The 69812-nt window shown below is 40.7% G+C and overlaps 1 protein-coding gene across 1 annotated transcript; it reads left to right on the top strand.

The window, feature by feature from the left end:
* Positions 1–22616: 22616 nt before the first annotated feature.
* Positions 22617–68095, top strand: ranbp9 (RAN binding protein 9). Its single transcript, NM_001044512.1, is given in 14 exon segments — positions 22617–22756; positions 41841–41952; positions 49509–49561; positions 53006–53173; positions 55312–55334; positions 56699–56874; positions 58949–59061; positions 61416–61524; positions 62877–62968; positions 64280–64427; positions 65416–65537; positions 66100–66251; positions 66883–66994; positions 67769–68095. Coding segments are annotated over 14 exon segments (1647 nt in total). The 5' UTR covers positions 22617–22620; the 3' UTR covers positions 67900–68095.
* The last annotated feature ends 1717 nt before the right edge of the window (positions 68096–69812 follow it).

The following is a 69812-nucleotide window of genomic DNA, read 5'->3' as shown; positions in this document are numbered from 1 at the left end:
CCCAGTAGATGTCTGAATAGCACTCAATAGTAAGAAATCCAAGTCTGGCTTAGGACTCCTCCACTTACATGAGAGTAGGAGAAACAATAGGTTACCTGAAAGCAGTTCTAATGTGTATCGCTGGCTCCTTCTGAAAGCTCAGATTCAGGCACAATGCACAATGGCTGCCTACACATCAATATTGCAACTAAAAAACATACATTTATGGATCAAGAATAAAATTTTCAATGGTAGAGTGAATTATTTGCTATGTAAATAGTGTAAAATCATGACAGAATCCCTTTTAGCAAAAAATTGTGGCACTGTGTCCTCTTCCCGCTTACCAACAAAGCCTACTATGAAATTGGTGGGGTAGCAGTGTAACCGTTATAATCTTTCTCTATGTATATATAAAGTATTTAGTTCTAACTAACTTGAGATATGAAGGTCTTACACAATACATGCTGATGCACACACTGCTCTATCAGGTCACTGTATGCCTGCCTGAAAGGGATTAAAGGGAGTGTTATACCATCGCACCACCCATGTTGCATGTAACATTAATTATTAAAATTTTTAATGACCTGGAGGTGGGCATAGACAGTACTGTTTCTATTTTTGCTGACGACACTAAATTGTGCAGATCTATAAGTTCCATACAGGATGCTGCCGCTTTGCAGAGCGATTTGACAAAATTGGAAAATTGGCAGCAAACTGGAAAATGAGATTCAATGTGGACAAGTGCAAACTTATGCATTTTGGTAGAAATAATATAAACGTGAGCTATCTACTAAATGGTAGTTTGTTGGGAATATCCTTAATGGAGAAGGATCTGGGGGTTTTTGTAGATAACAAGTTGTCTAATTCCAGGCAGTGTCATTCTGTGGCTACTAAAGCAAATAAAGTGCTGTCTTGTATAAAAAAGGGCATTGATTTAAGGGATGAAAACATAATTTTGCCTCTTTATAGGTCACTGGTAAGGCCTCACCTTGAGTATGCAGTGCAGTTTTGGGCTCCAGTCCTTAAGAAGGATATTAATGAGCTGAAGAGAGTGCAGAGATGTGCAACTAAACTGGTTAAGGGGATGGAAGATTTAAGCTATGAGGTTAGACTGTCGAGGATGGGGTTGTTTTCTCTGGAAAAGAGGCGCTTGCGAGGGGACATGATTACTCTGTACAAGTACATTAGAGGAGATTATAGGCAGATAGGGGGTGTTCTTTTTTCCCATAGATGGTCAACGCACCAGAGGCCACCCCTTTAGATTAGAGGAACGGAGCTTCCATTTGAAGCAGCGTAGGTGGTTTTTCACTGTGAGGGCAGTGAGGTTGGGGAATGCCCTTCCTAGTGATGTGGTAATGGCAGATTCTATTAATGCCTTTAAGAGGGGCCTGGATGAGTAATTGAACAAGCATAATATCCAAGGCTATTGTGATACTAATATCACTAGTGGTTGTATATATAGTTTATGTATGTGAGTTTATAGATTGGTAAGTATAGGTTGTGTGTGCTGGGTTTACTTGGATGGGTTGAACTTGATGGACTCTGGACTTTTTTCAACCCTATGTAACTATGTAACAGGGCATTTAATACTCCCACTTTAAAAAAAATATTATTCTAGGCCAGGCCCAAAAGAAAATCTATTTTGCAGGGAGACTGTCTATCTGGTAATGTCACTGTCAGGTGACTATCTGGGTAAATAAAAGGCAAGCAATGGTAAATAACATTCTCTTGTAATCATTATAATGTAGACAAAGAACACTGAGCCAATGGCCAAAGCAAGTGAAAGGCTTGAAATGGCCTAGTGAAAGTGGACGATTTAATAATACCAGTGTCAGTAATTCTAAACTGATGTGCTAAATAAGCAAAATAGGTGGGATAAAGCTGGGGGTAGTGGGGTTAGTGGACTCAGTATCTCTCTGATTTTCATCAACCTAGCATGCAAAGTGAGAATCCTGTTATTGTAGCAATGTATTGCTAATTTCTGCAAATAAATGTTACTGCCCGTTGATTTCATTCCATTCAAATGCATTGAAGATGGCAGCAAATCCCAACTTTCTGCCTCAGCACTGTCTTTACCAAACTTAAGCCCAAGTCACAAAACAAGTAAACTAGCACAAGATCATATGCAGAACATTTATTGCAAAATATAATAAACATGTTTGCCAACTTAAGAGCGTTTATACAGGCAGATGTGCCCAGTGCATTAGTGGGTGTATTGAATGAGACCTTGGACACAGGCAACAGATATTCCCACATTAAACAAACAATGGCAGAATGAGCTAGAGCCTTCAAATGTTGGGCAATACACCCCAGCTGGAATTAATAATAAACAGAGCTCCCAGAATACCAAAACCCAGAACCCTTCCTCCATCTGCCCAAGACATGTGATCACTTGCCCACACTTATCACATCAAAGAAACATTTATGGCAGCCTGCAGGAAAGCAGAATGCAAACCAGACACCTACAAAGATATCTCAATAAATATATATATATATATATATATATATATATATATATATAGATCTTTTAATTTTCAAAATGTTTCTGATTATTTCCAAAAAGGGGTTTTCTTTTATAGAAAATCTGGAGTACATGCTGTTTATAGAGCTCTTTAGGGCACATATGTGAGTCCAGATGTTTAATTATAATGGGATTTTTTTTTTTTGCCTTATCCAGGGTGTTTTCTAAATGAACATTTTGGGTACAGGTTTTAGTATGCATTTTTATTTGAGTTTATACGTTATCTAAGATATTCTGGATTTTTTTTCATTATTTAACAAAACACAGTCACAGACTTAAGTGTATTTGTATTATTTTTGTTTTGCTCAGATTTCTTTTTCTAACCTAGCATTAATACATCTTTCACGCTTTCAAAGTGTTTATTTTCTCTTTACATAGAATGTAGTTCATTTGTGTGGGTTGATATACTCTTTCCTGCAGCAGATTTAAACTTATTATAGAGGGTTGATTAGATTCTATTATGTACCAAAAGTGGTTATTTTTTTCTGCTTGTAGACCTTTGCACAACAATACACAACACAACAAAGGTTTTGGAGGAGCCTTTGGTAGCTTAGCTGTATTCACTACACAGACCAGAAAAGACAGTTCTTAGAGATGCTACAGATGTTTCTAAGAACAATAAGAAACTGACAGCAATTACATCACAGGTGATTATAATGACTACCTTACAATGTTACATTTTAGAAAAATGCAACTGTAATTTAAAAGATCCTTCCAGAGTCAGCAATTCCTGGTATAAAATCATCTCATTGGACGAGGAATTCATCAGCACATTGATGCTTGCACATTTGCGACCCCCATTCCCCCCGTGCTCCAATTTAAATTTGCATACGGAGCACTCAAATCGCCATAAATCCGGGCCTGGGGGCACTATTATTTTGATATCTAAAGTCTTTTTGTGAGCCAGCACTCTGTCTAACCCACGCTGTAGCTGATATAACTCATAACCCCTGAGAATGAAAGATGAAAATCCTAAACAAACCATAAGAACAACAATGCCCCAGGGCATGATAAGTGACTGACAACAAAAGCTCCAACTTCCAAAAAACTGAATATGGCATAATATAAAACAAGCATCAAAGAGCAAAAAAAATCCATTCCCCGAGGGCCTTTCACAAGACACAGACTCTCACTAGCACCCACAACCATAAACCTGGCATAAGCCAGCTCACTAGTATAACCTCTCTAGCAACAGCCAGCAGGTTAGATTATCCACACCAGAATCTGGCAACAACTTGGATACATAAACCCACTATTGCTGGAGCTATGTACATAACCCTATGCACCAGCCTGTGGCACTAGAAAATAAAGCTTGGCACCTGCAAACATCTACCACACAGCTCAGTGGTAGCATCTCACAGCAGTGTAGACAACCGTCAACCCTTAACACCCACCAGAAGATCATACAAACACAGAGCTGATGGAACATGAAAGTGAAGATATCCTACACTGCAAGAACACCACAGCATTCAAAGCCCACTAAACACAAACAAATTGGGGACAATAAGTCTGCTACAGCGCATGGCAAGCTGACACCCCACCTGCTACTACCCACTAAAACTACTGACTTTAGGAAGCTATGAACCAGCAATCTCTGGCACCAAGTTAAAGTACTGTGCAAGCAACTGCTGATGCTAAATCAGATAGCCATGTATGAAAACCATTGGAATCAGCCAAAAAGCATGTAGCTACTGGCACACAAGCCAGACTACGCATAAGACACACATGTTGTACAAGGTAATCACCCTGAATGCAACCCAACAACCATGCAAGGAAACCCCCTGATGGGCAAGCCAGCAGCAGAGCATACAAAAACACTACAGATAAAGATATCTAGCACACAAGCCATAGCACCAAATCAATCAACAGTTCCCGAATGCCAATCCGCATAGAGACTAGATACTATCTACACAACTCAAGGCTAACTACCCACTGCAAAGCATGACAACTTTTGGTGCAAGACAGCAACCCTGCAAACAAGCACTGAAGCCAAAGCCAGAAGCCCCCTTAGGCAATGACCTTAGCCTTTCCAAGAACTGCCCCAAAGCAGACCACCATGCTTGCCAAAGGCTGTAGCAATGAACCACAGCCTCACCTTCCAAAAGACAACACAAGGCCATTACCAAGGCAAAGGTCAGAATCCGCATACATCAAGGGCCAAAGCAAAAGACAGCAGCCACATGTTCCAAGGGCTATACCAAGACCAGCAAACACACAAGCCAATATCCTTGGAAAAGGCCAGCAGTTATGCAAGCAAGGGCCAAACCAAAGCCTGCACCCACACAAGCCCATGGTACAACACAAAAGGAAGTAACAAGAGAAAAGACCACATGAGCCAAATGATCATAACAAAGACCATGAAAGCCAAAAGGCTATACCAAGGACCAGAGGCCATCAAGCCAAAAGGCTATACCAAGGAGCAGTGGCCATGCAAGCCAAAAGGCTGTACCAGGGACCAGTGGCCACTAAAACAAAAGGTCATTACAAGGGCCAATGGCCACACAATCCAAAAAAACTATAACAAGGACAGCGGACAAGCAAGCCAAGGGCCATAACAGTGACCAGTGACCAAGTGAGCCAAGGGCCATAACAGCTGCCAGTGGCCACATGAACCAAGGGCCATAACAGGGGCCAATGGACAAGTGAGCCAAAGGCCATAACAAAAAGGCAGCAATATAGCAAGCCATTTGCCAAATGCTGTTGTCTCCTAACATACTAGCAGTAACAATGTAATGCCTGCCCATCCACCCATAAGGAGGATGGTAGGATCTACAATTAGGCTCACACCTAAGCCACCAGATGGAAATGAAACCTCTAGAGAAAACCTATATCCAATGAAAATGTACAACAGAAAAAAACTTGCCAGTGCTCAGTTTGCCTTAAAAAATAATTTTTCCAACAAATGAGGTGTTAGTACCACACTTTGGCCAAAATATGTAAGCTCATGTGCCATGTCAAGGCCCCTCATTGTACGTGTGTCCTACACTGCTTATTAACATTATACGTCTGTGAAGCAATTAAAATCAAGTCCCCCAGAAAACAATGTGACTGAGCAGTAAGACCATGTTGCACCTACCCTTAGCTCAGAGGCTCTAGTGAGAAAGCAGGGAGCTTACATATTTTGGCCAAAGAGTGGTACTCTCACTCCTCATTTTTTGTAAAAAATTATTTTTAAAGGCAAACTGAGCGCTGGCAATTTTTCTCTTTCTTTTTGTGTAGAAATAGAGGCTTTTTATCGTTTGTAGCAGCTGGTCAACTCCAGAATGTGGGTTAGACCAAACGCTTACACAAGGGTGTTTCTAGCAGCTGGTCAATGCTACTTAGGGGCTATTTAGCACAAGGCTAGGACCATGGGTATGCCCACACCTGCAGCTCTTCTTAGTCAATTTTAACATTGTGTGTTTTGGGGAATAAGGTAAATTCTTCTCCTTTACCTGGGAATTGTCCCTCTGGGTCTACACAGAAGTAAATAAAAGAAAAATACAAAAGAAAAACCAAGAGTGGAGAGGGAGATCCTACCTACTGTGGTGAGGAGGAAGTCAGGTGGTCTTATTGGATTAATTTTAATTGGCTATGGTATTGGTCCTACCTCCTGTCTAGGAGGGGCAATGCTGCCCAAGTGTACTGACATGGAGGGATGCAGAAGTTTTTCACAACTCCTCCTAATGAATGTCAAATTGGGCATCAGTTCACAATAACTACCTCCTGTGAGACTTTCAAACATCACATGCCCATGTTGAAACTGGCAGACTGCATCTCCTCCTTGAACGCAAATTGTTTTGTCACCAACATGACTTTGTCTTTGCCTGTATTTATGATTTTTGATTGGTGTCATTTTGTTTTTTTTATTCCCAGTAAAGTCTCCTGAAGGTGTAAATGTATTTAAATGCCTGGGTGCCAGTAAACACAAAAAAATGGTTTATTTACTAATGCAAATGTGCCCAGGGTCAGACTGAGGGGTGCAGGGGCCACCAGGGCTATGGCCAGTGGCGTAGCGAGGGGGGTGCCGAGGGGGCCATGGCCCCGGGCGGCGTATCAGAAGGGGCGGCGGCGGCTCCTTCTCTCTTACAGGCAACAGGCGCTTTTATAAGGTTGCGCCCGTGCGTATGACGTCACACGTCAGCGACGAGGCGCAACCTTATAGAGGCGCCTGTTGCCTGTAAGAGAGAAGGAGCCGCCGCCGATGGTCTGTTGGGGGTATGTACTATGGGGGAAATTGGGGGCACTGTGTGGGGGCTACTGTCTATGGGGAAATTGGGGCACTTTCCATGGGGGGGGCAGGTCTTTGTGGGGTATTGTGTATGGGGGCACTTCCTATTGGGGGCACTGTGTATGGGGCAATTGGGGCTCTGTGTATGAGGGCACTTTCTATTGGGGGGCAAGGTCTTTGGGGGATATTGTCTATGGGGACACTGTGTATGGGGCAATTGGGGCACTGTGTACGGGGGCACTTCCTATTGGGGGCACTTTGTATGGGGCAATTGGGGGCACTGTGTATGGGGGCACTTTCTATTGGGGGAACTGTGTATGGGGCAATTGGGGCACTGTGTATGGGGGCACTTTCTGTGGGGGGGGGCAAGGTCTTTGGGGGATACTGTCTATGGGGGAACTGTGTATGGGGAAATTGGGGCACTGTGTATGGGGGCACTTCCTATTGGGGGCACTGTCTAAGGGCAATTGGGGGCACTGTGTGGAGGGGGCTGTCTATGGGGACACTGTGTATGGGGCAATTGGAGGCACTGTCTATGGGGAAATTGGGGCACTTTCTATGGGCAATTGGAGGCAATGTGTGTGGGGGGCACTGTGTATGGGGCAATTGGGGGCACTGTGTATGGGGGTACTGTCTATGGGGCAGTTGTATGGGGGGACCGTGGCCAGAATAGCGTTAGGGGGGCCTGGCCAGCATAGTGTTAGGGGGCACTGTGGTAGGGTGACCCTAATACTTTTTATGTCTGTGTGTCCTGTACTGATGGGAGGGGCCCCGTGATTTCTGATGGCGGCCCTGCCACCATGGGCAGCCACGGACGCACAGCTGAATCCACTTTTGACAATTATGACATGCGCACCGCATTTCAAATTCAATCAAAAAAAAATAAAAATTTAATGCTGCTTTTTTTATTTTGTCTATTTTTTTTAAGAATAACTAAATAGAGGGGCGGCAAATTTCCGGTCGGCCCCAGGCGACGAAAGCCCACGCTACGCCACTGGCTATGGCCCAAGGTGACCCCGCTGCGTCCCCCCCCCGCAGGGGCCCCACCTGAAGTCCTCCCTTGAGCATGAAACTCTGGCCCACCAGGGCCCAACAGGGCAACCCAGTCCGACCCTGAGTGTGCCTATCATTACCCACCAACCGTGCAACAAATAAACAAAACTATACAGTCAATTATAAGGGATAGGACATCCACAAGTGGGGTCTAAGGGCTCTGGCACACGGGGAGATTAGTCGGCCGCGACAAATCTCCCTTGTCACGGGCAACTAATCTCCCCGTGCACCAGAGCCCTAAATTACATGATCTTACCACCTTGTAACCGGTGGACATGCTTTGCAGATCTGATCGTGATCCCGTGCAGGGAATCAGTCATAGCGCTTAGGGAGCAGTGGTGGCATAAGGTTCAATGTGCTGTCACTGTTAATCACAGTGGCTTACATGGATTCCCTGAGCCTCCTCAGCGGCTCCACATACTTCACAGACCCACTAATTGTAGGGTGTCCCATTTAAAGTATTAGGGGGGCGGATTAATAAAGAATTATTTTTAAATTTCTATTGCTTGTTAAGGTGGTACTCATTTGCATGTTTATTGCAATGTATGGGAGAGGTGAAAAAAGAGGAGTGAAGGCACACAACAAAACACTAGTAAAGAGGAGAAAGAAACAGCAAGATCGTTTCATATATTGTAATAGAGCATATATGTCAAACACAAGGCCCGGGGGCCAAATCTGGCCCACCTGGCTGTTTTATGTGGCCCTTGGTGAGTGTGTCTGACCATCCAGCCTGATCAATTTCCATTTTCCTCACATAGTAACTAAGACTAAGGGGTATATTTATCATGCTGTGTAAAAAGTGGAGTGAAGCATTACCAGTAATGTTGCCCAAGGCATCCAATCAGTAATCAGATTTCAACAGTAGCAAAGCTACGAGCTGCTATGAGCAACATCACCGGTAATGTCTTACTCCACTTTTTATACATTGTGATAAATATACCCCTTAATATCTTACTAAGTATATTAATAAAAAATTTGGCCCGCGACTTAGCCTGTGTTTTAGATTTCGGCCCCCTTATGTGATTGAGTTTGACACCCCTGTATAGAGAAAGGTAGCAAAGCCACATAAATACAAAGTATCTCACAAGTGTCAATCGTAGCGCAACAAGATAGCAACAAGGTATAATGTATGTAGCAAATGTCTAGCTAGTGTCAATCCCAACGCAACAATATAGCAACAAGTTATAATAGGATAAAGGCAGTTCTAGGTCACAAGTATGTTTATGACAAGTCTGTAAGAACTGGAGAGGAGGGAGCAAAGTGGATTATTATCATTCACCTAAATATATTTAGACTGGCCAATAGACATAAGTCAAGAATAATTCTGAATAGAATATTGAAGGACACCAGTTCAAACAGTCTGCTATAAGTAAAATGCTGAATAGGACACTAGTTCATTCAATCCACTGAGGCTAATGGTATTGAGGCGGTGCATCCATTTTAATTATTATTATTATATTAACATTTATTTATAAAGCGCCAACATATTCCGCAGCGCTGTACAATAAGTGGGTTTCATACATTGGACATACAGAGTAACATATAAAGCAATCAATAACCGATACAAGAGGTGAAGAGGGCCCTGCCCAAAAGAGCTTACAATCTACAATTCCCTCTGTAGGAGAAGTTTTTCACGATTGCCACCATGAACCAAGGGGGGTATGTGATCGATAATCATGCATCTCAGGCTGGCCAATGTGTGTTTATGGGTCAAGAAATGTGCTGCCACTGGAGTGTTAGCTTCGCTCGATGTTAGTGCTGTCCGGATTGCAGACCTGTGATTGGCCATCCGGTCCCTGAATGTTGTAACAGTCTTCCCGATGTACATTAAACCACACAGGCACTTGATAAAGTAAATAATGTATTTGGATATGCAAGTCAGTCTATGTTGGATCTGGATCAACCGTCCCGTATGTGGGTGATTGAACGCAGGTCCCAAGATAAGGGCATTGCAGGTTGTACAGTTGGGGCATTTATAGCAACCCAATCTTGTAGAAGGAAGCCAGGTGTTTGGGGTGGCGGACTGGTAGCAGTGGTTAGGGTCAGTCTTTACCAAAACGTCTCTCAAGCTATGTCCCCTTTTATAAGGAATACGTTGGGGGTGTCTAAAGATAGGTGGTAGAGTGTGGTCTTTTTCCAGGACTGACCAATGATAGAAGATTGTGGTAAAGGTAAGTCTCACATAAGTCGTTCTCTGCGGTGATTTGTCTCCTGCTTATAGGGCAAGGGCGTGTGTAAGAGTTATGGCCTTTAGTCTTGAGGATTCCAGTAGATGTGGTCTGTATCCTCTCTGTATGAAGCGTGTCTCCAATTTGTCAAGCTGATGTTGTAACTTTATTGGGTTGGAATTATTTCTTACCATCCGTACCATTTGTGAATAAGGGATGCTCTGCAGGGTTTGTGGGTGGATGGCAAGAAGAGAAGTGCAGCAACGTATTGCGATCTGTGTCCTTCCTGTAGGTTGTGGTGGTAAGGGAACCCATTGCATATAATGCCAAGTCCAAAAAGGAAACAGAAGTCGTCCCAAAATGTGCTGTAAAGCATATTGTAGTAGGGAGTCGATTCAGGTCATCAACCATAGACCAAAACTGGTCAGCCGTGCCAGTCCATAGCAGAAACAGGTCATCGATAAAGAGGAACATCCAATAGATAAACTTGCCATACTTGCGAAAAATGTATGTATGTTCCTAATTAGCCATGAAGAGGTTAACGAAAGATGGAGCTACATTTGACCCCATACTTGTGCCACTGGTCTGTAGGTAATATGAATGTTCGAACTTCAAATAGTTCAGAGTTAGACAATGAGTAAGTAATTTAATGAAAAATTCAGAAGGGGGTCTGTTGTTGTCTGGATGGGTCACCAGATGTTCTTTTATATTTACTATGCCCTCATTCGTCGGGATCACTGTGTATAGTGATGCAACGTCCATTGTAGCAAGTTTAATTTCTGATGGTAGAGGGTACAGTTCATGTAGTTTAAGTAAAAGGTCACCCGTATCCCTGATGTAGGTATCCCCTTGACTATGGGCTGAAGGGAATGGTCAATGTAGATGGAGAGAGGTTGCAGTAAAGAATTCCTAGCACTGACAATAGGTCGCCCTACTGACAGGTTAGGCTTTTACGAATTTTTGGTAAGGTATATAGTGTAGGACAGATCGGGTGCTCCTTGGTGAGAAAGTTAAAAACATCCGTATCAATAAACCCATTGGACAGGCCCAGATGTAACGAAGAGTCAGTCTGTTTCTTAAAGAACCATGTGGGGTCTCTATCAAGTTTTCTGTATGTGGCAGTATCAGACAATTGATTAATGATTTTCTGTCTGTAGTCCGAATAGTCAAGAACAACCACCCCACCACCCTTATCTGCCGGTCTAATAATGATGTTGGGGTTTTGTGACAAGCTCCTCATGGCCTCCCTCTCAGCTCTAGTAAGGTTTGAGTGGCCATGTGGTTGTGTGTGTTTGCGAGTTTCATCTATAAGGAGTCTCATATATGCTTCAATAGATTTAGGTATATTAGGTGGTTCATACTGGCTCGGGGGTTTAAATGTACGTAACGGTGTGTGTGGAGACCGAAAATGTTCCTTAAGCTTCATGGTGCATTGGAACCTGTGCAAATCAATCATAGTATATAGGGTGCATGTCCTGTGTGTAGGGACAAAAGAAAGGCCCTTTGATAATAGATTCATTTCAGGATCAGTGAGTGTATGGGAACTCAAATTAAATACTACCTGTTCCAAAGTTTTTTGCCTATTGTGGAACAGGTTCTTACTCCCCCCCTTCTCTTACTGGGGCGCCCCTGTGCGGGTTCCTACAAAAAGGGGAGGGGATGGACCTGAAGTTTGTGTAGCGGGGGTAATGTCAGTGGTGTTGGTATATCTCCCCCTTCTAAAACCATGGCCACGTACTGGAGTATCAGTGTAAGTGGAAGAAGTATAAGGTGAGGATTCAATGCGGTCAGTGCGGACGTTGGAAGAGAAGCATGACGTCTTAACCCCGGTGTGTGTCTCCCCTCCAGTCAACCACCTATAGACCCTCCTGTTCTGGTAGTCACCTGTAACCGTGTTGACTTTCCGTTTTTTAAATTTGTGTAAGTCAGTGGTGTACTGTGAAAGTTGGTTCTGTAGTTTTTCCACCCACTTATGTTCCTTGTCACGTGAAAGTGTCTGTAGATGTGCAGAATCAAAGGCAGAGATATCTGTTTGTACAACCTTAAAATTCTTGCTCACCTCCTCAATAACCAATAGCATCAAGTCCGTCGAGCATTTATTCAGGATTTGGCACCACTTCTTACAGAAATCAATGTTGTTACGGCCAATCGTGGGTATGTTGCGGATCCTGAATCCCCTGGGGATATGTTGTCTTTTATAAAAATCGGAGAGATAAATACCATGTAGCTTCAGGTCTATTTCACGCTCCTTCAGTCTCAAAAGTTGGTGATATAAGTCTGTGTTGGAAGAATGTGGAGTGATGTCCTCAGCTGTCTCCTTAAAAGAATGTCAGCTGCTTCTGCATCAGAGAACTGAAGGCCGGTTAGTGGAACTTCCATCACATTGTGAACATTAGCAGACGCCATATTCCGGTTCAATTTGTAGGTGATGACGTAGGGAAAACATAGAGGGCAATAAAAACTCGGGTGCACTGCTACCAGAAAATATTGCAGAAAACAATGAAAAGCAGGCACTCACGTAATGTAGTGACGAAGAATGCCTGGGTGCAGTATACAAATCAATATGATACAAAATAAAAAAAAACAGATGCCGCACTCACAGGTCTTAGTGAGAAAAATAAAGAAACATTTATTGTGTCAGACTAACGTTTTTGCTGTCCCTGCAGCCTTTTTCAAAGTGAACAAACATAGCAAAAAACCTACACTTAAACCCAAATTGGTGCCAAAGTACAGCTGATGACGTCACACAATATAATTACCAATCATTACCCACCAACCGTGCAACAAATAAACAAAACTATTGATAAAATACAGTCAAAAAATATATACAAACAAGTCGTATGCATAATCTAGGAAAAATAAAGTGAATATAAACAGGGAAGAAATATACACAAAGAAAAGAAGAGAACAACCTGTATGGCTGAACTGCAACCCTCACACTCGAGTGTACCACTAGTAGAAATAGGGAATCCCATACTGGAAAGAAGGGGAGTATAATCAGAGCATATTAATTTCAGAGATGAGGCTAATTGAGGCAGTTTCTGTAACAGCGTGACCCTCAGCTTTAAACTCCAGCCGCCGTATACACGGGTTGCCATGGTAACTGGGACCCCCAAGCGCAGGTTTCGGACCTCTGCATCAGGAGGATACCTCTGCAGAATAACGGTTGAATTATAAGGGATAGGACATCCACAAGTGGGGTCTAAATTACACAATCTTACCACCTTGTAACCGGTGGACATGCGTTGCAGATCCCTACAATTAGTGGGTCTGTGAAGTATGTGGAGCCGCTGGGGAGGCTCAGGGAATCCATGTAAGCCACTGTGATTAACAGTGACAGCACATTGAACCTTATGCCACCACTGCTCCCTAAGCGCTATGACTGATTCCCTGCATGGGATCACGATCAGATCTGCAAAGCATGTCCACTGGTTACAAGGTGGTAAGATCGTGTTTAGAATTTAGACCCCACTTGTGAATGTTGCTCGGTTGGTGGGTAATGATAGGTAATTATATTATGTGACATCATCAGCAGTATTTTGGCACCAATTTGGGTTTAAGTGCGGGTTTTTTGCTATGTTTGTTCACTTTGAGAAAGGCTGCAGGGATAGCCGAAACATTAGACTGACACAATAAATGTTTCTTTATTTTTCCCTCCCTAATAACCAATTTCAGTGCAATCCGACTAATCAGAAAATCTGTCGGGCAGGTATGAAAATTTCAGTTGTTAGCAATAAAAATTGCCCATTGTCCAATTGTTTGCAGGACCAAACAGGTAGTTTTCCTAGCTTCAACTAGAGTAGACAATATCACTTGAATGGTCGTTTTAGTTGATGGGCAAATCATACTTTTAAACAATCATTTCAAGAAAAGCCTGGTGTTAGGATAACCAAAAGATCTTGTAAAAATCTTAACATGTATGGCCAGCTATAGTCAGTATTTCTAACTCAGTAATTGGTGAATTGAAATGGTTAATTTTCCAGTAAGAACACTGTTTTCTTTCAGGCTTCCTCTTCTGGCACAGCCTCTGTTTCTCGGAACAATCCAAGCACAGAACAACCATCCCGCTGAGCCCTGCAGCTATTGCTTTGTGTGCTTCTCTGGCAGGCCTCTTTCCACAACCAGAGCATAGGATGCCTGTAATGGCCTGTTTTTTACACTAACCATTGGTTGTTAATTTTATGGGAAGTGTTAGTTATAAAAGCTCACACCCATATGAGAGGCTAATCATTGAACTGTTCTTGGGACAGTCAGGGCACAGCTGGCCACTTCATTATTTTTATGCAACAGTGACTTCATTAAAATAGCAGCTTGATAAATGTATCAAAGTTTGCTGGGCTGAGGGACCAGGGGCAGATGTTCTCTCTGACCTACTCTCACACTAGCTCTTATCATTTGATAATGCTAATTGCCATTTAAAGGGAGGTTGCTATAGCTATTCATTTGTGTAGTTCTATGTTAACACTATCACATGGTGTATTTTTCTACAGTGTTCTTGGACTTTCTGTCCTTTTGTTCAGTGTTTTTTTTATAGTGTGTATAGTGTTTTATAGTGTGTACTTTCTCACATGTATTAAGGTCTGCCTAGAGCTGCTTAGCACAATTGTATATGAATATTGTTGTAATACCTTACTTATAGTATGCACTACAGAAAGCAGAGTACATTATATGAATAAGCTCAGTACTGTTCAGAATTCTTAAGCAAAAAATGTCAGCCTACATTTATGTTGATATATATAGATGGATATATAGATATATATTGTGAATTTATATAAGACACTATGACAACGGGAAGAGAAAAAAACAGCTGAGAGCAGTGACACAGAAAGGGGTTTGCAATTTCTGCCCAGAATGCCCTCAGCTTATTTCAGAAGATGTGAGTGTGTAACTGTGTCTGTCATGACATCTAGTTGATATTATTGTCAAAAGAAGCTAGGGCTAAATTGGTTATAGAATGGGGTTTCAGGCAGCTCTACAATGGAAATTTTAATTGGTGATAACAGTGTCTGTCATAATCTTCAGTCTTATTGGTTTGAGCATAAATATCTATTACAGTCAGATAACAGAAATAAGCATGCAGCTTACCAGTTCAATGAACTGCATATGTAGATAGTATACATAATGACCCCCCTCCCCTTGCAGTTAGCTGGGTAGATTAAGGTCAGTAACTATGAATCTGATGATGCAAGAGGAGAATAGGTAGATTTCAGTGTTTGTGCTCTCAACTCTTTGTTATTTAGATGAGATACTTTAATAAACTGAATGCTAAAGTAGTAACAATCTGACATGTGTTATAACATAAAATGTTATGTAAACATTTGTATGTAATGTAAAACATATTAATGTTTAACTTCCCCATCTCTAGCTTAAGAGGGTCTCTTTATAGATGCTACACTATGTGACACAGCTCCATCTGTTTAAACCAACTGGCAAAAATAACAAAATCCTATTTTAAACACTGGTGCTCTTGTGACATTCCAGAATTATCATCACATTTTTCATACCATTAGCAACTGTAAAACTTCGGGAATGTGAGCCTGGACTGTGTTACCTTGTTATTTGTATCAAATCTAAACACTTCACAGGTATGCTACTCAGCAACCGTGGTGATGATAAATGGTCTCCCTGCCACTCTTGTAGCAGGGCCCTCAGTCATTTCATAGTTATTCAATTAACTGTGCTGGTAACAAGCAACAAAATTTCACATATGTTCCTTTTGCTGAAAGAAATTCTTTTTTTTCATTAATGGCCTTGTGTCCAGATTTATAATATTGTTAGTTGTATGATAATTCCCTAGAATCAGTTTGTTGGAATGACACAGCTGTTCAAGCAGCCTACTTACCAACTATTATAAACATAAAAATGATGTTGGATCACAGAATAAAGACACGTTTAATATGAGATGTATACTACATGGAAAAAAGTTTGACAGCTCTGTCTTAGTGCCTCTACATAAAAAAGCACAGATTCCTTCATTTTCCAACCAATAGATAAACAATACCTGCCTTATGCTTACAACAACCATGAAGCAAATCTACTATGTGGCTATGGGAATAAATAAACACTAAGGGGTAGATTTACTAAGACGTTACGCCGTATTATCGCCGGAAAGCTTTTCCCACTGTTTACAATTGTTCGGTACAAAATTTTGTGAATTTCGCATCGCCAATACGATATTATCGTGACTAATACGATTTTTTGTAAGCATTTTCGTGATATTTGCGATCTTCAGAAATTTTCGTATACAATCTAAATTTATCCCATTCAGGATTTAAACTCATGATTTCATGAATCTGCCCCATAGAAATAAAGATACATATGGCTGAGAGTTCAGGGATTCATCCATATATCAAACTGAATATGGCTGGGAAGATTTTTAAGAACAATTTGTGCCAAGCGTGTAGAGTGCTCTGTTTCTTACCCTGTATAAAAATGCATTGCACTGTATTCATTGATAGGCACAGCATCCACCTGTCAGGGCACACACTCAGCTGTAGGTGCAAAAATGCTAGTATAGAAAAGTATAGTTTTTTTTTACTTTTTCTGCTTTTTTAGTGCATAGGTGGATGCATTGTCTTCAGTGCATACATCAGTGCATACAGAACACAAATCAGCTGTTTTTAGCAAGCAGAGAAAAAGCTGAGTATGCCACTAGCCTAAGGGTAGCTGTACATGGGCCAATCAGGCAGAGCCCATAGGCAGGGTCGGACTGGGGGGTGTAGGGCCCACCGAGGCTACCGCCCCAGGCGCCCTGCATCCTCCTAGGTGCCCCCACCACATCCACTGCACACCCTAACCCACAGGGGGCCCCATAACCAGCCCAACGTTTTCCCCTGAGCGCATTCTAGTACAACGCGTCAGGTGGGGGAACGCCGGAGAGATCGGCGTCAGGGATCGGGTCTGGCCCGTTAGTCATGTGACAGAAATTACATCACTAAGCACCAATTATGACAATGACATCAGTACACACTAGGGATACACTGAATCCAGGATTCAATTTGGTATTTGGCCAGGATCCACGGTCCTGGCCAAGCCGAATTCAAATCCTAATTAGCATAAATTTGCTAATTAGGTTCGGTACATCCCTAGTACACACTGTTTATAAGGATATAATTTACAGGATATTCATGGCTATTGTGTATTATAAATGTATTAATTATAATATTACACAGCCTTTTTCTTTATGTAAATGGACCAAGTCATAAATGTTATAACTAGAAAGGATGTGTTCTAAGGGTTGCCAGTGGAAAGCAGAAGTCTATCGTGGGTGACTGAACCGCTCCATGGGTTCTTACTCTAAGCACGTAGTGATTTTATTAATTTATTAGTTTTTTAATTGAAGATAAAGATAAAAAACATAATGAAAAGACAAGAAAGATAAAAATGTCCAGGGGCAGATAAAAAACAGCCAAAACCAGGGACTACCCTTGGAAATTTAGGACAGTTAGCAAATATATGACCCATGTCCTTGGTTCCAGCTGAAGAACTGTGGCCTAAAATGGTCGCCTGTTCTATTTGCAGATGCTAATGTCAATAGCCCATAGGAAACAACTGGTTCAACTGCAGCTGTGCAAATATCAGCAGGTGAACAAGTTTTAAAGGTTAATAAAAATACTAAAAGTATGAAGAACAAATATTAAAGTGTGTTTGTTTGCACTTACTAAGAGTGTAAGTCACTGCAGAAAGCCCTATGCATGCATAGTTTCACATGATTGTGACTTGATACAAGTAGACCTATTTTTTTGTGTCTTAACTCTAAGCATGCATTTTGAGGTCAAAAAAATTAATTTGTGCACACACCAGGCCTGTTCACCAGTGCTTAAAGGAACTGTTGCATCACTATTAGGTAACCAGTTGGCTTTCTGTTCAATTTATGGAGTAAAGTACATATTGCATGACAATCAACTTTGGCTTTCTGTTCAATTTATGGAGTAAAGTACGTATTGCATGACAATCAACTTTTTTTTTTTTTTAAAACAAACCAAGTTTGCTCGGTTAGATTACTCAACCTTTATGCTGCCCAGACTATCACTAATGTTTCATACAGAAATATTGATTTTAACTGACCTCAGTTGGGAAAAAGTAATACCACTTTTAAACTTTGGATGTTTGCCTACAAACAGCTGACTAGCAAATGGCTGACTAGTAAATGGGTCGCTATGGATTACTAGATTTGATACAATCTTGCTGACATATTAAATTACCCCCCCCCCAGTAATGCATTATGCTAAGGACCTGCCATTGGTTTAATCAAATTCTCTTGATCTTGCAAAACAATCCATTGTTCAAAAGTGAAACCTGAGCGATACTCTGGCTCATTTCTCAACCCTAGGGGGCAAACCTCATTTCACACAAAAGTTCGTTGCACAGGACCACAGGTTAATAAAGGGCCAATCAGAAAATTACATACAGGATATGACATCATCATAATTTTAAACCCCATATACACATAGAACATAATTTCACATATTCAAAATATACCAATATCCCCCAACATGCATAGATATTTGCTGGTTTGTCAGTTGGGGAGGTTTGAAAATCTGCTTATGTAACCCTAAGCCAGCCAGTAAATAGTGAACCTCCTCCTCCCTTTCTGTTCTTCCAGTCATTTGGGCTGCAGCGTGAAGAAGCAGAATAATAGATAGGTGGTTATACTGTGTATCAACCTCTGTAGGGCATCTGCCTGCAAGCTGATACTGCTACAGTATATTATCAGCCCATGTAGGCACATTTACTGTATATCCATTAAAGTAAAAAATAAAAGTGCACCAATGAATAAAGTGCGTCTGCATCACATGCTTCTGCTATAACTTGAGGCAGTCTATACACACTGAAACAGTGGGCCCTGGAGGCTTAGCAATGGCAGGTGGGCATTGATGCACAAGACTTGGAGCAGTGTGCATGGCCCTCATTCTTGGTCAGGAGGTGCGAGAAAAGGGGGGGAAGAGAGCTGAAAACTGAGCAGGGTCGGACTGGGGTGCCAAGGGCCCACCAGAAAACCTTAGACCTTAGGCCCACTCTCCCCTTCTCTGTTCACTTACTTTTTTAGTCTCTTAATTACTTCTTTTTACATATTATTATCTATCCTTTTCTCTTCTGTTTCTTCTCATATAGAATTGAGTAATGGCCATGGTATAGGCGCATAAGGCAAATGGTTGGGTGAGCAGGAGGACCCACTGGCACCTGGGCCCACCGGGAGTTTTGCTGGTATCCTGGTGGGCCAGTCCGACACTGAAACTGAGTGCACATTGGGAAAGTGGCGAAACCTGACTGTCTTGAACTGGCACCCAAAGTAGAAGGAAAACTCCTGGTGGGCCAGTTGGTCTTTTTCATGGCTCTTCCCTATTTGTATACTTGTGTGCTTTTATGAAATTTTAATGTAGGCTAGCCAGCCACAGAGTTATATTACCACATTTAATAAATATTAATAAATCAACACTTATATAAAACACCATATATTTTTATGTGCCATTCCCTATTTCTGAATGGAAACAGAGGATTAAGAGATGGAAGCATAGAATATAGTGTATAAAGAAAAGAGACTAGGAGAACAAGTGTTGATGGAAAAGGAAAGGTAAAAACTAAGTAAGCTTTATCAGAAAGGTCTATGTAAATACAGCCATAAGCACTCACAGAAACGCTGCACTGAGCCCTCTATAAAAAAAACCACACAATTTCTTGTCTCCTTTTTTCCTGTGCCAGGGTCTGCTATATCCCCTCTCCTGCTCCCCTCTCCCATAAGAATGCTAAGAACTCTACCCCCCTCCTTAGGTGTGAGCCATACAGCAGAAAGTTTCCTCACAGGGGGCTTGGTCTTAGCCAGGAGCGTGACATTATGGGAATTTTGTTTACAGAGCTCAGCTTTTTTTTCCTATGAGGCTTCTGATCATCTGAACAGGCGAAATATGGGGAGACTTAGGAGCACTATTGAGAGAACTGAAGGTATGCTGGTACTTTATTAGCCTTTCCTTCTCCTTTAAGGAAAGGTGTAAAATTTGTTTGACAGGCTCCTGGTACCCATGTTCATCACTGCTTAACAAGCAAGACAAAACAGAGCAGCATAAAATGTCCCTGATAGACATTACGGAACCCTTTTAGGTACAAAGTACCTTTCTTTATCCTTTAGGGTAATGGCCCATGGGGAGATCAGTCCCCCGCAGTTAATCTTGGCTACCGCGGGAAATCAATCTCCCCAAAATGCCTTTCCACTGGCGATTAACTTAATTGCATACAAGTTGCTTTGTTTTCCAAACTCAAGCAAAGTTTCCTGCAGGAGGAAACTTTGTATGACTTTGGGAAACAAAGAGATGCGTATGCCTTCCCACCGGCAATTCACTTTATTGCCAGTGGGAAGGCATTTTGGGGACATTAGTCATATGCGCTAGCCGAGATTTAACCATAGGCAACTAATCTCCCTGCGGGCCTTCAACTTAAGGTTGCCAAATTCTATGAAAGTAGGATTGACAACTTTCCTATAAAAAATATTAATCATGCTGTATTGGGGACATGACCTGAAAGATCAAGGGCAGCTGGCTGTGAAGAGGATGTAAGTATGAAAGCAAGTAGGGTGGCCACCTGCCTAGTATAATACTGGACTGACAGGAAAAAATGATGCTTGATGCCAATGTTACTAATAGGGAACTAATGTAAAAATATACGAAGGCTAGTATTTTTTCCAGAAAAGTTGACAACCCTAAAGGCCAGTGGCGTAACTATATAGCAAGCAGACCCAGTGGTTGCAGGAGGGCCCAGGGGGACCCACGGGGTCTGCTTCCTCTAAAGCAGTGATCCCCAACCAATGGCTAAGGAGCAACAAGTTGGTCCTAAAAATAATACTAAGTGGCTCAGTTTTACGGTAACAGGAGGGGGAATGTGTGTATACAAGCCTCAGTACAATCCCCAGGCTATCTTTCAAAGCTAAATGCAAATGAAGTGGTAATAAGCTCACCCCATAAATTATGTGGTCCGGGTGTATAAACCCCGGACCCTCCACCTCCAACACACGTCTTTAAAACAGTCCTGGCAAAGTTATTGGGAAATGCACTCACCAAAGACAAGTGGTGGTCCAGGTGCAGCGCCCTGAAGCCGTAGCTTGAGGTATTAAGCGAACATCAGTTTGAAGAGAAATGGCACGCACTCCTTGGTCCACTAAAACTTGTCTTTATTGTAGAGATCTTAAAACAAATAGGTCCAGGACCTTTTTGTTTTAAGATCTCTACAACAAAGACAAGTTTTAGTGGACCAAGGAGTGCGTGCCATTTCTCTTCAAACTGATGTTTGCAACAAGTTGGTCACCAACCCCTTGGATATTGGTGCCAGTGGCCTCAAATTAAGTACCCATTTTTCAATTGGGAGGCAAGTTTTGGAGGCATAAAGACCATGTGTACTGCCAAACAAAGCCTTCTGTAGGCTGCCAGTTCACATTGGGATACCAGATAAGCAATCACAGCCCTTATTGGTCACCCCTTAGGAACTTCTTTCATTCTTTCGTTGCTCCACATTTTTTTTATATTTAAAAGGTCTCACAGGTAAGAAAAGGTTGGGGACCCCTGCTCTAAAGAAAAAAAAAACCCCTCCCCGGCCTGCTCTCCTACCTGGATGCAAGCTGCAGGGAGTAGGGACTTAAGTGGGCAGTGGCGAGACCATACAGGGAGGGTTTGCAGGCACGCAGGGGCCTCCTTGCAAAAAAAAGGGCCTGGCACCTTATTGTTACGCCACTGTATGGAACTTAAATGTAAGGGCCTAAATGTATGTTTAATATTGTCACGGTCTTAGCCAAAGTATTTCTGTATATGCTGTTGAAATACCACCTGCGTGATGAAATAATTGTAGATCTTGTAGAAAATCCAGCTAGAAGAGCATTACTGATCAACTTTAATTTAAAGGACAAGGAAAGGCATAGTCACTGACCCAAACTCTTTGGCAAAGTTCTTCTCTGCGCATGCACCAACTCTGACCCAGTACAGAGAATTCTAGGAATGATAGTGACCCCCTGCCCTACCACGGCCAGTGTGATTTTTTAAAAAGTGGTGCTTTAGCCCAGGATATAAGGCAAGCAATTAAAGTTATTCAGCTGGCAAACAAGATATTCAAGAAATACGGATTTAATGGAATTTGTTGAATCATCTGGTAACCTTACTAGGTAATAATTACCTGAAACAAATATTTCTATTGATCTGATTTTCAAGCTGATGGAACGCACAAGTGTGTGGAATTCAAGGCTGTAACACAAGAACCTATATACAAAATAGAGCATCAATGAGTATATGGCATAGTGTGCCTGTTTGTTTCATTGTGTATTTGCGTGCCTCGGGTATAAAATGAAATAAGCAGCTGTGGCTGTGGTTTTATTACATAACATCATATTAAAAGTATAGCAAGCGAAAGAAAATATATTTATAGCATGTTATAGCGCCCACATATGCTGCAGCGTTGTACAAAAAGCTATAACCCGTTAAAACATAGACGCACACAAAAACAAAGCAAACCAAAACAAATGGGCTGGCTTTCGTGCTGACAGCAGCCACACATGATGTATACGTGAGCCTAGGGGCTGCGCACAAGCCCGTGTATGTCCCTGCATAATGAGTGTGCATATGTGTGACATAGTGTCCTGTGGGCGGCTCCTTCTGCTTCCTGTGCTCCGCTCGGCCCCCGTGTGGTAGTGTCTTGTTGTGTTGTTGTGTCTCATGTCGTCTCCTCCTCTACACGGGCTCTCTTCGGGTGGTCACCTCTCCCGGGACCCACCGCCTCGGTCATGGAGCCCCCGGGACAAGTGCAGCTATTTGGGCCTGTCTCACGGCAACCTGCGAGTCCACTATAAAGGTCAGCAGCCTCCGCGGCGGGTAGCGAGGGGGGGCAGCCGGGGTAGATTGTGTGGGGTGGGAGGGCTCACATAGAGATCGTCGTCGGCGGAAGGGGGTATTAAACGGCAGAAGAGGGTAACATACCTTAGTGTGGTTTTAGGGGTGAGGGCAACCGATACAAAAAAGGGGTGATTCTAAGGTGACGATGGGCCCAGGAAGGGCCCATGGCGGCAGAAGGAGGGGGAGGGCAGGCTCGGTGAGCTGGCTAAGATGGCTCCCCCCGTCAGTAAGTAGCCCCCTGTTTAGTGTATAGCTGGGGAGCCGTTTCCATGTGAATAATGCCTTTCCTGTGTTTACATCTCAATCCCTTTGTGCTTAGATGAGAAGGAAAATCTGAGAAGAGCTGTCAGTAGTGTCATTAATGTCCAACCTGCGCCCCAGCTTTGCTACAGCTCCCACCATTCCCCCCACATTAGCCTGCCGGTGGGTGCTGGAACCTGTAGTTTAACACAGCTGCAGGGCCCTAGCTTGGATATCTCTGGCTTTAACTTATTCACTGGCTGACTAGGCCATCCTTTGTACTAGTGCACATTAATCACTGCTGAAATGACCATATCCTCACATACACTTGCCCAGAGAAATGTTTGATTTCCTTGATAGATAACTGATATTTCTCTGGGGAACCCCCCCCCCCCAGGCTGCAGTGGGTTCATACTAACTAAACTGAATAACATGATTAATTGTGCTAATGATTGCTTGTTGGGTGACCAATGCCCCAGGTTGGCACAGCAAAGTCAGTTAAAAGTAAACCATTCTTAAATTTGCTGTTTAATGGACCAGTTGTCTAATTAAAGGCTCATTTATCCTCACATTAATTATATATATGTACAAGTTAGTAAGTGCATGTTTGCGGACATACATGTGTATGCCTATGTAACTGCACTCAACCCCAACCCGCTCCTTCTCAAGCTACTTGATGGGCCTGCCATTATCTGCCATTTTTATAGCAATAATGTCAGTGAAGGGGTGGGACAGCAAAATGGCGCGATAAAGGGGAGGGGTCCAGCTTGAGTTCTGTCTCACAAACCACCTAAACCCACACCTGTAGTTCAGTTTTTCCATCTGACTGTGCCCTTTGCTTACATTTGCGTGTATATATATTTTTTTATATTGACCACCTGTTTTTATAAATTTTGCCAACCAAAAGGCACCATGCGATTAGAATCTATGAATACGATTTGCTCTAACAAGGCGATGTATTAAGACCTGTGGACTAATCAAAACATTGCTTGGCCCAACAGATCTCTTCTGATTCAGATAAATAGTTGCCCAGCACCTGCTGCTAATGCTTGAATGAACCAATTGGGCATGGAGGTCTGTCTTTTGCCTATTTTGGGAATGTAAAATAAAATAACACCTTCTGCCATCTTGACTATTTCTGCTTTATATTCAGCTATATCTTGCAGATCCATAAACATTGTTTAAGTTATTCTTAAACAATGCCAGTGCCTTGTAGACAGTTTCAAGCATCCACCACCTATTTTGCTTTGAAGTCTTTCATGATGTTGCATTTCTTCCACAATTCCTTCCTTCTTAGGGCAGTGGGACAAATGGTAGTCTGAGACATTTTGCCCATGGTGATTTTTTTCTCTTTGAAAAACTCATTTTCAAAATGTTCTTCTAAAAATGAAAACTCCAGCATGTGTGCTTTTCTGGTGATTCTAACCTGAAAATACTGGATTGACCTTAGCCAGCAGAACGTTTTACACAGCCTGTTCAACATATTGGCAACCCCCTGATCTAATATTGATCAGGGAGGGCACTGTTTTGTGCCAAGACAAGGTACCTCTGTAGCCAAAGAAATCATACTTAAGCTTGGCACTGAACTTATCTCATGCCACAATAGAAGCTTCCCAGAAAATTCCACTTTTTATGAAATTTTATCGCGGACATCAAGTACTACTCATTTAATCAGTTTGCAAAGGTTGGCCAGAGGTGTGCAAAGCAGTTAGCCATGTAACGCATCTACGCTTCAGTAGGGTCCCGATTTTACTCTTAGCCCAGATAGTATAACAAAGAACCATGCAGATACTGTGATTTCCAATCCAGTCAAGAGAGGCTAAATCGCTAGATTTTTGAGTGTTAAGGAAGCAAATCGTTATAGCCATAACATGAGGTAGTTTGCCATTTTGAATTAGTTGTATATAGGTCTTGATGTATAGGTGCTCGGCTACACATGAATATTATCTTACAACTGCCTTTGTCACACTTGTGTTGCCATTGAATTCTGGGGGGTTGATTTCTTTGTGAATGGTAGCTTTGTGTGTCTTTACACTAGACGGCAATACTTGGTCCCTTCTGGGATACTCTGCATTCAGCCTTAGCCTTTTTAGCCAACGTTCATGATAAAATGGACACCACATGTTTACAGATCCCTTAGGGCTGCAATTGTAAGTAATTGTTACTTTAACTTCCTAAACCTGACTGTTTTGCTAACATGACTGTCCCTGCTCAACCTGTCAGTTATAGCTTCTAATGCTAACCGACTCCTTCTGCACAAATATGGCAGCCCCCTCATAGAGATATCAGAGAATTTTAAGGCTTAAAAAATACTTTTAAGGCCAAATTATAAAGAGCAAAGACTGGGTCATGATGATATTAAAAAAAGATTTAATTTCTGGTGTTGGTGTCTCTTTAATGTCAGGCCCAGGCTGGCAGGGTATGGATTCTGGCAAATGCCAAAGGGGCTTTAAAGGAACAGTAACACCAAAAAATGAAAGTGTTTTAAAGTAATTAAAATATAATGTACAGTTGCCCTGCGCTGGTAAAACTGGTAAGTTTGCAACAGAAACGCTACTATAGTTTATATAAATGAGCTGCTATGTCAACACGGGGGCAGCCATTGAAGCTGGGAAAAAGGAGAAAAGGCACAGGCACATAGCAGATAACAAATAAGCTTTGCAGAATATAATGGGGTTTTATCTGTTATCTGCTAAGTAACCTGTGCCTTTTCTCCTGTAAATGGCTGCCCCCGTGGCTACACAGAAGCTTTATTATATAAACTATAGTAGTCTTTCTAAGGAAAACACACCAGTTGTACCAGTACAGGGCAGAATTACATTATATAGTAATTACTTTTATACACTTTCATTTTTTGGTGTTACTGTCCCTTTAAGATGCCATAGTCACTATTTATTGGGCTGGTGGGGGGCTAGATGGGCCTTTCTGTACCTTATATGTCAGGGCCTAATTTGAATTCCAGTCCAGACCTGGTCAGGCCTCATCTCTTTGTATATAAACAAGTATATAAACAAATAAAATTTAGTCCCACTTGGCATGTAGGACCATAAGCTTTTTTATTTAGCCATACCACAAGTCAATATTTATGGGGGATATGATTCCCATCACATTAAGCACTGTGCAGAGCTGTGTACATAAGTAGCACTATATAAACAAAAATATACATACATGCATAAGGAAGACACTATTTTTGCTTGTTTATACCCCTTTCTTCACTTCAGCTGAACCCCCCCCCAAAAAAAATGCCACTCAATGCAATTTGTGCTTAGCACATAGTAAACTGCCCATGAATCCTTCCTGTAGTGTACGCTATTGCTTTTAGAATTTTTTTTTAATCCTACAAAATTCTGTGCATTGTTTTAGTCAACTAAACACAGTGGCAGTGCAGGAAAAACTGGATCTTTCTTCAGTTTAGTTCTCGCACAGAAGACGGTGATAATTTCTTGCGGCATCCCTAATGATCAGCATTCACTATTTCTCTGCACTGACATGCTTTGGAGGACAAAGGAGGCATACCACAGCTTTAATGAAATAGAATGACCTATGAGTTTGAAGCTTAGATCTTTCTTACTTTGCATTCATTTAACTTCCATCATTTTAATCATTCAGCTAAAATTTTTAAACAGAATAATCAGTTTGATCTGTAGCTAGTATATGTTCGTTTATAAACATATCTGGGATGGTATCCCATGACCATGACCAGACAGCAATTTTGTCAAGAAGGAAATACAAACAACAGCTCCTAAGGAATTCACTTTTAAGTTAAAATCTGGCTTGCATCAATGATTGTACCACATTTATCAGTATAAAAAGGTCCAGATACAGTTTCATAATGGTAAGGTGAAATTGGGTACCCCCTATTTGCCTTTTTGAAATGAACTCATTCAGTTCGACATACAGAAAGGGGTCATATTATATTACACAGGCATTGATTCATCAGATTAAAGGAAATTGTGTCTGCTTGTATGAACCGTCTCTCCACCCCCTTTAGGCTCACATTGTAATCTAACCTCTCCCACTTCTTGTTCCATTGTGAAGCAATGGATTCTGGGATATGAAGTACCTTGGTTTTCCATAGTGGGTTGGCCATGTGTTCTCTGGAAGCACCTGTATAAACATTGTACTTTTCTTTTAGTTACATGGAAAACAGTTGCAAGTACAGGTATGGGATCCCTTATCCTGAAATCCACTATCCAGAAAGTTGCGAATTACGGAAAGGCCATCTGCCATAGACTCCATCATAAGCAAATAATTCTAATTTTTAAAAATGATTTCCTTTTTCTCTGGAATTACTTGTACTTGATCCCAACTAAGATATAATTAATCCTTATTGCAGGCAAAACCATCCTATTGGGTTTATTTTGTATTTAAATAATTTTAAGCAGACTTAAGTTACGGAGATCCAAATTGCAAAAAGATCCCTTATCTGGAAAACCCCAGGTCCCGAGCATTCTGGATAAGAGGTCCAATACCTGTATATTATGTATGGAGAGAAATTGTGAAAAATCTTTGGTTTTGACATTTGGTTTTTAGATTGTTGCAGATTTGAACAAAATGTAAACTTTCTTTTTCCAGAATGCTCGAGACCTTGGGTTTTCTGGATAAGGGTCTTTCTGTAATTTGGACCTCCATACCTTAAATCTGCTAAAATTAATGAAACCCAAATTTATATGAGATGACCTTCCCATAATTTGGAGCTTTATGGATTACTGCTTTCTGGATATCAAATTCCATACCTGTATTACATGTGATATAATTTTCAAGTATTTGATTAGTTTTCCTGATAAGCTTTTCTAGTCCCTTCTACTGTTAAAGGGGTGTTCACCTTTAAGTTAACTTTTAGTATGTTGTAGAAAACCCTATTCCTAGCAAATTTGCAGTTGGTTTTCATTGTTTTTTATAGTTTTTGAATTATTTGCCCTCCTCTTCTGCCTCTTTCCAGCTTTCAGATGGGGGTCACTGGCCCCAGTAGCCAAAAAACTAATGTTCTGTGAGGCTACAATTTTATTGTTATTGTTACTTTTTATTATCTTTCTATGAAGTTTCTCTTCCTCTTAAATTCCATCTCTTGTTCAAACCACTGCCTAGTTACTAGGGTAAATAAGACCCTAGGAACCAGATGGCCACTAAAATCAAATTGAGAAGACCAACTGCAAATTGGCTCAGAATAGCAAAAGTTAATTCAAAGGTGCATTTTTGAAGAAGAGGAGCACCAGCCTGGGGTAACAGGTAAGCGGCTAGGATCACTGGGGGTGTCTAACAACTTGGCACCCTCCAGGGACATTATCTTTTCTTGTTATTTAAGACAAAACTCCAGTCTACCTGTCACTGCTCCTTATATTATTGAATGTAAGCTTGATTAACTTGGTGTCATGGTTTGTTGTCACCATTCCATGTTCATCCATTAGGGTGGTGTTAATTCAGTAGTAGTAGTAGTAGTAGCAGCAGCAGTTAGAGGTAGACAGGGGTATTTTGAATTCTACTGTTCTCTGCTAGAAGGCCAAAACAGCATTAACTTTTAAATCTCTGCCTAACAGTAGTTAACAGTTGGCTAATGTTGCTCACTGACATAATTCAGCCAGCTCAAACAGGAGGTGTAAATTATACTAGGCTGAAAATGCCCCATGTGGTCTCAGCCCTTAGGAACACCGAGTGTTCCAAAATTGCTGACTTGGCTAGAAGCTCTAGGCCTGTTTTATTTAGACTGACAACAGCTGAATGCATGGGCTCGGAGTAGGCTGTTTAACATACTTGCTGACACCACAGGACGGTGTATAGCATCACTCAGCACCTGGCGCACTGAAGCAAGTTGTCCCAAGTGGTGCCCACCTGCCACCACCTGGATGTTCAGCTGTATTCAGTGGGCAGTTGTAACAGGTGATCAATGGCATTTTTTACTGCTGCGATTTTCCCTGAAAGCACTGCAGTGTTCAAAGTGCCATTATTCTATAGGTCTCTATAGGTGAGCAGAGCCAAAGTGTTATTTGCACTTTATCTAAATGACTTTCATTGTGTACAGACACTTCTTTGTTGTTATCACTAACTTGTTGCAGATTTGTTTCTCTGAAAGTGATAAAGCAGGGCAGTATTTGCCTATAAGGGTGAAGACACATGCATTGATTAGTAGCTGCGACTTTTTAAAAAATCACAGCAACTTATCCGCGCAACGCAAAACCACCCATGTCATTAGTCGCAGCAACTTCTGCCCTATGGTGGGACCGTCGCTGTAAATAGTCGCAGCAACCTCCTCCTTTAAACATTGTGCTGAAGCTGAAATCAGCTTGAAAAAGGAACTAAAATGTTCTGAAAACTTGCTATGGTTATCTTAGGCAATAAAGGTATCACTTTTATACCACTTTTGTTATTCTTCATTTCCGAAGGGTTGCCCTGTAACATTTTGACTGGCTAGCACTGCACATCAACTTTCCTTGCACTCACATAAATCTACCACTTAGGGTGATGGCACATTGGTCTTTTTCTCTGCTGGTGCAGATCTGTTGCCTTCTGTCCCCCTTATCTGTGTACACGGATAAGGCCCCCATACATGGGCCGATAGAAGCTGCCGATATTGGCGACATCGCCAAGCGAGCGGATCTGCCCGTGTATGGCCAGCTATAGGCTCGGGATCTCCCTGTTAGTGCAGAGTGACTTTTGCTGTGAAACTATGAAATTATGCATTTGTTTTGCTGAAATATGTGCGCTAATGAGCCACATTCTATGTCTGTCATTGTCATTGTACACAGATAGAGGCGGCAGGCAGCGGATTAGAGAAAGTGACCCTGACACCACCGCCTTAAAAAAGTGTAGTACCAACCACTTTGTTTCAGTAAATGTTTTATATTTTTCCTTAAATATGTAGATCCAGCGCTCCCAATCCAAGGAGAACTGGAAGCCAGGTTGTTTCTACAGAGAATAATGGATCCAGTGGTGACTCTGTACTTTAGAGCTGCTGCATCTCCAAGAATACAGCTTTTTAACCAAAACAAAATGGATGTCCCATGGTGTCAGAGTTTCATGACTTTAAAAAAAAGGTTTTAATAATAATAATAATAATAATGTTTCATTGTGTTATCGATCTTTCTTGTCTTGTAACATTGTCCATGATCCTGTGTGTATACAGTGGCTTGCAAAAGTATTCGGCCCCCTTGAACTTTTCCACATTTTGTCACATTACAGCCACAAAAATGAATCAATTTTTTTGGAATTCCACGTGAAAGACCAAAACAAAGTGGTGTACACGTGAGAAGTGGAACAAAAATCATACATGATTCCAAACATTTTTTACAAATAAATAACTGCAAAGTGGGGTGTGCGTAATTATTCAGCCCCCTGAGTCAATACTTTGTAGAACCACCTTTTGCTGCAATTACAGCTGCCAGTCTTTTAGGGTATGTCTCTACCAGCTTTGCACATCTAGAGACTGAAATCCTTGCCCATTCTTCTTTGCAAAACAGCTCCAGCTCAGTCAGATTAGATGGACAGCGTTTGTGAACAGCAGTTTTCAGATCTTGCCACAGATTCTCGATTGGATTTAGATCTGGACTTTGACTGGGCCATTCTAACACATAGATATGTTTTGTTTCAAACCATTCCATTGTTGCCCTGGCTTTATGTTTAGGGTCGTTGTCCTGCTGGAAGGTGAACCTCCGCCCCAGTCTCAAGTCTTTTGCAGTCTCCAAGAGGTTTCCTTCCAAGATTGCCCTGTATTTGGCTCCATCCATCTTCCCATCAACTCTGACCAGCTTCCCTGTCCCTGCTGAAGAGAAGCACCCCCAGAGCATGATGCTGCCACCACCATATTTGACCGTGGGGATGGTGTGTTCAGAGTGATGTGCAGTGTTAGTTTTCCGCCACACATAGCGTTTAGCATTTTGGCCAAAAAGTTCCATTTTGGTCTCATCTGACCAGAGAACCTTCTTCCACATGTTTGCTGTGTCCCCCACATGGCTTGTGGCAAACTGCAAACGGGACTTCTTATGGTTTTCTGTTAATGGCTTTCTTCTTGCTACTCTTCCATAGAGGCCAACTTTGTGCAGTGCACGACTAATAGTTGCCTATGGACAGATTTCCCCACCTGAGCTGTAGATCTCTGCAGCTCGTCCAGAGTCACCATGGGCCTCTTGGCTGCATTTCTGATCAGCGCTCTCCTTGTTCGGCCTGTGAGTTTAGGTGGACGGCCTTGTCTTGGTAGGTTTACAGTTGTGCCATACTCCTTCCATTTCTGAATGATCGCTTGAACAGTGCTCCGTGGGATGTTCAAGGCTTTGGAAATCTTTTTGTAGCCTAAGCCTGCTTTATTTCTCAATAACTTTATCCCTGACCTGTCTGGTGTGTTCTTTGGACTTCATGGTGTTGTTGCTCCCAATATTCTCTTAGACAACCTCTGAGGCCGTCACAGAGCAGCTGTATTTGTACTGAGATTAGATTACACACAGGTGCACTCTATTTAGTCAATAGCACTCATCAGGCAATGTCTATGGGCAACTGACTGCACTCAGACCAAAGGGGGCTGAATAATTACGCACACCCCACTTTGCAGTTATTTATTTGTAAAAAATGTTTGGAATCATGTATGATTTTCATTCCACTTCTCACATGTACACCACTTTGTATTGGTCTTTCATGTGGAATTCCAATAAAATTGATTCATGTTTGTGGCTGTAATGTGACAAAATGTGGAAAAGTTCAAGGGGGCCGAATACTTTTACAAGCCACTGTATCTAAAATTCATACAATGCAATTGATCAATGCATATTCTTTGGCCCTGTGTTTTTTATAAGTAGTTTATTCTGCTCAAGTTCATACATTTTCAAGGTTTTTAGTTATAGGTTTATCACTGGGCACATCCAATGATTCTAGTTGCTTACCTGTTACCCTGGGTTGGCACCCCTCTTGTTCAATAAATGAAACTGCATGGGGTACTAATTCTCTCAAGGCCATTTTTGCTGTGTCCCTGGCATATGCTGCTCATGGGCAGTACAGACCTTGTACTGCACAGGGGCAATGTAGAGGATGCTGGGGAACTGAAACAATATTGTTGTGTTCCGGTACCTTGGTCTGGTTGGAAGAGGAGACCTGGTACCCCCAGTAATTCTACATTTCCTTGTCCTCTAAGCAAATTTATATGGCTAAAAACTGATGACAATAGCTTGGCTTGTGTTTATTTTCATTCTTCCTTTTATGCTGACAGCCATGCATTTACTTCTCTTCCTCCATTCTGTCTTCATTTCCCATATATCAGGTTACTAATCATGTTGCTGCTATGACAGCGTTAATCTGTACTCTGCATATTCACATGCTTTGCTCAGTGCTGTGTACGGATTCTTGAAACAATACATCTTTTTGCTTTTCGTGCTTTGTATGAAAGAGGTACTCCCATGTCTGTGAGATGCTTAGTCCAAGTGTAGTTATTCCTAGGGTAAACGAAACAGTCTATGTTTATTGTAATAATTTGCCTACTTAGGGCAATATTTCTTTGTGGTCTGTGTATAATCTTTCATTTTACCTTAGGACAGGAATGATTGTCGTAGCTTCCATTAATATAAATAAGTACATATATGTAGACAAATATGGCTCTCTTTGTAACTTACACCCATGTATTTTAATGAGCATTTACAGGAAAGTAGTGAAATGAATCCTAGTTATAAATAGACTCTGTTTTTCTTAGAAAACAGCATCATATGTTATCTATAAGTTATTAATGACTTGCTCATGTTCTTTTCTTTTTCCCTCAAATTAAATCTCCTACCACTTTGGCGGTTTTTGTACAAGAATAACCAGAATGGACCCACTTAAGGCGGCCATACGTAGCAATTCCGAACTTTTGTGCGACCACTGGTGACACGATAGGTCGTTCCCACCCTTCACTGACGTTCAGGGCTAAATCGTCAGATATGGAGGTAGAAACAATAGAAATTCTACCTCCACCTGCTGATTCAGCCCTGAACGTAGATTTTACTCAGGCGCCATCAAAATCTTTTAACCTGGCCGCTAGACAGATATCCACAGCCTTTTGCGATATCGGTCGCCTCTTAAGGTAACTATACATGCACTGGATATTGTACGAAATGAGGTTTCGTATGATATTATCGGTGCATTGTTGGCCAGCTTTAGAACTGAACTATACCATTATATTTACCTTTTTTCACAGTGGCCAAACATTGGCACATTCCAGTATGAGTCTATTATTTGGTATACAGACCAATTGATGATTACACATGTAGATGTCCAAATTGTGCTAGATGAATCAATAGCTCTGGTGTTGAATAACTGTCAGGTAACTTTGAGAGTTTGTGGTATGAGGCTGCACTATGCAGCAGATATGCTGACTGATGGCACAGGCACTGCAGGTTAGGCATCTCGAAAACTGAAATCTAGAAGCATAAACAGGCATAGGTTAGGGTCAGGAAACAGTAGCCAAAGTCAAACCAGAAATCACAGTAACAAGGTCTCTTACGGGGTTGTTTATTAATGTATTTTTTTTTCTGTTTCTCTGATTCAAACCTTTTAGGCCTAAAAATGATAAAAAACTGGGATAACAAATTTTTGCCATGTGTATGCTGGCGAGGACATGCAGAAGTCAATGGGCGATGTCCCTATCAAATTGTAAAATCTTTATTTTATTCATGGTTTTAGAGGTTTAAGGGTTTTTTTGTGTACTGTATATACTCGAGTATAAGCCGACCCGAATATAAGCCGAGGTACCTAATTTTACCTAAGAAAACTGGAAAAACGTATTGATTTGAGTATAAGCCTAGGATGGGAAATGCAGCCGCTACTGCTAAGTTTCAATAATAAGTTTTTTCTACACATCGTAAAGCAAAACTGATACCATAAGAAATTCCAATTATCAAAACTTCTGCTTACATGCAGGCACACGCGCCGCCAGCACCACCCCCCCCCCCCCCCGTGTGTCACCCGAGCACTGTCTCTTGTGGACTGCATGCAGGCAGGTCGCGCCGCCGGCATCAACCTCCCTCCCCAGTGTCTCTCCTACCAATGTGCACGTCGCCTGCATGTCACTCTCTGTCCTATGTCGCGCCTCCGGACACTGTCCCGAGCTCTCACAATCCTACCGAACTTACTAGTACCGGCGCATCAGTTGCAGGCACGTCACGCCCGAGTACCCTCCTCCCTCTGCGTGAGTGGGACGTGCCTGCAACTGATGCGCCGGTACTAGTAAGTTCGGTAGGATTGTGAGAGCTCGGGACAGCGTCCGGAGGCGCGACATAGGACAGAGAGTGACATGCAGGCGACGTGCACATTGGTAGGAGAGTGGTATGCAGTTGTTTGATTTCGAGTGCTTGGGCAACGCAGGGGGGGCTCTGGGGGGTTGCCGGTGGCTCAACGTGTCTGCATCCTGCCTGTAACTGATGCGCTGGTACTAGTTGACTCGAGTATAAGCCGAGGTGGGGTATGTTTCTGCACAGGTGCAGGGAACGGGGGGGGTGGGCTGTTAGTTTGTGAGCTGGACAAAGACGCAGGATGTTGGGGACGCATGCGCAGTAGAGATGGTGAGGGAAAGCGTATGGGCATCCCTTTTTAAAGATGGTGGCACCGTTCACTAAAACAAGTATGTAGTTTGTAGTAAGTGTATCTCTGTAAATCTTTCATTGGGCAAGCCAGAAATAGAGCATTTTTACACAGCAATAGTAGTACTATTTAATAATGCGCTTAATAGATTTTGACTTTCCTTGTCCTTTAAGCATTGAATAAACCTAGTAGGATTGTTTTGACTCCAATAAGGACTACTTATATCTTAATTGGGATCAAGTACAAGGTCCTGTTTTTATTATTAATTATTATTATTATTACTACAGAAAGAGGGAAACATTTTATAATTTGGTTAAAATGGAGTCACCTTCCTGTAATTCAGAACTTTCTGGATAAACAGTTTTTGGATAACTGATCTGATACCTGTACTGTATTTATAAAAATCTAATTTTCATACATCCACTTTCCTGAGCCCGAACAGAAAACATGTTGTGTATCATGTGCAGTCAGTCACTGTTTTTACTTTTTGCAACACATTTTGTTAAAAGCTTGGTAACTTGGTTGTATATTTCCAGCCGTTCCTTTAGGTTTGTAATAAATGGTGACCAGCTTTTAGGCTAAAGGCATATAGGGTCAGATTCAAATTCAATCATTTAATGAGAAAACTTTTATGGTTTCACTGAAAACAATTATAGTTAAAATTCGATTTTAAGAGGGAATATGTATTTTCCACAAATGCAGTTCAGTTTTTCCCATAGACTTGAATAGAGTTTTCGTGTGATAAACAGTGAGAAGTTTTTCTCACTGAATTGCATCTGGCTCCTTGGGAAAATTTTTAATTGAATCAGGACATAAGTTTTCTTTTTCACAGTGCCTCACAGATCGTGTGTGCTGTTGGATAGAACTATTTTATAAATGAAATTGTAAGCAAACAAGAATAAGTGCAGAGAGCAAGGAAACTGCTTATTGCCATTCAGTGCGTCATTTGTACAAGGGGCTTGCTGCCAGCCTCGGGTATTTCAGCTGAACTGTAAATTGACACTTGTTAATTCTGTTTAAACTTGGAATCACAAGGCAGAGTTCTAGTAGGAACGATTGAGAAACAGGGAACATTGGGTGTGACTGAATCATCATAAACTCTTATTGGCTTTCCTCTGCCATCTCAAAATTCTGACTCAGAAAGTCCATGACTGGTTTACTGTTCTTTGTAATGTGCTATTAATAACATGAGAACAGTCAGAGGTATGTGCTTTGTGTATTTTATACATTCATTGGCTATCGCTGATCTACTTGCGTTGAATAGATGAGTGTAGTGCCTAAATATGAAGTGTAATCTGTAAATGCTGACTAGAATTCAGTCTGCTCTTATTTTCCTTGGGAAACATGCTGCCCTACTATATAGTGGGTTGCTCTGATACCAACAGGGTAATTATAAACAAAAAAACTTACGTCCTTATCTGCAACTGAATGAATTCTATATTTCGAAATGCCTTTTCAGATAATACTTAAAGGAATAATATCATGGGAAAACATGTTTTTTTTTTCTCAAAACACATCAGTTAATAGAGCTTCTCCAACAGAATGCTGCATTGAAATCCGTTTTACACAAACAGATTTTTTTATATTTTATTTTGAAATTTTCACATGGGGCTAGCCATATTCTTCATTTCCCAAGATGCCGCAACCATGTGACCTGTGCTCTGATAAACTTCAGTCACACTTTACTTCTGAGCTCCAAGTTGAAGTGATATCACCCCCCTGCCAGCAGAACAATGGGAAGGTAGCAAGATAGCAGCTCCCAGTAGATATCAGAATAGCGCTCAATAGTAAGAAATCCATGGGACTCCTCCAGTTACATGGGAGTAGGAGAAACAAAAGGTTACCTGAAAGCAGTTCTAATGTGTAGCACTGGCTCCTTCTGAAAGCTCAGACTCAGGCACAATGCAGATGAGATGACACCAATAAAAAAAACCTAAAAAACTAAAAAAACATAAATGTGTTGGTTCAAGAATAAAATTTTAAATGGTAGAGTGAAATATTTGCCATGTTAACAGTGTAGTTTGGAAATAAAAAGTACATCATAAAAATCATGACAGTATCCCTTTAATTGAAAATACTGGTGCTTTTGCCTGATTTCCACTGCAAGTACACCCCTAATTTCTGTTCAGATGAATGGGGAACGATATAAAGTTTTTTTTTGTTTTTTTTTGGATTATTCCACAGCCATTGAGATATAAATCACCTTTAAACATCCAAGATCGCCCTGCATGCAGGTGCTTTTTATTGCAATGGTAGACTGTTTTTTTTTTTTTTTCACTTGTGTGGCCAACTTGTGCAACAAAGGTTTATTGGCCCATGCAGGAGGTTCTGCCAGATATTTATCGGACAGTTTTGTAAATCCTGTTGGTTTGGATCACTTATCTGGAAACCCGCTATCCAGAAAGCTCAGAATAACGGAAAGGCCATCTCTCATAGACTCCATTTTAAAGAGATACTGACACTAGAAATTAAACCTTTTTTTTTTTTTTTACATCTATCATAACATTGTCTTTGCATGACCTTCATTTTTGCCATAAAAGTATTTGCCCAATGCTTTTATATTACCTGTCTGATCCCCCATGTTCCCCTATAAGGGGGCTGCCATATTTGTCCAGCATTAGCTGCCATATTTGTCCAGGCCATTAGCATTAGAAGCTGTAACTGACAGGCTGAGAAGGGACAGTCAGGTTGGCAAAACAGTCTGGTTTAGGAACTTCAAGTAACAATTATTTACAAAAGCAAATCTCTCAGCAAAAATCAATCAATATGACCTATAGGCAACGTTTTATGTACATTCATATTTTAAGGAGTCATTTTTTAGTGTCCGTATCACTTTAATCAAACAATTCAAAATAATTAACCATATTTCCTTCTTCTTTGTAATGCTAAAACAATTGCTTGTACTTGATCCCAACTAAAGTTTAATTAATCCTAATGGTTTTCCTCTTATCTAGAAAACCGCAGGTCCAGAGCATAGGGCAGACAGAGTATGGTACACACAGGCGAAATAGGGCAGGCACAGAGGAAGCATAGTCCTGTGTGTGCCATACTCTGCCTGCCATATGCTGCCTGTGTGTGCTATACTCTGCCTGCCCTGTGCTGCCTGTGTGTGCCACACTCTGCCTGCCCAACCCTGCCTGTGTGCCATACTTTGCCTACCCTATCTTGCCTGTGTGTGCCATACACACAGGCAGCATAGGACAGGCTGTACATACAGTAACACAATGCTGGCACTGCTCCTACAGTCTGTCTGTGGTGTGAACAATGTGGGTACTTACAGTCTGAACCTGAGGTGTGAACACTGGAGGGACTAAAATGTGTCAACAGTACGGGGGATTACATATTTAAACAATACAGGGGTTTATAGCCTGAATCAATGCAGGAGATTACAGGTGTAGACAGCACAGTGGATTAAAGCCTGAATCTGAGGTGTGAGGCCAGTTAATCTGAGTCAGTCACAACAGACAGACAGGTGGGGGGCCGCGGCCCGCCAGTTGGACAGCACTGCTCTTGACCAATGCAATGCTTTACCCTGCACCCACACAAAGCACCTTCCATATATGTTGTTCTTACCATCCATTGGGCATCATATATCCTGTATACATGTGTATGTTACGTTTTGTATAAAAGAAATTTGCTGACGTGACCATTACATGACCTCTTGGTTCTTACTGTCTTACTTCTACTGGTACAGTGTTCACCGACAAAAGCATAAATAAAAACTATTTTAAAGATATAAAGATGGTTCTGCTCATTAGAGCTTATAGTCTAAAAGATCATTTATTCTCTAACTCCCAGTGTAGATACAGAGTTCTACATAATGAGCTTTTTGCCCTCTGAGCTGTCTGTCCCTCAGGTATTTAAAATAAGGGGTAAGTTTTTTTTATTTTGATAAAATCAGTCCCTCACTTCCCGCTTCAGGGTCCTAAAAGATAGAATTAAACAGTTTCTTACAGACAGTGTTAATTGCAAAACATAACAAAAATGATGTATTTTTCAAAATCAGAAAAAGACCTTTCCACATAAACATATAAATGTATCCAGTTTAACAGTACGGAAGTCCCATTGTGCCAAAGTCATACAGTTATTAGAGCTCTCTTGTCTTATTGCTGACGGGGAAAGAAACCAGATCCTTGTTTCTGCTACTTTGTGTCTTGTACCTTTTGTAATGGAATCCTGGCTTCTACAGAGTGGAATAACCTTCACATGTTTGACTAACAAGATTATATATAGGAGGGTGTTTATTAACAAACTGATATTCAAAGAGGCCTTGGTTATGTTAACTATAAATGTTTTTGGGCACATCCCTTTGGGGGTATCTTTGTTTATTTTTTTCAGTGCAGCAGCAAGTCATGGATTTGGTGCACCGGGAACATGGGGTGTTACATACATTAGCAAAGTGCTGGCGGAGCTTTAAAAATGTATTGGCTGCATCAAGCACAGAGCTATAATGCATGCTGCATTCTTATGCATCTGATGCAGGCACTGCTTTTGTCAGCGTGCCAGCAGTGAGTCTCTCATATATTTAATACTCCCTGCTTTAATGCAGACCAAATTATTACTAATAATCCCTGCTACTAAAGTGTGATATTCCTCTTTTTAACTCAGTTATTTTTTCTGTGACCATAGAGTCTCTAATGCCAATGAGAGTAATTTAGTGTGGCTGGGCACCTAGGCAGTTACAGCTCTGGGGGATATCCATATGTGACTATGTGCAGCAGCAGGGAGTAGAATTCTAGCTGGGAGCAGTATCTGTTTGTTTTCATCAAACACACAAGCGTATGTTTAAAAGGAATAAAATAATCTTGAGTTTATGGTATTTTCATAGTAATGTATCAATTGCTTAGTTGCTTTGATGGCTCACAAGTTTATTTTTGTTTGTAAGGGAATACATAAATCATAATAAATGTGACTTCACATGATACTACTAATCTGTACATAGTAACATAGTAAGTTGGGTTGAAAAAAGACATAGGTCCATCAAGTTCAACCATAATGCCTATATATAACCTGCCTAACTACTAGTTGATCCAGAGGAAGGCAAAAACCCCATCTGAAGCCTCTCTAATTTGCCGCAGAGGGGAAAAAATTCCTTCCTGACTCCAAGATGGCAATCGGACCAGTCCCTGGATCAACTAGTACTAAGAGCTATCTCCCATAACCCTGTATTCCCTCACTTGCTAAGAATCCATCCAGCCCCTTCTTAAAGTTATATAATGTATCAGCCAGCACGACTGATTTGGGGAGGGAATTCCAGAACTTCACAGCTCTCACTGTAAAAAATCCTTTCCGAATGTTTAAATGGAACCTCCCTTCTTCTAAACGAAGTGGGTGCCCTCGTGTCCGTTGGAAGGACCTACTGGTACATAAAACATTAGAAAGGTTATTATATGATCCCTTTATATATTTATACATAGTTATCATGTCACCTCTTAAGCGCCTCTTATCCAGTTTCTTCATAACTGAGACTTTCCATACCCTTTACCAGCTTAGTTGCCCTTCTCTGGACCCTCTCTAACTCAATAATGTCCCGTTTGAGCACTGGAGACCAAAACTGAACAGCATATTCTAGATGGGGCCTTACCAGCGCTCTGTAAAGGGGAAGAATAACCCCCTCCTCCCGGGAATCTATACCCCTTTTAATACAGCTCAAAACCTTGTTTGCCCTTGCAGCTGCTGCCTGGCATTGCTTGCTACAGCCAAGTTTATTATCTACAAGGACTCCCTTCTCCATTATGGATTTGCCTAGTGCAGTCCCATTAAGGGTATACGGGGCTTGCATATTTTTACATCCCAGGTGCATGACCTTACATTTATCCACATTAAATCTCATCTGCCACTTAGCTGCCCAGATTGCCAGTTGGTCAAGATCCTGCTGCAGGGATGTCACATCCTGGATAGAATTGACTGGTCTGCAGAGTTTTGTGTCATCTGCAAACACTGATACATTACTCATAATACCCTCCCCTAAGTCATTTATGAACAAATTAAACAAAAGTGGACCCAGTACAGAACCCTGAGGGACCCCACTGAGGACCTTATTCTAAGTAGAGAATGTACCATTAACAACCACCCTCTGTACCCGATCCTGTAGCCAGTTTTCTATCCATGTGCAAACAACTTCACTAAGACCAATAGACCTTAGCTTAGAAAGCAGTCGTTTGTGGGGAACGGTATCAAATGCTTTGGCAAAATCCAAATAGATTATATCTACTGCATCCCCACTGTCCAGCTTCTTACTTACCACATCATAAAAAGCAATTAAATTGGTTTGACATGACCTGTCCTTCATAAAGCCATGCTGATTACTGCTCATAATGGCATTCTCCACTACATAATTTTGAATGTGATCCCTTAACAAGCCTTCAAATAACTTGCCCACCACGGATGTCAAACTTACAGGCCTATAATTACCAGGCTGAGATCTTACTCCCTTTTTAAATATGGGAATGACATTCGCCTTCTTCCAATCCCTAGGTACCATACCTGATGAAAGAGAGTCTGAGAATATCAGAAACAAGGGCCACTGCAATTCTGCCCCTAGCTCTCTCAGTGCCCGAGGGTGTATTCCATCTGGCCAAGGTGCCTTGTTTACATTTATCGTGTGTAACCCTTTAAGCACCATATCCTGTGCCAACCACTGTGTAGTTGGAGCTGAGGCAACAGTGAAGCTATTGGGTGGGACTTGGCCCACTGGCTCCTCTACTGTATACACAGAAGAAAAGAACTGGTTAAGCACATCTGCCTTTTCTGTATCCGCTGTAACCATATTGTTATTATAACTCAATGGGGCCACACCCTCAACCTGCATCTTTTTACTATTAATATACTTAAAAAACTTTTTGGGGTTAGTCTTGGCCTCGGCCGCGATGCGCTCCTCATTTTCTATCTTTGCGTTCCGGATTGCTGTTTTACAACACTTGTTATAGTGTTTATATTCATTAAACGCATCTACTGTCCCCTCTGACTTATATTTCTTAAAAGCTTTCCTTTTTTTCCCTATTAACTTCTTTACCTCAGAGTTAAGCCACATAGGGTGATTCTTAACACTTCTACTTTTTCTTATTAATGGAATGAATTGAGAACAGTAATGATTTAATATCATTTTAAATGACAACCATTTCTGCTCTGTGTTTTTATCAGAAAACATGTAAAGAGACCAGAAAAACCTGCACTCTAAATGGGGATATTATCTCAGGTTTCACAGTTGCTTTTTGTAAAGTGATATGCCAGTGCCTTAATCAGGATTTTTATTTTATTCTCCTTCGCAGGTCATGGGAAAACGTCAAAAGATGCTGCTTCGGTGCGCTCAACACACCCAATCCCAGCAGCTTGTGGGATCTTTTACTTTGAAGTAAAAATTATAAGTAAAGGTAGAGATGGGTAAGTAGGTGATACTTTGACTTTATTTATTAGTCTAATTATGCACTGGCCATTTTGATTGCCATGGTTCTCTTAGAAACAAGAATGGCAACCAACGCATCCTTTTCCTTTAGCAGCCACTTCCTATTCTTAAAGATAATGTTCACCCAACAACTGTTTTTGCATAAATGTAATTTTCAGCAAATTACTATTATCCATTTTTTAAAGATTTTCAGTTAGTTGTAAATGTAATTGCAGTTGAAAACCGTTTCTGCCTGCCCTTTACAAAATCCTACTTTCCTTTCCCTGTGCACTTATACCATTGGAACATTGTTTGGTAGTCAGGACTCCAGTTCCCTACAGTGCCTTGATTAACAGAAATGTGAACGAGAAAAGGCTTCATGGCAATCGGCTGGAGGACAGTTGAATTTATATATATAATATATTCATCAACAAATAAGCGCACTCCAGGGTCTTAGCTTAAAAACTTGATTTTTATTCCAAAATTGCCATCTGATCAACGTTTCGGCTCCGGCCTAGAGCCTTTCTCAAGATCCAAACGGCCATGATAAAACATCCTTATAAATACATCATAACTAAAAGGTGTATCCCAACCACTCCCACACTCGCCTCCCCCATTTCAAGGGGAAGTACATAAATCACCCAAAAGTAACAAACACAAAGTAATAATATCCCAATTGATAGCTCTATCTGGTATTAAGAAAACAACTGAATTGGCATTGCTCATTCAATCCCCTCGGGGCCAGAGTACCTAACTTCTTAATCCAATATGTTTCCCGTTGCAACAATATACGGGCTCTATCCCCCCCACGTCTTGGGGCTGGGACATGATCAATCCCAATATATTTAAAAGTTGGCAATCTGTGCCCCATCTCCAAAAAATGTTTTGCTACGGGTTTGATTGTCTTCTGATCGCGAAAGGCCGTGCTAATAGCCGACCTATGTCCATCCATACGAACACGGAGTGTAAGGTCCGTTTTTCCCACATATGATAACCCACAAGGGCAGGTTACCATATAGACTACATAGGTCATAGTACATGTAATATGTTGCCTAATTTTAATTTTTTGTCCTGTGTGCGGATGGTGAAAGTACTCACCGGGAGTCATGTACCTACATGACATACAGCTTGGACACCTAAAACACCCCGATTTATTCGGTTTAAGCCACAAAGGCCCCTGAGTCACATAGCTCTTAACTGGATCCGTCATGACCAATAGATCCCGTAAATTTTGTCCCCGTGTGTATGCCATAATAGGGGGTTTAGGACAAAGTTTTGCCAAATCCCGGTCAGCCCTCACTATAGGCCAGTTCTCTTTGACTAACCGGTTTATCTGAGTTGACGCAACATTAAATCTTGTTGTAAAAATTAGTTGGGACCTGCTATCAGTATTCTTAATAACCGGGGATCTCACCCTCTCTACAGCCGTATTGAGGGCCTTTTGTAGCACAGTGTCCTCATATCCCCTCTGTTTAAATCTCTCCCATATTTGATTAATTTGTTCCTCACACTTATCACTCCTGGAGTTGTTACGTAATACCCTACGTAATATGCCGGTAGAAGTGCCTTTCGAAACGAAAATAGTTTAAATTCAAACACAACTATTTAAACTATTTTCTACTGATAGCAGGTCCCAACTAATTTTTACAACAAGATTTAATGTTGCGTCAACTCAGATAAACCGGTTAGTCAAAGAGAACTGGCCTATAGTGAGGACTGACCGGGATTTGGCAAAACTTTGTCCTAAACCCCCTATTATGGCGTACACACGGGGACAAAATTTACGGGATCTATTGGTCATGACGGATCCAGTTAAGAGCTATGTGACTCAGGGGCCTATGTGGCTTAAACCGAATAAATCGGGGTGTTTTAGGTGTCCAAGCTGTATGTCATGTAGGTACATGACTCCCGGTGAGTACTTTCTCCATCCGCACACAGGACAAAAAATTAAAATTAGGCAACATATTACATGTACTACGACCTATGTAGTCTATATGGTAACCTGCCCTTGTGGGTTATCATATGTGGGAAAAACGGACCTTACACTCCGTATTCGTATGGATGGACATAGGTCGGCTATTAGCACGGCCTTTCGCGATCAGAAGACAATCAAACCCGTAGCAAAACATTTTTTGGAGATGGGGCACAGATTGCCAACTTTTAAATATATTGGGATTGATCATGTCCCAGCCCCAAGACGTGGGGGGGATAGAGCCCGTATATTGTTGCAACGGGAAACATATTGGATTAAGAAGTTAGGTACTCTGGCCCCGAGGGGATTGAATGAGCAATGCCAATTCAGTTGTTTTCTTAATACCAGATAGAGCTATCAATTGGGATATTATTACTTTGTGTTTGTTACTTTTGGGTGATTTATGTACTTTCCCTTGAAATGGGGGAGGCGAGTGTGGGAGTGGTTGGGATACACCTTTTAGTTATGATGTATTTATAACCCTACGTAATACCCTACCCTATTTAATTTCCAAATACCATTTTAATTATTTATTGGATAATATAATAATATAATATATATTGGAAAGTTGCTTAGAATTCAAGTTTCTTTTGTCATGCAAAAAATGTTTATTTTTGGGTGGACATCCCCTTTAAATGAGAAAAGGGCTGTCAATTGCAGAATCTTGTGCTAATAGATGGTAATTGCTCAGACACTGGCTGGCAGATTCCTCATGCAAATCCACTTAAAGGAAAAGTAACGCTAAAAATTTTTAACTAAAAAAAATCTATTCTACCCTCCCCCAATAATTGCCCTATCTTTAAAACTATTTGTTATTTGGAATGCTTTAGAAGAAAATACCTGTTAAACTTGTCTTCCGGTCATTTGAACAAAGCAGATATGGCCATGCAGGAGAAAGTATGGGGTGAAGCATCAACTATGCGGTGATCGATTGATCGAGCCTAGCCTGACTCCTTCCTATACAGGCATAGTGAACGCTTACCCTGAAACTTTCCCGGCATCGCCATATTGCCTTTGTTCAAATGACAGGAAGCCAAGTTTTTTTTACAGGTATTTTCTTCTAAAGCATTCAAAATAACAAATAGTTTTCAGGATAGGGCAATTATTGGGGGAGGGTATAATAGATTTTTTAGTTAAAATTTTTTAGCGTTACTTTTCCTTTAAAGACACAGGCATTAGCTTGGTTCTCACTCAACTGAATTGAAAAGCAGTGAAGATGGGAGCTTTGATTACACTTGTGATTACTCAATGTGATATTGATGTGTTCCAGATTTTTTACAAGAACCTGCTTCTATCACCCAGTAATTTTAATCACTTACCTGATACCCCAGGCAGGTGCTCATGTTAGCAGAAAACTGCACCGCCCTGGGGTACTTGCGAGGGAGCAGTACTGACTAGTAGGCAAAAGCTTGAAGTAACAAAGATAAACAATCTATATTTGCAGGCACTTCTATGAAAGTTCTTCTCGATCAACTGTAGTCACTGCTGCTGCTAAAGTGCAGCAAAACTCTGCGCAGCCCACTAGGGAAATGAGCAGAAGGGGTTCTGTGATCTCTGTTGGGACCTGATAATCATATATCTGATATTTGGTCCTTTCACTGCAGCTGTGCCACCCCCCACACTTCTTACTTATCCCAGTTATCCAGGTAGCACTACACATCACACATTTTGGATCTTTTTCTTTGTGTGCGCACACACACACACTTTTTGTATTTATTTTGTTGTTTTTGCCCTAACTGATTATTTTGCAATGTGACTGGTGGAGCAAATATTTAAACCACTGATCACACTATCTAATCAATTATTTTTAATATGATTTGCGGAGTGATTTCATTGAATACAAGAAATAAATGTAATTACACCAGTACGACTTTTAAGGTGGCGACACACGTAACGATTTTTGATCTTTCGGTCGCACAAAAGATGGTTCCAATCCGCCACTAACGTTCAGGGCTGAAACGGCAGATATGGAGGTAGAAACAATAGGATTTCTACCTGCTTCTGCCGATTCAGCCTGAAGGCAGATTTTGCTCAGACGCCTTCTATGGCGCCCGATCAAAATCTTTTAACCCGTCCGATCGGCGAGTCGACCGATATCAGCAGCCTCCTGCGATATTTGTCGTCTCGCCGACTTGCCATACATGCACCGAATATCGTATGAAACGAGGTTTCGTACGATATTATCGGTGCGTGTATGGCGAGCTTTAGCTATTGGTAAATTTTTATATATATTTTACTATATAAGATATGTTGGCTATCATTGTATTCGGATAAAATGTGCTGAAAATACTTAGGTGTATATTACAAAGTGACCTGTAATGAGACAATAAATTGGGTTAGTTGCGGACCTAAAGGTCGATTTCATAAAATCCACTTTGTTTAGCTGATGTTCATTAGCATGACCCAGAAAATTATATTATAATTATAATCTTTATTATAATCTTTCCCAGATATATATCATATCTGTGGTTTTGGGAAGCATAAATCAAGCTCATTGTATTTTTGTTTGCAGGGACCAGAGAGTACATGAAGAATGTAACACACTATTCATATTTTGGGTTCTCTAGGTAATAATTTGCATTTGTGGTATCAAACAATTCAGAAGGCAAGTGGCATTCATATTTATGATGTTTTGTCTTTCTGTCATAGAACATGTGGGAGAGCAGTTGCAGCAAAGTGCCAATTTGAGTACGTTTTGCCAAAAAATTGCTAATTATACAAAAGATTTGTTGCTTGGTATTCCTGTGTTCAAGGACATATAGCCATTTTGAATTCTAGGAAATGTAGTTTCCAAAAACACACAGATTTGTAGAAGGGACTTACTCTTGGGGGCTTTTACATCAAGTCAGATCCGGGCTTTATCTTGTACTGCCAGTGACTGAATATACATGTGCACTATTAAGAAATATTTACCCCTTTTGGTTTTATTGCGTCAGTTTATTGTTATTGACTTTTTGTAACATAAAATATGCTTTTTTTCTATTGCAGTAGAATTTGGTTTTGTACTGCTGTGTACAAGTCTGGAATCAAATGTACAGTACGTATATTTGACAATGGTGGGCAAAACTGATATGGAGCTTTGCAAATCAGTTGTATTGTCATGCATATAAAGGTGGCCACACACGTGGCGATTTTTTGTTCAATCGCCACTAACCGTTCAGGGCTGAATCGGCAGATAAAGAGGTAGAAACAATAGGATTTCTACCTCCTTCTGCCGATTCAGCCCTGAAGGCAGATTTTGCTCAGGCACCTTCTATGGCGCCTGATCAAAATCTTTGAACCCGCCTGATCGGTGAGTCGACCGATATCGGCAGCCTCCTGCGATAACAGTCAACTCAGCGACTTGCCATACACGCAACGAATATCTTACGAAACAAGGTTTCCTACAATATCATTGGTGTGTATGGCCAGCTTAAGAATATACTTACATTATATTTCTCTATTATGAAAACTTTATTTTTGTGTACCTTGGGCGCATGTATCTTGTTACAGAAATGTGATGTAACAAGTTTTTCTCTTAAAACTAATAGTCCTCCTAATTAACATCTTTATCTACAGTAAAAGAACCCAAAATGTAGCAAACTGCATGACTGTTGGTAGCTACATGTTTGGAAAAAGTCAGCTGCCACATCTTAAAATAGAATGAACATGCTTTACAATTCTATTGCCCCAATATGTTGCCAGCACTGCCTAGCCCTTGTCGTTCAGCTATCTCTTCAAGCTGATGTCTAGAGGTGCAGACAGTCCTAGACTCGTGAGCAGGAGAGTCCTGTTAATGTACTGTAAAGAAGCATCTTGCAACGGAAACAAATTTGCTCCTTTCTGTGCAGCTTACTAACTGAATTAAGTACATGGGTCAATGTGGTACGGCCTCGGCCATCAATCAGTCCCCGGGCTGAACGGACATTGGCCAGAGCATCTGATGACAGGAAGGAATTAAACTGCTTGCAATCCTTGATCATTGTCTCTGTACAATCCTGAGCTCACTGTTTCCGGATAAGGGATCCTCTACCTGTATATAGATCAGCCAGCAATTATCTGCTATCAACCAGCAGCCAATGCTTATCCACAGCCTTGAAAAAAAACAAAAACATGATGTAACTAGTATTTCATTAAAAGTAAATTATATTATTAAAAGTGTTTTATAACGTGATAAGATTTAATGGACAGTGTACACACTGCAGTAAGTGTAAAGTATGGTAAAACTATGTGCCAGCTATAAAGAGGCACTTGGCTTGCAAAGTTGCTTAATGTGGTTGGTGTGCAGTCTATTTTACCCAGTTTCATTTTTACATGAACTGTTCCTTTAATGGTATTTCTAACCCATTGTGCCGGTGTTACCCAATGCTAGAGATCTACTGTGCCATAATCTGTTTTTATTCCAAAGAATGAGACAAGCTGGCGTGCAGCCCAGAGAACAGAAGAAGGGTGTAGGGGCATCTTTGAGTGATGGGGACAGAACCACAGAACCAGTAGGGATGGTGTTGACAGACACAACTCACTGGTAAAATTCAGAGAGATACTGAAATCAGAACTGGTTAGCGTGCAGTACTTTTATAGCAGCAGCAGTTGCACTGTGAAGAAGGTCCCCACCGTGAGGAGCTTACAAGAATACTAAGAATGAGTGAGCTTACTAATGAATATCTCCTCTGTTGCAATTTGTTCATGGGATTTTCTGCTATTACATTCAGTTAAGCAAATTGCCCCCCATATTAGTTATTACCAAACCCATAGATTCCCCCTCTTGTGTCAGAGGTCTGTAGTTCAGTCTGAAATGTGTTAATGGCAAAGGCCAGATATGGTGTTTAGGGTGCCTAATGTCTATGTCTTTTGTGAACAGAAAGAACCCAGGCTGTGCTAAAGATTCCTGTGCAAGAAATTATGCATCTTTTTTATGCAAAACTTTGCAGTAGGGTTACCAGATCATTGAATATTCAGGGACATGTCTAATAAATACATTAAAATGGCTAATTAATCCAATATTCCATTAGCATTTGCTAACAAACATTACAATATGAAATGTTCTAGCAGGCTAGATTGTGTCAATCTTCATATTGCTTTAAAAGTTATTTGTAAATGTAATTGCTATTAAAAATCAGCATTTGCTGAACTCCTGGTTGTTACTTTTTAAAGTGTTGCAAAGGTCGATCTCCTCCCCCAAGACAGGTCTGCCAGTCTGCTAGCTTTTGTTACATTGTTTAAAAAGTCAGAGCCACCTGGCGGAGAATAGAAAAAGACAGAAAAACACTGCATTTATTAGAAAATGTACATACAATACCATTACAAATTTGTAATGTATATTGCAAAGTTGCTTAAAATGTTTTCTTTTATTAGGCAAAAAAAAAATAAATAAATCACATTTTGGGTAGATGTGTCCTTTAATGTAAAGCACTAAAAGAAATGATAATAAAAAGTCAGATAAAAGTAATTTCATTTAATAGCGCATGTGAGGTGTGGTTTTTACATGTTGTAATATATATATATACCCAACTGCAAGCATTTGCATGAGTCAGAAATAGCTCTTAGGAGGCACCAAGACTCATTTCGTAAGTACAATAACTGCATGTATTTATATCTACACAGATACATGGGAATCGGTCTCTCCACTCAGGGTGTCAATCTGAGCAGACTTCCAGGTATGTAATTTACAGTGTATGTCACGTGTGTTCCAGAACTAAGGTGTGGTACATATAAGGAAGCACATGCACTTCCTGTCTCACTAAAACAGCTCTTGTTAAGCCACAGAAAGCACTCTGGGAGTTAGAGATACTGTTGCCTTATATAAAATAGTTATAATCCCTCCCTTCTTATATTTCCATTTAACTGAACCCTAGCTTCAAATATGTGGTATTTTCAGCAGTAAAGCAACACAGCCACTGGCTGATATGATGCAAACGCAGCACTAGTGAAAGGTAGGAATTTAACAACCATAAATCTGACAGGGCTCTGCAAATGTGTCCACTGCACATTAAAGTCTGTGGAAGCAGTTTGTTTTGTTGGCGGAAGCCCAGTAGGCACTGTTTGTCCTGGGAGAGGACTGCTGCTAAGTATTCTTGACAGGGTGCAACTGTCATATAAGAATTCTTACTGGAAGGGTAGTTTGTCAATCATTAGGCAGGTCCATAAGAGTAGAAGGCTCTGCCTAGGATCCAACCAACTACTTTGCTCTGTCTCTTTATTTGCCTCATTAGCCCTTAGGAGCAGTTACCATGGAAATGGTTTCTATAACACCTAGGCAGTTTAAAGGAACAGTAACACCAAAAAATGAAAGTGTATAAAAGTAACTAAAATATAATGTGCTGCTGCCCTGCACTGGTAAAAGTTGTGTGTTTACTGAAAGTCTACTATAATTTATAGAAATAAGCTGCTATGTAGCCATGGAGGCAGCCATTCAAAGGAGAAAAGGCACAGGCACATAGCAAATAACAGATAAAACACTATTGTATTCTACATAACTTATCTGTTATCTGCTATGTAACCTGTGCCTTTTCTCCTTTATTCCAGCTTGAATGGCTGCCCCCGTGGCTACACAGCAGCTTATTATATAAATTATAGTAGTGTTACTGTAGCAAACACACCAGTTTTACCAGTGCAGGGCAACAGTGCATTATATTTTTATTACTTTAAAGCTCTTTCCTTTTTTAGTGTTACTGTTCCTTTAATTCACAAATGTTACATAGATGCAGGTGTCCGAGTCACTTAAAAGGAGCATTTCTACTTAGAATTCATCTTTAGTATCATGCAGACAGTTGTATTTGAAAGGGGTGGTTTAGTTTAAGTTAGCTATTCCTAGCAACTTTGCAATTGGTCTTTATTTTTTATTTAATTCTTAAATTATCTGCCTTCCTCTTCTACATCTTTCCAGTTTTAAATGGGTGTCATTGGCACTGGCAGTCAGAAAATGTTTGCTCTGTGGGGATATGATTTTTATTATTATTGTGACGTTTTATTTCTTGTCTTTTTACTCATGCCGTATCCTATTCATATTTCAGTCTCTTCAAATAACCAAAAAAAAATAAAAAATGAAAACCAAATGCAGATTGTCTTAAAATACCAATGTCGATATCATACTAAAAGTTAAGACCATTTGTAATTGGTTATTATCCTATATATTTATTTTTACAGGAATTATTATATAATTATTGCAAGCTGTAGGGCTGGTTACTAATTTTTCTTGATGCTTGTTTCTTATTCTTATTGTCATTTATTGTCTGTGTCGGTACTTGTGGTCTAAAAGCACTAGTTTTAGTGTGTATGCCATACATATATATTAGCCAAGTGCTGGAGAAGAATGAACTTCATATTAATCATATTTAGTAGGTATATATTAAAAAGGACCTGATCAAACAATATAAATTTGCTCTTTTGAGCACATTTGCAGTTTATTCTTTTATTTTCAATGATTAACAATATACAGGTATGGGATCCATTATCTGGAAACCCATTATGCAGAAAGCTCCAAATTTCGGGAAAGTCATCTTTCATAGAGTCCATTTTAATAAAATAATTAAAGTATTTTAAAAATAATTTCCCTTTTCTCTGTAATAATTAAACAGTGCCTTTAATACATATAAATATATATAATGAATCCTTATTGGAGGCAAAACAATCCTGTTCGGTTTACCTAATGTTTAAATTATTTTTTGGTAGACTTAAGGTATGGGGATTCAAATTAGGGAAAGATCCCTTATCCGGAAGACCCTAGATCCCAAGCATACCTGTACCATACCTATATAAGCAGTTTTCGACTGCTAATAACAGACTTTTAGGTTAGCAGTTCCCTAAGGTTATCTGACTATGCAGGTGCTGACTCCTACAGATGCCACCTTGAGAAGTGCTTTCCATGCCTGCTTTGGATTTTAATGTTGTTCTTACATTGCTTCTCTCCTTTCGTTTGACTTCCTAATAGCTTTCCCCTGGATATCGGCTCCTGTCAGTGATATGGACGGGATGCACTCCATGTCTGCCATGTCATACAGATAACTTTAGAGTATTATGCACAGCATTGGACAGACAATTTGAGCAAGACCTCCTTGAACCACATTAGAAGGGAACACTTGTTCACTCTCTATGTTGTGTCCCTGGTGAGGAGGGAAGAGTCCTATCCATGCTTTATTTATTACAAAAACTTGTTAGATACTATGCTTTAATTGTCATTTACATGTAGTTTTTGGAACATTCCCAAGCTGGTGCTGGAAAGTCAGGCAAATGACTCTGATTGGGGTGGTTTAGCCCTGTGGACCCCACATTGCATGCTAGGTGATATTAGGTAAATTATATCTTACTTTTGCACAGCAAAAGAATATGTAACTCAAAGCAACTTTCTATTATACGTTCATTACAAATGTTCATTGGTTTTATATATATGTGTAGATGCAATTGCTGTTAAAAAGCACTACCAGTTCTCACTGTTTATATTCTTTAAAAGACTTTAAAGAAAACAGACTCCTGACTGACTTACATTGAAAATCATTAACTAAAGTATATTGGAAAGTTGCTGAGAATAATCATTCATTATGCAAAAAAAACCAAAACAAAACAAGACCCCATTAACGCACAGTGTTTTATCAATCATCAATAGCCATTCTATATACAGTATTGTATATTTAATACTTTTTTTCTGCATGAGATTAAAGCATGTGAAGAAGAAATGAATCTCACTTACAAAATGGGTATTTATGGCTGGGAAGTTTGCAAAATGAAATCAAAAGATGGTAAAATGTTAAGACTTTCACAGAAATTGATGCTGCACAGCAGTTTAGGATTCCTGTGTAAGCAGCTTTCAGTACTACTCTGCATGATTAAGCATCCACTCTTTACCACTTAGGTACTGGTCATGCAGGGGTCATTCTTGCTGAATTTGTTTAACAAGTAATTCTGTCTGACTTAAGTGACCCTTGTAGAGCAAGAGACACACGCAAGATACACTAGCAAGGATTAACCAAGGAGGAACATGTCCTTAAATCTGACTGTGAATGTTTTACTTACTGCAAATTTTTTTTACTAAGATTCATGTATTTTATTGATGTTCTTACAGTGTTGTCTTACACTGATTTCATATCTATCTTATGCGCCCTAAGGTTGGGACAAGCATTCCTATGGTTACCACGGTGATGATGGGCATTCGTTCTGTTCCTCTGGCACTGGACAGCCATATGGGCCAACGTTCACAACTGGGGATGTCATCGGCTGTTGTGTCAACCTGATTGACAACACCTGCTTCTATACCAAGAATGGACACAGTTTAGGTAACACTCTGCATAGGAAACTGTAAATGCTTTTTCCTTTAGTAGCACAAGTAGAAATAATATGTGAGAGAAGGTTGGAGTTTAAAGGAAAAGTCATCGCACAAGACCCCCTTTTATTACAATTCCACTTAACATTTAATTTTTCATAAATGTTAATAACACACAATAGTGAACATTTCTGTCACATTGGGGTCTTATAATAATATCATTCATTGGCTACTACACCTTAGATAATCCTTCTTATCTCTCTCACTGAATGCAGTAAGGATAATGGCAAACATGACATTTTCTACACTCATGTAAAAAAAGCACTGAGGGCAGGATTTCAGTACAGAAACACAAAGCTGTGCCCCATGGAGTAATGCAGTGTGTGTTATTATCCTTACTGCACCATTGCTTGGAAAGGCTGTGGCTGATTTAACAGTGAGTTAAGGAGGCATTAAAATTATGAAAATGCCATGTTTACCATAAGCTTTTATTTTAGTGAGCCTTTCAGATAAGGCAGGGCAGTTTGAACTACTGGCACATGGCAGGGGTGCAAGTGCTATACTGCGCTTCTCAGTGCTCACTTACCAAGAACTTGTGCCCAAGGAAATACTGCTATCTACACCAAGTCCCTACTCAGCAATCCAGTGCTCAGTGCAGAGAGCAGCGTCAGAAGGCGCTCTGCGATGCTTCCTAACTTCTTAATGACGAGGGGGATGGGTGCTCCAGCAGAGTATTGCCATCATTAAAAAAACAGTGTGCAAAAAAAAAAAAAAAAATGGCTGACTGCTGTCTTTTTTTGCACAGTGCACACTGTGTTATTATTCTCAAATGATCCCTGGTGTGTGTTCTCCAGTGGTAAAGAAATGCCAGTGGTGAAAACACAGTCCGTGCCCATAATCCTATATCTACCATGGCACCAGCTTGTCAGTGTATACACAGGGTGTATTTTGGTGCAAAAAACTCAAGTATGCATTTTTTGCCAAAATCTGGTGCAGAACACAGTGGATCTTGTTTTCTTCATGGGATATTTACACCAGTGGAAAAAACGTGCCCAGTAGATTTGTTTCTGTGGCATCATTATTTTAAAGATAAACTATACCCCCAGAATGAATACCAAAAGATAGTTTATATTATGTTGTTACCTATTAAAGAATCTTGCCAAACTGGAATATATAAATATATTGGTAAATATTGGCCATTTACATACTTTCCCTTGATCCACCATTTAGTGATGGGCTGTGTGCTCCCTCAGAGATCAGCTGACAGGAAATAATGCTGCTCTAACTGTAACGGGAGGTAGTGTGGAAAGCGAAAGGCAGAACCCTGTCCATTAATTGGCTGACGTGGCCTAGCATGTATGTGTGCCTTGGCTTGTTTGTGTGCACTGTGAATCCTATGATCCCAGGAGGCGGCCCTTAATTCTTAAAATGCCAATTTTCTATTTAGGATTCCCCAATAGCACATACTATTAAAGTATATTTTTATAAAAATGGTTTATGTAGATGAAGCAGGGTTTTACAAATGAGCTGGTTTATTTTTTTTTATAGAGACCTACATTGTTTGGGGGTATAGTTTCCCTTTAACATAATCCCTTGAACATGAAGTATATGAAAATTGTAAAACACCACCAAGATAATGGATAAATGATCCTGGCTTGTTGTATACAGTAGATCTGCCACTGAAAGTATGTCTGCAATCCTTGCCTCTAATGAAGGAATGGTCACATGGCATATTATTAATCATGTAATTCCGTGTGCTTAGTACCCATCCAGTTTCCTAAATGATAAAAAAATAAATAAATAATTTCTTGGACTTCAGCATTTTACTCAAATAGTGATAGTCTTGCAGTACCTGCTGTGGAGTAGGTCTTCATGACACAGAATGCTTTTGTTTGGGACAGGTATGTTATAGCAATAGCAAACAAGTCCAGGCAGTTTCATTATGAGTGTTTACTGCAATTGTCTTACCCTATATTTGGCATCCAATAAGGCCACTATTGTACTGCAGAGGGAAAAGTCTTGTACATACATATTGCTTTAAGTATTTCAGTGCATGCTGCATTTTTATGGTGTAACTGGTTTCAAAAATATTTTTTATGTACCCTTTAAATGTAGGAAGCAAGTAATTTATTTTGTTTTTTGCTTTGACAGGCATTGCATTTACAGACCTCCCGGTAAGTTCTTACCCCCACTAAAAAAACTGCACACAATATGCCGAATATGGTATTTAACTGAAAGATAACAGGAACTTGTAAACACTGGGCTGAATCTTTCTCCTGATATTATTTTAACGACTGCAATATTTGCAGTTCTCCCCACAGTCAATTTTGTTAAATCCCCTTCATCAAAGATTCTTGCCTCCAAATGTGCTCTTTGTACTTCCATATAGTTGCACGCTCAGCTCTTCTTGCTTCCCATTCAGAATGGAGTGCTGCCATGCCTATTGATACAGGGGCGCCCTGGAGCTACTACCTGTTCCGGATGTGGTGGTAGCTTTAGGGTTCCCCAGCATCAGTATAGCAAAGGCAAAAAGGGCTAAGTGGCACGCAACTATATGGAATGGGAATCAGGAAGGACTGAGCCCCTCTGCGTCAATAGACACAGCACAGTTATATCTAAACAGTTGGGAGCAGACATCTCTCACATGCTGAACACTGGAAATTGTGTCTAGTGGACTCCAGCAAAATTATGTCTGATTTGTGCTGAAATGCATGCACAGTTGTATTAGTTCTGTTGCAGTTGTGTCAGACGCAACACCCCCTTGTGACAGCTTCCCTGTCGCTCTTGGGCCACTAGCAGTCACAGAGTCTGCTTTCTTCACATTTACACCCCTGGGAAATTCCTTCTTTATTTGCATAGCTCAAACCCATCCACTTGGATCAAGCAGATATAAATGATAAACTAAGTAAGGGATTTAGCAGTATTTATATCCAGCCACTCTAATGAAAATTCTAAGGCGCTACCTCCATAACACTGGTGTTAAGGTGGCCATACACGGGCCGATTGTAGCTGCCGATATTGGTCCCTTGGACCGATTCGGCAGCTTATCGGCCCATGTAGGGGAAACAACAACTGGCCTGCCTGACCGATATCTGGCCTGAAATCGGGCAGATATCGATCAGGCAGGTTAAAAAATTCAGTCGGATCAGGGACCACATCGGCTCATTGATGCTGTCCCTGAAATGACTGGCGCCTATAACGACTGGAATAGGCGCAAACGACCGAATTAGCCTAAATTTCCCCAATATCGCCCACCCGTAGGTGGGGATATCGGGAGAAGATCCGCTCTCTTGGCGACCTCGCCAGGCGAGCAGATCTTAAAGTATATGGCCACCTTTAGACTAGAATGAAGTAATGGTATGAAATGTACTAGTTTGTTGTCTGCTAATGTGTTTACTTGTGCTAGGGCACCACTGACTTTTACTATAGAGTTTATTTAATGGGAATATTGAAGTGCAAATTATATTGACTTTTAAAATATTTTCTGTAAATCACACTTTTTTGTGCCTTAGTTTTTAATGCTTTTATTTCTGTTCAGCCAAACTTGTATCCAACAGTGGGACTGCAGACCCCAGGAGAAGTAGTTGATGCAAATTTTGGACAAAGTCCCTTTGTGTTTGACATAGAAGATTACATTAGAGAATGGAGAACTAAAATACAGGCACAGATTGAGAGGTTCCCTGTAGGAGGCGAGTGGCAATCCATGATACAGAGGTAAGAGATGATGGCTTCATTTTATTAATTTATCTGTCTTGAAGAAATCAGAGTAAAGGTGGCCATAAACGGTGCCATCTGCTCGTTTGGTGAGGTTACCAAATGTGTGGATTATCTATGACAATGCTGTCAAACTAGTAGCGGCCCGCGACCCCCTTCTGTGTGGCCCCCCCACCTGTCTGGCTGCTTTGATGACTTACCTTTGTGTATGATTTAAATGGTATCAGTATTGAGATTAACTGCCCCTGCATGGTTCTCGCCTCAGATTCAGGCTGTAATCCCCCCCGTATTTTTTAAAAATGTAATCCCCTGTACTGTTGACACCTTTTAATCTCTGCATTGTTCACCCCCTGCAGTGTTCACACCTCAGGCTCAGGCTGTAATCACCCACGTTGTTCACCTATTCACACCTCAGACATTGTATGTACTGTATGGCACACACAGGCTGCATAGGGCAAGGAGGGTATAGCACACACAGGCAGGGTAGGGCAGGCAGAGTATGGCACACACAGAAGATGAAAGGAGGAATCGCTGCAGCTACCCCGGGCTGGTGCTGTTCTCTCCTAACAGGGGCACCAGCCCGGGGTAGAAGGTAAGCGATTTAAGTCACTTGGGGGTGCCTAACATTTTGGCACCCCCAAGTGACTTTGCCTTTCCTTCTCCTTTAATATGACATAATATAATTCTTTCACATATAAATGATGGTTGATATCCCTGCAGTGAGGACCAAGCATTTGGGTTTTTGCTGCACTACCAACATTGTGATAAAATGGGTGTGGTTTGAAGTGGGTATGATTAAAAAAGGGAAGTGGCCAAAACTGGCTTCTGTTAGTGGCCCTCCACCATGTATGCTAGAGAAATTCCGGCCCTCGGCACCGCAGAAGTTGGACAGCACTGATCTATGATATGCCCACCTGAGGTGGGCAATATCAGGCTAATTCTATGGTTTGGGCCCTAGGGCCAAACTATTGAAATAAAATGGTGGGTATATGAGCCGTTGGACTGAGGACATAAACGAGCCAATGCAGCCCCTGATCCAATGGGAAAATCAAGCCTGCCTGATTGAGATCTGCCCAATTTTAGGCCAGATAGCTGTCAGGTAGGCCTGTCAGGGGTGCCCATACCCTGGCAGAAAAGATGCAAATTGGTTGGAGGACCCGAATCGGCAGTTGAAATCTGCGCGCATATGGCCACCTAAACTGCCTGCTAACCAAATGTTTTGTTTATTGCATATGTTCTGCTCAACAGCAAAGAGAGGAGCAATTATAAGAAAGAATTCAAACAGGATACATAAACTGCACAATTATCATATTTGTTGTAATAATAAGTCAGGACAAATATAGGTCAGTGTCAGATAGGCAGTTCCAGCTTCATAAACTTTTGCTCACCAGATGCTAAGCTGGTTACTAGCCTACACCCACATTCTTATGTGTATAGTGTTATATGGCTTATGTCCAGACAATCACAGTCACTGATAAATTCTTTCATTGCCTTGTGGGCCAAATATACACAAGATTTACTTTAGTGCATACAAAAATATATATTTTTGACCATTTACACAGCTGAGTTGAGCCCTCCAATTTCATATGAAGTGCCCGACTGTTACTACAATTACTTGGGACCTTGTGATTCCTGTTTTTTTTGTTTTTCTTTCTTTTTAAACCTGCCTGATCGCATTAGATCTTAGAATGGGCTACTTATTGGTCTATGTATGGGGCAAAAACTACTGAATGAATGACTTGGCCAGAAATCAAGCAGGTTTAAAATGCCCCTTGTGCAAGGAGCCATCCTGGTGGCTAAATCAGGCAAAGATCTGCTTGTTTTTCAACCTCACTAAATGAGAGGATATTTTTGTTTATGGCCAGCTGTCTAAGCTGAGAAATCATGGTCTGCTGATGCCTCCCAATGATGATTTTTGTGGAATAGAGAAAACAAGGGACTTAATATTGTTTTTCCATCCACCTGTCTGCCCAAATTTAACAATGTTTAGGCCTTTGGGTGATTGTTTGCAAAAATATACTTTTTTTCTGACCATTAAGCTTTCCTTTATTATAACCCCATCTTTTTATGTTAGGATGGTTTCTTCATATCTTGTGCACCATGGATATTGTTCTACAGCAGAAGCCTTTGCCAAATCTACAGACCAGACTGTGCAGGAAGAATTAGCCTCTATTAAAAATAGACAGAGTAAGTGAGGAATGGTTTATAGTTACATCACATGCCTGCTTATTTTTGTATGTCTGCATCCCATGTTGTTAGTTTATTGAACAATGACAATGCAGTCTCCTTGACAATGCTATGTATTTACAGCTATGCTAAGGTATTTTGAACTTCACAGGGCTTTTTAGCATTTAAAATGCTCATATTAGTTGGTCAGCTGACATTGGTATGGTAAACCCTAAGCCTATGGAGCCATAGTCAGAGCATTTCAGTATAATGGTTACAAATTATTTTTGGTTTAAAGGAAAACTAGGTTAGTAAGCATTCTGGCTGACAACAAAGGCATTCTGTTTATGCACCTACTGCGCAGAGTGAATCCTGTTTCCCTGGCTTCATTCAGCTTTAAACGCTCTGCCTACACAATCTGAGTCACAGAGTTGGGCGACGTAGTCAAAATCTCTCACTGTTCCCACGCCGCTGCCGCTGGCAGTGGATAGTCACATTAGAGCATTTTATGTAACTCTGCGCATGCTTGTTATTTGAATCTCGCTTTCCTTCTTGCCTGACGCGTCCAGTTAGCCCGCCCCCCAGCCAATAGGTATCCAAAGCGCCTCATCGCTAAACGAAGCTTCATACCTTCATGCAGGTTACACTGAGCTGTGGGCAGGATCGTAGCGCAAGCGAGCACAGAGTTGGTTGTGGGGTTTTTTTGGCGCATGCGCAATAACAACTACTGGCAGAAGGCAGAAGTGTATCCTTTAGTAAAATGGCCACGGTGTTCTACTAAACGGTCTTCAAGTATACAACCTAAATATCTTGCTGAGCAAATGTTTTTGAGGGAAAAAAACCTAGCGATTAAGAAGTACAGTATGAGGACTACTGAAGGGGGCTGAGTGTAAGATTTGCCTTTCCTTCTCCTTTAACCCTGAGAGGATAGTGGTATCCAAAAATGTGTGCCATAACTTTAAAGCCTACACTTATTCTGGTATAAGATTATTATTGTCATTTTATTTAAAAGGAAATCCAGCTCCAAGTCAAGTGGTTCCTAATAGATCTAATAGATTCTAAGGTCACTTGAGATAGTCATATGCCACAGACATTGTCAGGGGGGCAATACAATTTTTTTATAGATATATATGTATAGAAATCAAGATTATGACAACTATTGCTTTGATATGGACCCCCTCTTAGCTGAAATATGTTCCTGTTATAGTTGTTTCTAATTACAGGTATGGGACCTTTTATCCAGAATGCCTGGGACCTAAGGGATTTTCTGTAATTGGGATCTCCATACCATATGTCTGCCAGAAAATAATTTAAACATTAAATAAACCCAATAGGATTGTTTTGCCCCCAATAAGGTTTAATTATGTCTTGGTTGCAACCAAGTACAAGGTTCTATTTAAATCTTACAGAGAAAAGAGAAATAATTTTTAAAGATTTTAATTATTTTATTAAAATGGTGTCTATGAGAGATGGCCTTCCCCTAACTCTGAGCTTCTGGATAACAGATTCCATACCAGTACTGAAGAACTCGTAAGTTACTGTATATACTCGAGTATAAGCCGAGTTTTTCAACACCAAAAATGTGCTGAAAAAGTCGCCCTCTGCTTATACTCGCGCTTATACTAGAGTATATACGGTATTTGAAGATCTCATTCAATGCAAAACCAAACCCTGCCCCCCTGTGGGCGTAAGCTCCTGTGCTGCCGCACGCGCTTGTTTGCAGCCCCCAACCAGCCCCCCCGTGATGGTACCTTCGCCCGCTCACAGCTGGTAGTGTGTGTTTGTATTTTATTCTGAAACACCTACCTATTAAGCTGCCTGGCCACTTTTATACTCGAGTCAATACGTTTTTCCAGTTTTTTTAGGTAAAATTAGGTGGATCGGCTTATACTCGAGTATACACGGTAATTTCTCCCACAAGATCATGTGGGAGGTCATGGTCTGATTGGAAGCCATTTCACATCACCCTCAAAAACATTGTGCCCTTGAAACCAAATCACTTAGTATAGTTTGTTAGTTTCTTTGCTAACTTTGCCTTTGAGCAATTTCGTTGATCTATCTCCCGCATCTCACTGTTCTTATTGTAGGCCATTGTAGTGAAATAACTGCTAAACTGCAGTAATTCCATACCAACCAGTCAGCATAAACTTTTAATTTTCTCATTTGCACCAGTGACTAGACTCACAAAAGTTGGTTATCACTGGTTTTTGTGCTGATACCATTATAGATCCTGTTTTAGGAAATTAGCTGTTTGGTATTTGGAAAATGTTGTATACAGCATTGTTAATAAGTACTAACCCTTTATGAATAAAAATAATATCTCTTATTATATATACTAAATATATATTAAATATACTTATTTTTCCCCCAAACAGGAATTCAGAAACTGGTATTGTCAGGAAGAATGGGGGAAGCCATTGAAACAACACAACAATTATACCCAAGTCTGCTAGAAAGAAATCCTAATCTTTTATTCACCTTAAAGTGAGCCCTTTATTATGTTTCTCTCTATATATTAACAAGCTAAAAGGGTTGAGGAGACCGCCTCATACGTATGCAAATGTCATAACAGGATTCTGGGAAGAAATTCCTTTAGGCTCTTAGATAAGTCCTATTTACATGGGCTTGTCCCATTTACATGGGTTTATCCTATAGACTAATGCTGACCCACTGGGTTTTCAATGCAAAAGCCAGGATAATAGCTGATCAGATTGGGTCAGCATTAGTCTATAGGATAAGCCCATGTAAATGGGACTTATCTAAGAGCCTAAAGGAATTTCTTCCCAGAATCCTGTTATGACATCTCTATATATTGTAACTGAAAATGATTCAGATTCAAGTATGTTTGTCAGCTAACAGTACCTGATCTGTTATTGATCAGATCAGAAAATATTTTGTCCCATGCAATAAACAGTTGGGTGTCAGTGCATGCAGTAGAGTAACTTGGTCACTCCGGGCCCCCTTACAAAAGATTTTCTTTTGTAAGAGGCACTGGGGGTCTGCTGTATAGCTTGTTACACAATTGACTGTACCCCATTTTTAGGGCTTATGCTAAACATACTTTTTTGCATTCTTTTAATTAGGAAATATTTATGGTTTTCATTATTTCTTGCTCTAAATAGGGCCAAATATGAAAATGAAAACTAAAGCCACATTCAACTTTCTGATCCCTAAGAGAGGCCTTTGTATAAATAAAATGCCTTCCTTTCTGAACTATAGAAGCTCATTTTACCGAGGCTTCTCAGTGGGCTACTGTCTTTGCTATTCTGGATCAGAAAAAAGTATTTGACTCTCTTGTTTTGCTTTTAAATTTTGCCCTATTTAGAGTGAAGAATGTAGTTATTTCCTTATTAAAAGAATAGGCAAAAAGAATGTTCAGCACACACCCTACTCCAGGGGACTCAAACTCGCGGCCCGCGGGCCATTTGCGGCCCTCGGTACAGTATTTTGTGGCCCGCACCAACGCCTTCTCAAAAGCAATGAATGGATCGCGATTTTTATTGCGATTCAAGGGATAATGCAAGGCACGGCGGGAGCTGCTGATTTAATGTCCCTTTTAAAAAAAAAAAAAAAAAGGCTTAGTCAGCAGTAAATGCTTATGTATAAAGAGATGTACTGTCATTTGTATGAATTACTCCTTGTTCTTCAGTAGCAAAACACAGGATGTTAACTCCCATGTAGTTATAACCAGCCTACACTACCAACTCCCCTTGTACATATATACAAATACTAGTTGAATGAGATCCATTTGCCGTGTTAACATTTTAATGATTGCAATTATTTTGTATAAGATTTTGTCTTCTTAAAATTCATGGTATTTTATGCTTCATTTTCAGAGTGCGGCAGTTTATAGAGATGGTCAATGGCACAGACAGTGAAGTAAGATGTTTAGGAAATCGCAGCCTTAAATCTCTTGATGGCTGCTCAGGTAGGTGACAGTTTATATTCCCTGTAAGTGCTCTACAAGTGGCCTAGCAGTACTGATACACATAAGCTCCCAATCTTCTGGTTTTGTGAGACCATCTTTTGTGTACCACTTGCTCAGTGGTCTCTGGGCTACTGTTGGGGGAGTTAAGCTTAGGTATCTTCAGAGATCGTCAAAACATTTGAAAATTAGATTATCTGTCATAGAATGTGGCGCTACACCGATTATTTATAATTCTGATCCAAAATAGGTGACTAATAGGAGCTTTTGTAGCATGTGCTTTGAATCATTGAAAAATAAGAAGTGGAGATACTTGGGGTATCTTTGAAACATGCTTATTAAGTGCTAAAATGCTTTGGTAGCCTTAGGCTGGTACAGAAGCCCAAAGCCAAGGGTTCACATACACATGCAGAAAAAAATATTTAAACAGATGTATGTTCCCCCCCTTCCCCAGAATTTCAGTGCAATATTTGGTGTGCTTCACAACTTGTATGTGATTTGGCAATGTGTCTTTGGGGATTAATTATGCTTCCTAATCTCAATAAGATAAAGGATTTATGTATACTAAGGGGCAGCGCAGGACACACTGCATGTCTGTTTGTTTGTAAGGTATTTGGTGTTTCCTAGGATTTATTTTCTGTTTTTGACTGAAGCCTGAGAGCTGGGAAAACTAAGAAAAGAGAAGCTAGACTTTGAAAGAGCGCTTTACCCTTTATGAGTTAACCCTTCATATTTACTGCCTTAAAATCAGCAAAAATTACAGGTACAGGTCTGGCCCACGTGTTGTTTTGTCCACTGCTGTACTGTGGTAGAGAAAACATCCCTCTGGGCCAGTCATTGTTGCTAATACAACTGATTGTAAATTGTCCCTGCTGCCACCTGCAGAGTGGGGAGTACTGCTTGGGTGCTGAGGTCTACCTGCCGCTGCTCTGTGCAACCCAGTATCTCAGGATCTGGAAAGCTGTGAAAACCAGCATGCCAGGGAATCCACAGCCAACTCCCAAAGGTGGCAAAACTGGTAGATTTTTAAAGCAGGTAGCAGGATCCCTCAGGCCTACCTTCTCCGTTGTGCCCTGGAACTAGAGGAAGTGAAAATTTTAACTCTGAAACCCAAACTGGGCAGTGTTCAAATGAAAATATTCTTAATTTGTTTAGGGCACTTACTGATATTACTGATTTGACTATCAATGGCTGTAATAGTCTTTGGCATAGCTAACATTAGTACATGTATCTGACATTAACGTTAGTACACAGTTATGTGAAATAAAAGGTTGGATTGCAGAACTGACACGTGTCTGTACCTCTGTCCCTCAGGTTCTGATAGCAACTGCAGCAATGGAATAATATCAAACAAGGCTCACCAGACACATTGTCATAGCAAATCACAGTCTTCTAACCTAAATGTAACGGAACTAAACAGCATAAACATGACAATGTCACATCAACTTAACAGCTACTCCAGGTGAGAAACCATGCTGTGTATCCTGCAGGCTTGCCTCCCCACGCTGACAAGTTTTTATCCCAGTGCACCAAACCGCAGACCTACACATTCTGCCACCACCCCCACACGCTTACTTTTCATTTCCCAGGCTTATGGCCAGAAAATAGGCTTCTCTCTTCTCTGCACCTCATTTTTATGTGTAACCTCAACCCCATGATGAATGGCTCTGCTGCAGTATGTTCCCTGGGGCTGTGCAATGATGCACCATTTTGTTTTGCTTCCCTTATCCTCTCCTCTGAGGTCAGGTACTTGCTGTGCTGCCTAATAGCAGTGGCTGCCTAGAAGCAAAGCAGCTTTACTGCTTCACATGGTGTGTGTCATACTGGCAGCCTGGCTACTCGGAATTCCAGCTGCTGCCAAGCACAGGCATAACATATAACAATGATAACAGAGGAGAGAACACTGTGTACTGGCCTTCCCTTACACAGACTTTCCCCTGTACAGTTTACGCTTTACTGCTGAGGGGAGAGAGGGGGAGGTCTTGCCTTCTCAAAAATAACTGCTGCATGAATAAAAGCACAATAAACCAACAGCATAGTATATTATAACATTCGCTGGTGTAGGCATGGGTGTGCAGGATTCGCCCAAATCCCAAAATACAGGATCTGGTGCATCCCTATAAGTTATTCCTTGGGTTTCTTAAACTTTTTTTAAATGGAATTAACATTGTCTGGAATTCCACCTCTACACCCAAGAACTGCAATATAATTCCCTGTCTCCTTTTAATTACTATGGTCTGTTGCAGAAGGACGTTTTACTGTTGATCAGGGTGACCCACTCTAAACAACAGAGGGACCAAATTTTAGGTCCCAACCCATGGGTTAAGAATCATTTTTGTAAATTATACCTAAATGAGCAAGCAATATCTGTATAAAGGATGTTACTTAATCTTTAAAGTTAAATATAACTGCCTGTCCCAGTGTGTAACAATGTGCTTTTCCTTCTTCAGTAATGATGTAGAAATGGAGACCGATCATTATTCCAATGGCTTTTCAGCATCCACGTCTAATGGCTTCCTCAATGGCAGCTCAAGGCACGAGCCTGAACTAGAAGAATGTGACACTGAGATGGGTCTGCAGCATTTTTATCTATATATTATAGGCATGCAAGAAGAAATAATGCAGCGCAGATAATATTTGCACCAAAGTAATCCTCTACACTTTGATAACTACAGAGCTCATGATATCCAGGGGTTTATTTATAAACACTGGGCAAATTTGCACCTGGGTAGTAACCAATATCAACTAATCAGTGATTAGCTTTTTTCAGCCAGCTGCAAGATGAGCAATTAAAACAAACATCTGATTTGTTGCCATGGGTTACTGTCCAGGTGCAAATATCTGCTGTTATGTAGAAATATAATTTGTAACTTACCCTGCATCATTTTTACAGCAATATGTTCTTTACTTAAATCTTGTATTCCCCTTTGAGTGATTGGATATTCAGTGTTTGCGTGGCTAAAAAGAACATGAATCTTTTCACCAATTGGAAGAACCAGGTCAGATTCCATAGTTGTTTAGTAGAATGTTTCTTTACAGGACAAGATGCAGGCAATGTCCTGCTTTGCATTAGGAATGGGACACAACCACACTGACATCTTAGTGCTAAAGCTGATTTATTGTTTTGGTTGCAGAAGTCGATACTTCTCATGGCCGACGCCAGCTGTGTGGAGGCAGCCAAGCCGCTGTTGAGAGAATGATTTGCTTTGGGAGAGAGCTACAAGCCATGAGTGAGCAGTTAAGAAGAGAACGTGGGAAAAATGCAACCAACAAAAACATGCTTAAGGTGCAATAGTTTTGGATTATGGTCTGTTGTTGGAATATGTATCTGGTGGTTTCTTGGTTCTTTCTAAACTAACGCACTCAGCGGCTGCTCTGGGTTTGGAGGATTCTGGATGGGTTAAAAAAGAACCACTTAATTGCAAGTCGGACTGCTTCACCTAGAATAGTTTGTCAGGGAGCACCAAGAAATGTCAGTCAGCATTTTAGTGCAGCATAGGTTAGTTATATGCTTTATTTATGTTAAAGCATATGTTAACTGATCATTCTAACTATCACATACACAAACTATGGTTATGTCCATCAAGAGCCAAATAATATTGCTTGATGGGTTTTTGGGTTTTTTTTGGGGGGGGGGGGGGTAATCCCTGGTAAGACCAATAAAAAAAATACCAGTCTTTTGGTGCCATCTTTCCCATGGAATCCTCATGCAGTTCTGGGTTTGGCTTCAGCCTTTCCTGGATATCATGATAAATAGAATGGGAGAAAGGTGTGCTCAACTCTAGTGCTGATGTTAATGTGCAGTTTGCTGAGCAGTACAGGGTGTTTGGGAAATCTCATGAAACTCATCTAAATGGCACTGAAGAAATGGTCCAATTGTTTCCTTATATTTCTCCTTTATTTTATCTTCTAAACAGGATGCATTCAGTTTACTAGCATATTCTGATCCCTGGAATAGCCCAGTTGGGTACCAGCTTGACCCCATACAGAGAGAGCATGTGTGCTCCTCACTGAACAGTGCAATACTAGGTAAGTCTCACTCTGTTTGTATGGCTTTCCCTGTGCATGGAAATCTGTCCATTCGAATTACAGCCAATGACATGGAATCATGCAAGAACTTATTCTGGGGCAGTAGCATCAAAACAATTTTTTTTTATACCTAAATATAGCATATATAGTTAGATTTGGGAAAGGAAATCTGTTTTGCTATCCATTCCTCCCTACTTTGTCAAAAGGCTATAACCTAAAATTGTACTGCAGGAAGCTAAGAGCAAGCCAAAGTGCAAACTCCCACCCTGCTGAAAATAAACATTAAGCATAATGTGTTCCAATAACAGGCACAGGATTTGTAAAGTACAACTAAAAGCTAAAAAAATATGGCTAGAAATGTTGTAGTAAGCAGCTATATAGCAGTACTGATCCAGGCTATAATAGCAGCTCCCCATCCTCTGATCCTGTTAGGCCATCTTTTAAATGAGTGTGACACTGCACATGGTCAGTGTTCTCTGGGCTGCGCTTGAGAAGCTGAGATTAGGGGTTGGGGGAAATCATCAGAATGTCAGCAGACAAAGCAAGAAGGTGCTACATGGCTTGGATTCAACAAACTAGACTGCATAGTCAGGACTCAGGACATATTTCAGCAACACAGAATCTGCAAAATCATGAAATCTAAAAAAAAAAAAATTTAATTGCCGAAGTGTTTAGAAGAACTTTAGCTTATGTGGGGTATTGCAGATAAACCTGTACTCTATTTCTGTTGTGTTTTTTCATTGCTAATTAACTTTCTCTTCTATGATCCCCTAGATATCCACAATTTGCCAAAGCAGCCACCTCTTTCCCTGGCATTAGAACAGGCCTCTCAGTGCCTGGAGATGATGGCTCAGTGTGGCATTGGTTCATGTGCATTTGCCAGAGTGGCGGATTATCTACACTAGCTATGCAGTAGAACATTTCTGAGATTTATGCAGTATGGGAATAAAGTAGGACACTTAGTACCCCTTTACTTCATTTGCATTTTGGGTTTTTTTTTTTTTAATTATAATTATTATTATTATTATTTAATCATCTCATATGTACCAGGCACGTTTTTTTCCTGAACTTTAGAACGCTTTCTTCTTTAATTTCTAAAAAGCGGCGCATAATGTTATGTCTTTCTACTGTGGCATAACGGCAATAAGTTGATTTGATTGGAATGAAACTTGCCAGTGTTGAGCATCTTCCCAGTCACTGGATCGGAATATGTTCAATAATGTGAGTTTTAGAGAAGGGGGGGGGGGTGGTTGGACTTTCTGATAGGTGGGTGCGTAGGTCCTTTCATTCACTGCTTAGTCGTGCAGTAGGGAGGACACAGGACCCCTGGAGTTGCAGTTTGTTTCTTCTATTTTTTTTTTTAATATCAGTAAGAGATTTTGGTGTAGTCCTTCATTTCCAAATCTCTAGTGGCTGTAATATTATATGATTGTTGTGAACCTGCACGCACTGTGATTACAGATGAAAAATCACATACTGTTCTTTAAACCTTACCGAGCCTGGCTGCAAATGATGCAATTGTGTATGTTAACATGGCAAGGCTGATACATAGAGATCACCCCCATATCGCTTCTGGTAATTCTATTGCGTTTCAAAGCGAACCATCGGAAAACGGTGGGACTTCTCTGAGATCCGATCTCTGCTGTGAGATTCCCGAGGAGCTAAGTATTGCGTGGCAGCAGAAGTTGAAGGTCCCACAGTGTGTTTGATATAGCTAGCTTATGTGTTTTCTTCCCTCCACAATATGGGCTGCCGCTGGCTTCACCAACACAGCCACGCGCCACAGCCTTATACTTAAGGGCCGATTGAGCGGCCAAGGGTTTTATCGACAAACTTTTTTCTCTTTATCACTCAGCTTGATGTGTAGGAGTGTATTGCCCTGAAAGCAACAGGTCTAACAGCCCAGTCCATCTCTGCTGTATGTTGGCAGCACAGCAGGGCCCTATTTGATAAGATGCGAAGAACTTTTCTCTTTGTTATAACATAGATAACTTTCCATTATATTAAATAGGGAGACGTGGTTAATTCTTTGTAGAAACAACCAAATATTTAGTCTTTAAAAAGTGTCTTAATTTCATGTTTGTATCCTTTAATTTTTAAGTGCAAAAATAAAAGTTGCAATAAAAATGTAACTGTACGTAAATTAATCAGCAAATAAAGGTTTAATTCTGGACACCGCAGTCAAGCGTGGCTTTTTTTTCTTGTTTCTAATAAAGAAATGCTAACTTCCTTCCTATTGAAATGGTGGAAGTGCAGGTTTAAAGGAGCATTCGACATTTAAAGGGGAACTGCACCCAAACACAACTTAAGCTTTTTGAAAAGTAAAAATTATTTCAAGTAACTTCACAACGTACATCAATTAAAATATTAAGCTTTTTTTTTTTCTCCTCTTGCTGATATGGCTGACTCAAAAAGACAAATGTAACCGTAGTATTCCTCAGCCTGCATCGTTCAAATCACACAATTTCCTGCACGTGTTGTCAATAAGGAAAGAAACATCAGTGCAATGCATTGTGGGTTATGTCGTTCCAGCATGCTGTATGTAAGCTGTGGAGTTGTAACAATTTGTAACATCAATATTTTTAGTCTCTCCTCCCCTGCCAGGATTTCAAATGATGCAGAAAGAGGAAAAAACTGCTTTGCAGCTGGATTTCAGCATATAAAAATGGTATTTATTCATACTTTTTGAAGAAACAGATTACAGTGGTAGGTGTAATAGGGGTTTCTGTGTGTGGGGCTCTTTAACAAATTTTGCTTCTTAAGCCATTGTTCCCCTTCAAGTATATTCTAGAAAGTTAATTTAAAGGTGAACTTCCCC

This window comes from Xenopus tropicalis, chromosome 6 (assembly GCF_000004195.4).
Source record: "Xenopus tropicalis strain Nigerian chromosome 6, UCB_Xtro_10.0, whole genome shotgun sequence".
NCBI classification, from domain to species: domain Eukaryota; kingdom Metazoa; phylum Chordata; class Amphibia; order Anura; family Pipidae; genus Xenopus; species Xenopus tropicalis.
This window is presented reverse-complemented; position numbering and strand designations above follow the sequence as displayed.